At 38.7% G+C, this 72,089-nt stretch overlaps 1 non-coding gene across 1 annotated transcript; it reads left to right on the top strand.

Annotated features, from left to right (window-relative positions):
• The first annotated feature begins 40,945 nt into the window (after window positions 1–40,945).
• LOC122422965 lies at window positions 40,946–41,052 on the top strand. The gene has a single exon (XR_006264049.1). It is a non-coding gene; the product is annotated as a U6 spliceosomal RNA (small nuclear RNA).
• The last annotated feature ends 31,037 nt before the right edge of the window (window positions 41,053–72,089 follow it).

Genomic DNA, 72,089 nt, shown 5'->3' with positions numbered 1-72,089 from the left:
TTTTAAAATAAGTATTTCAACACAATTATTTTTGTAGGTGGTCTTCCCTCTATTGAAAATATCTATCTTTAATAAGTGTTTTTGTCACACAAAACTTCTAGCATAATATCACTATAATGATTTTTAAACTATCACATAATTTAGATGCTACTAAACTATAAGATTTGTTGAAATCATTTCAATAAGGCAGAGAATCTACATTTTTTAGTTAAAAATAGATGCTCTATCAAGAGTCATCCCACAAAAAAGATTCCAAACTGCAATTTTAGATTTTCAAAATTAAATCTTTTACACAGTCTATGCTCTCATTATTTGTTGAGCTTTCCCCTTGATTTTGCAGGTAGAGATTTTGGATATCTTCCTATTTGTAACCTTAGTGTTCAATAATATAGTTAAAGTATTCAAAAGTTGGAGTTTTTAATACTCTACTTGAATATGTTGATGAAATATTCTCAACAGATTTTAAGCAAAATGCAATAAATACAGGATACATTTATGTAAATATTTGATACCGTTATGTGACAAAGATTGGTTAACAAAGTGTTTTGTAAAGTCTCAAGTATTTTTAAAGTCTAGCATTACATGGACAGCAAAGAGATAGAGCACGTCTTGCTATGCTCCAGTATTTTTATGGTTCAGTGGCCTTGTTTATATATAAACAAACTTCTAAAGTTTTGCCATCTATAGCCGATGGCAAATCATGAGTCAATGACTGGAGTTTATTTGGATATGTAATTATGAATTATATGTTCACATTTCAAGCCAATTCCAAGTACATTTTTTGGTCCATGAATTTCTTAATTTAGCAAAAACATTACTTTTATCATTATGCTGTAGCCTACCAGTATGTGTATTCCTATCATCACCATGAAAACAAGTACATTACCTTCAATAATTAAAATTTTCACCAAAATTACAATAGCAATCACAACATTGCCAAAATGTTTTATCTTCAACAGGATGGACTTCCAGATATATTTGACTCCATGTTTCAGAAGACAATTAGGAACCATTATTAAAATTTACTGATATTTTAATTTGATTCATATTTCCATTTCTAATGACTTCTAATGACACTGCTATAAAAACCAACATATTTTAGGCATTTGTGAAGCTATTCCTCTACTAATGAAACCAAAAACAGCAACCAATACACATATTCATAAAAAAACTGGAGTCAGAAAAGGCAAATCAAATAGGACAACTGTCATCCAATCAAAATGAAATGTCATGTTTCACAAATTAATGTGTAAATACATCTTCTGCAACTGCATGTGTTAAATGATTGCTTTTTTGCACAGTCTTTTTAAAATGAATTCTAATATTTGATTTGATTTTTTTTTAAATTTTTTTTAATGGTGTGTCTGTGTCTTCTGGTTGTTGCTGCTATTGTTTAGTCTCTCAGTTGTGTCTGACTCTTTGTGACCCCATGGATTGTAGCACACCAGACTTCCCTGTCTTTCACTATCTCCTGGAGTTTGCTCAAACTCACATCCATCGAGTCAGTGATGCCAACCATCCATCTCCTCTGTTGCCCACTTCTCCCCCTGCTTTCAATCTTTCCAGCATCCAGGACTTTTCCAATGAGTCGGCTCTTCACATCAGGTGGCCAAAATATTGGAACTTCAGCATCAGTCCTTCCAATGAATATTCAGGGTTGATTTCCTTTAGGATTGACTGGTTTGATCTCCTTGCTGTCCAAGGGACTCTCGAGAGTCTTCTCCAACACCACAGTTCGAAAACATCAATTGTTCAGTGTTCAGCCTTCTTTATGGTCCAACCCTCATATCCATACATGACAACTGGAAAAACCTTTGACTATATTGATCTTTGTTGGCAAAGTGATGTCTTTGATTTTTAATACACTCTCTAGGTTCGTCATAGCTTTTCTTTCAAGAGCAAGTGTCTTAATTCCATAGCTGCAGTCACCATCAGCAGTGATTTTGGAGCTCAAGAAAATAGTCTGTCACTGTTTCCACTGTTTCCCCATCCATTTGCCATAAAGTGATGGGACCTGGACGCCATGATCTTAGTTTTTTGAAAGTTGAGCTTTAAGCCAGTTTTTTCACTCTCCTTTTTCACCTTCATCAAGAGGCTCTTTAGTTCCTCTTCACTTTCTGCCATAAGGGTGGTGTCATCTGCATATCTGAGGTTATTGATATTTCTCCCGGCAATCTTGATTCCAGCTTGTGCTTCCTCCAGCCCAGCATTTCTCACAATGTACTCTGCATATAAGTTAAATAAGTTGGGTGACAATATATAGCCTTGACATACTTCTTTCCCAATTTGGAACCAGTGCATTTTTCTATGTCCAGTTCTGTTGCTTCTTGACCTGCATACAGGTTCTCAGGAGGCAGTTAAGTGGTCTGGTATTTCCATCTCTAAGAATTTTCCAATTTGTTGTGATTCACACAGTCAAAAGCTTTAGCATAGTCAATGAACACAACTGTTTTGAATTTCAGAAGTTCAGCCTTAATATTTAACTAAACATACTCTTCCATTTTTTTAATTTGCTGCTATAAAAATTGGATACAGGCAGTCCTTGTCTCAAAATGGTTTGACTTACAATGACTTACAAAATACTTAAAAGTATTTTGACTTTACAATGATGCAAGTATAATACCCACTCGGTACAAACTGTGCTTTGAATTTTGAACTTTGAACTTTTCCTCAGCAGTAGTTTCCCTCTTGTGACGGTGGATGATGGCAACAAGTCACAACTCCTAGTCAGTCATGAGATTGTGAAAGGGAACAATCAGTACATTTCAACCATTCAGCATCCATACAACCAATGCGTTCTTCACTTTCAGTAATTTAGTAAGTTACATGACATTTTTAGCACTTTATTGTAAACTTGGCTTTGTGTTAGATAATTTTGCCCAACTGTAGGCTAAAGCATGTGGTCTGAGCACATTTTGAAGGTAGATTAGGTGTATGACATTAGGTGTAATAAATGCATTTGCAGCTTAATGATATTTTTCACTTCTGATGGCTTCATTGGGATATAACCCAATTGTACGTAGAGTAGGAGCTGTATTGAAAACTAAATGTTTGCCAAACAATAAAATTAACAGGTACTTGTATATTTGCACCTTATTATAAATGACAAGTCTTCCCTGGTGGCTTAGATGGTAAAGAAACTGCCTGCAATGCAAGAGACCCAGGTTTGATCCCTGGGTCAGGAAGATCCCCTGGAGAAGGGAATGGCTATCCACTCATTAATCTTTCCTGGAGAATTCCATGAACAGAAGAACCTGGTGGGCTACAGTCCACGTTGTAGCAAAAAGCGGGATACAGCTGAGTGACTAGCATTTTCACTTTCATAAATGACAAAACCATAGCAATTAGTATGCTCTGATTGCTTTCTTATATGTATGAAAGTAGGACCTTTCAGTCTTTCATTTCTGAAATAATATTCTGTACTGAAATATGTTTCAGAACATCTGACCTATAATTTGACCTCTCTTGAACTGTTTCTACTACCTTGAAAGCTGCTGACTTTAGGCATCAAACTGGCCTCAGCTCAGGCAATGACACAGTGACTGGTCCACCAAAATGCCAGCAAAGACAGTAGAAGATGGATTTCCCCTATCACCACCTAAGATCATCATAGGTACATAACTGATCTTCCTTACAGCTTCCTCTCCTAAGCCAGAACGGCAGTAAGTGTTGATTAGGTAAATGTCAAGACTAAAGGACTATGCATATTCAAGAACTTCTGGATGAGTAGAGAACCAACTTGTGGTTGCCAAGAGTGGGTGGGGAGAGAAGATTGGGAGTTTGGGGTTAGGAGATGCAAATATTCTATTATCTATAGAATGGGTAAACAACAAGGTCCTACTATATAGCACAGTAAACTGTATTCAACATCATGTGATAAACCATAATGTCAAAGAATATGCAAAAGAATGAACATAAATATGTGTAACTGAATCACTTTGCTATACAGAAGAAATTAACACAACATTGTAAATCAACTATAGTTTAATAAAAAAATAAAAATATAAATAAAAATAAAAAAAGAATGCACAGTGAGGAAAGGGGGTTAATATTCAGAATGAATCTACATGTATGGTAATATCTAAATTAATATGGTAAGAGCTGAATTTAGAAGTTGTAAAATTTAGTATTTTTGTTGTCGTTAACAACTGTCCCTTATTTTGAGCTTTCAAGTTCCTTCCAACCACCTTAAATTCCAATGATGCACTAAAATTTCAAGGCAAGTTGGAGAAAAAATACTTCTAACCTTAAGGTAAGAAAACTTGAAGAAGTAAAGAAAAATCAGGGCTTCCCTTGTGGCTCAGTGATTAAGCATTCACCTGCCAATGCAGAAGATGTGGATTCAATCCCTTTGTCGGGAGGATCCCACATGCCACGGAGCAGCTAAGCCCCGATGCCACAACCATTGAGCCTGTTCTGTAGAGCCCAGGAACCGCACTGAGCCACGTGCCACAGCGGCTGAAGCCTGCAGGTCCTGGAGCCCAAGTTCTGCAACAGAAGGTTCCAGCACAATGAGAAGCCTAGCACTGCAATCAAGAGCAGCCCCAGCTCACCACAACAAGAGAAAAGGCCAGGCAGCAACGAAGATCCAGCACAGCCGAAAATAAATAAGTAAATAATCATTTTTAAAAAGGAAAAATTAAAAAGAATATAAATCAAAAGAAGCAACTAGAACTATGACAATAAAGAAGAGATACAAAGAAGGAATGAGTGATTATCCCTCCTTAGTCTCCATCCATTAGTAGTTTGATCATAGATCCAGTGTACACACAAAATTTATCTGGGATTATCCAAACAATCCAAGTTATTTATCAGACAACAGCTTCACAGGGAAAATAACAACATAATATTTATGACGGGTGACTTTAATTCTTTTCAAGAATAAATTGTTTCTCAGAGTTCAAGTAATTATTCATTGCAAAAATAGCAGGAGATGTAAATAGTGACAGCTGACCAAAAACTGAACCCCTAAATCACTGGAAGTTGGAGAAGATATTTTCTATGTGGATAAAATTAATACTACTTATTTTTAAGTACAACAAAAGCTCATTCATTGCATTTGATTGACATGTAATATTTGTCGACCCTGGGTCTATGGTACAAAGCAATATTTATAAAGTGGGCAGCTGAAAATATCTTAACCACCCACCCAAATTGGAACCAACTCCTCATTTGGAAAACCAATTCATATTTAAAGTATTTCAATTAAATTTCAACAAGGAGGCAATTGTGTGTATATTATTAATCATTTGGAAGTATCCCTTACAAAATAAATTATTTATTCTAATAGAAATTTGTGGAAGTCTTTAGAAATCTTATTTAGACTAATAACTCCCCCAATACTATAACTCTAAAATATAAACAGTTTATAAAAGTACAGAAACATTACTTTTGTACAAAAAAATACACAGACCTTGAAAACTCAGATCGTGAAGAAAATATTTTCTACCATTATGTGTCTCAAACCCCTGTGATGTACACTGCAAAGGCATTGCTTTTTCCTTCTAGCATCTGAATATTTGTGAGGACAGACAATATTGCATGCGAAAGGTGTTTTGAGCTCCTAGAACTGATCTAACATTTTAATATGTTAATTGCCACTGCTTTATCATTTTTTATAAAACCCTAGATATCTCAAAACACATCAGCAAAGCTGCAATTGAAGTGTCTTATTTTATCACTTTATCTGTAAAAAATAGGTGAAAAGACAAGTACAAAGTCAAACAGAAAATGATTTTTAAAACACATTTCATGATTCCTTTTGAGTGGGTGAATAAAACTGAAAATAATTTCCCTTTATTTATTTTTTAAAAAGTCCTCTATTTTGCAAGCTTTGGTCATGGTAAAAACTAATGTTTGAAGATGTCTGCACCCATTTTGATAACATTTTAATATTTTACTCTGGAAGACAGAACCAATCATTATAATACAGAAGTTTTATTATGAAGCATTATATATTGTGTCATAATAATTAAACCTCAGATTTCTTTGCAAAAGGGATTAAAGAAGCCACTTTTTCTACCAAAAGTTATTGAACAGTTTACACACTGGCCATCACTTGGATATTATTTCAAAGACTTATTTCCCAATAAATATGAGCATTAAAAGCTGGAGGACTCTTAGGGAGAAAGTTCTCTAGCATACATCGAAACACTCACTGCTCAGTTAGCACTGATGATTTTGATTAATAATAAAGTGTCATGAGACACAACAAGCTTCACTCAACACAGATAACTTAATGATCAGATAAAGCCAGGACAGGCAATGTGGCTTAAAGACCCCCAGCACAGCAGAGGCCCTATGACCACATTCCAAACATGCGTGGTCAGGAGAGGCAAGGCTGTGTGCATACAGACCACCCCACTCTAAGGAAGTCATCACTGTTTATGCATTGCTAGTCACATTGGCCCCTCAGAACATGCTCTCCTTGTCTGGTGTATCTGCTTCTCATCAACTACAGTGGTTGGTCATTACAATTTATGCAGTGAGCTATCCCTGGGTTGAGGTATAGGAGCTCCATAGCTCTGTACCATTCATTATGGATCTCATATACTTGTGTATAGTTCCTTGAACTTGAGTCACAGAAGAATTCAATTTAGTATCAAATTCTCAGGTGTTTCAGAGGTTGGAGAAAGGACTCTCTTTCTTTCCAAAGATAAATTAAAAACACAAGCAAAACATCATCTAAGACTCTAGGACACATTTACTATTTCTGCTTCTGATTTTTCTCCATTCATTTTGCCCTTACCTTTCTTCAGGTGAGTGTCCATACCCACTACTTGCTTACATTGAACCACAGAAGAGTTTCTTGAAATATGAGATCTGATTCAAAGAGCTATTCTCCAGCTAAAGCATATCAGTAGTACCAAATATTCCCTCTGCTCAAATTTTCATTTACTCTTACTTTTCAATATCTTATAAAAAGCCAGATTCACTCTCGACAAGTTTGAAATCTACTTTTAATTTGAAATCTATTTTTAATAAAGTTGCCTTTTTCAGATTATAAAATGATTAGAAGCTAATTGTAATGACTTGGGCCATAAGGAGGGCTTGAAAAAGTGAGTGAGAATAATCTGAGCCTTGACGATTGCAGAGAAAGCCACAGCAGCATCTCAGTTATGGGATGCTAAGTCAAGAGAAGTCATCTTTGAAACTGGATTAATGGAGAGAAGACGAAAACTGGGATACACTTGGGTAAGTATTGTCACTGGCCATGACCACACCATTCAAAAGTCATGCCCTCCCTACCAAGTCTCACTCTCTGGAGCTTGGGTATCCCTGCTCCATACCAAGAGGGCACCCTGCTGCGCAGACTTTACCTAGCTGTGTTGGCGATCCAGAGACTCCTCTTGGGAGCTTTTCAGAAATGTGGGAGACTGGAGTGTTAAGAAGGGGTTTTTGAAGTTTAAAGAATGCTCTAGTGTTGATCCAGAGCTGTGGAAACCCAAGCATGGACAAGTTGCAATTAGGAGAAAGAAGAGAAAATGGAGTAGGAAAGCAGTAGAGATAGGGACAAAAAAGAGAAGAGGGTACAGGTACCAAGAGGAGGAGAGGAATGATGTGCTAGAGAGAATCGTGGCCTGAGAGTGGCTTCCTTCTTCACCACTTTTAGGGACTGGAGCACAAGTCCTTACAAAGCTGTCTGACGGCCCCAGTTGTTCTTGAAATACCTTGTGCTCAGTCGCATCCACTCTTCATGACCCCCACAGACTGCAGTCCACCAGGCTCCTCTGTCTATGGGATTGTCCAGACAAGAATACTGGAGTGGTTTGCCACTTACTTCATGAAGTACCTTGAGTAAAGTACTTTTCCTTTCCACAAAATGGGATTTGCAATGTTTCAGAAGTATCAGTTCAGTTCAGTTCAGTCACTCAGTCGTGTCTGACTCTTTGCGACCCCATGGACTGCAGCACGCCAGGTCTCCCTGTCCATCACCAACTCCCAGAGTTTACTCAAACTGATGTCCATTGAGTCGGTGATGCCATCCCACCATCTCATCCTCTGTCATCCCCTTCTCCCCCCTCCTTCAATCTTTCCCAACATCAAGGTCTTTTCAAATGAGTCAGTTCTTCGCATCAGGTGGCCAAAGTATTGGAGTTTCAGCTTCAGCATTAGTCCTTCCAGTAAATATTCAGGACTGATTTCCTTTAGGATGGACTGGCTGGATCTCCTTGCTGTCCAAGGAATATAATATATAATAAAGAATGTAAACTGCAAGTATGGATGCCAACTAATATTGACTAAGTGACAAATCTTTATGAACATTATACAAATTGTACAAGTGATGCTGAAGCATCAACAGCTCCCCTAAAGCTTCCCTCCTGCCATCACCCAGCCATTACCTCTTCCCAAGGTTAACAGCTATGTCCACCAAACATGTCACTTTTGCCCATGTTGTACTTTGAAGAGCTGAAGTCATATAGTGTGTGCTCCATTGTGTCTGACTCACCTGGGATGAATCATCCAGATTCATCCATGCTCTGAATGTAGCAGCTCGTTGTCCTTTCTCCTTGCTGTGTAGTATTCCATTGTGTGAATATACCACAATCCATGCAGTGCCTCCCAGTTTATTAACTGTATGGTCATCCCTCAATATCCATGGGAGATTGGTTCCAGGTCCCTCACAGGTACTAAAACCTATGATATTCAAGTCCTTTCTATAAATGGTATAGTATTTGCACGTAACCTATGCATATCCTCCCGGATAGTGTGAATCATCTCTGTGAATGTGTGCTCAGTCACTTCAGTCATGTCCACTTCTTTGTGGCCCATTGGACTGTAACCCACCAGGATCATCTGTCCATGGCATTCTCCAGGCAGGAATACTGGAGTGGTTGCCATTCCCTCCTCCAGGAATCTTCAAAACCCAGGGATCAAACCCACATCTCCTGTGTCTACTGCATTGCAGGCAGATTCTTTACCGCTGAGCCACCAGAGAAGCCCAAATCATCTCTACATTACTTCATAATACCTTCCTTTATAATACCTAGTACAGTGTAAATGATACGTAAATAATTGTACACTGTAAATACTGTGTAAATCGCTGCCAGTGCCTGGGAAATTCAAGTTTTGCTTTTTGGAACTTTCTGGAACTTTTAAAAATATTTTCAAACAGCAGTTGGTTGGATGCCCAGATGCATAACCCATGGATACAGAAGGCCTACTATATAAAGGCCCAAAGGCCTAGGCCTGAACATTTTATGTTGTTTAGTAACTCCTCAGGACATTTTGTTGTTTAGCAACATCTTAACAAACAAGCTCACATGTTCTGTCATGACTGCCCTACTGTCACAGGACCAGCTGCTAGAATGGTGTAAGAAGATCAGTCAGTCCCTGAGTGAGCACACTCCTCCCTGAGACCCCGCTCTGCCATGTTAAAGCACATGCCCTGTATATCAAAACCTGCCTGAAGAAACTTTAAGAACACAGGTCCAGCTTATGGTACAAAGTTCAAGGTATTTATGAAATTCAAGAATGTAAAACATTCCAAAATAAGTAAAGGTTGCCCCAGCCTTATTTTGAAGGATAGAATGCATACACATCATAACCCAATTTAGGCATCAAAAGTTTGATAACAAAAACAAGAGAAGCCAATGTAGTTCAGATATCAGTGTAAAGCAACATTTGGAGAATTTGAATCAGGACTTCAAGTAGAGAGAGTATAAAAAAATAAAAGTAGCTCTTGCTATCCCCTAATATGATGCATTTTCATTTAATTAAAAATAGTTCCTAGTTTCCTTTGGGACTTACTCTTTGATCTATGGATTATTTGGAATAGTATTATTTAATTTCAAGTTATTTGGAGTTATTCTAGATACCTTTCTATTATTAATTTTAATAAATTTATTGCAATTAGAGAACATACCATGCATGATTTCTATTGTTTTTACATGTGTTTTATGGGCAGGAATATGGAATATCTCGGTGAATGCTCTGTGTATGCTTGAAAAAAATGTGTATGTACTCTTGGAGGCAAAATATTAAATAAATGTCAATTTTATCCAAAAAAAAAAAAAGAACACAGGCCCAAGAAAACCAGGAAAGAGGCTGCAGACTACCTCTTCCATCTCCTCAGCAGCTAAAAATCACTGACGAAAGAGCTGATGCTATTCCTTTTTTTTTTTTTTTTTTGCTTTTTTTGCTATTTTGGTAAGTTTCTAGGAGAGGGTTCAAAGCTTTTTCCTATGTCTTCACTTTCTTTTTTTTTTTTCTGGAAGCTTGAATTCATTTTAAAGTTCAATATGTAAACCAATGTTATAATTAGGTAAAAAATAAATAGCAATAATAATCAAGTTATTAATAATCAAGTCACAATTTTCTTAGGACAAAGTCCCGCCACCCTTCTAAGGAGAGTGTTTACACTGACCCTAATTTTTATATACACAAGTAATAGCAAGAAAAAAAAAAAAACAAGATCTCCTTTGCTCACTTTACCATGAAGCCCTTGCATCCTAATTAACACATTTCTCCATTTAGACATCAATTTGAGGTTACGCCTGTACTTGTACACTGAAAAGGAGGTCAATCTTTTAAGCTAATTATTAAAGTCAATACACTGATGAATTGGGAGTTTTGATAGGAGCCCAGTTTGTGGAACAGAAAAGTGAAGGTACTCAATACCTAACTCAGGGAAATGGAGATTTAATTCCCACCTCCATTAACCATTGCCCCCAAAACCAGAAGTAAGATTTGGAATGAAAACTGGAATAAATAAAGGCAAACTTTCTTTCATGTAATTTTTTCCCAAAGCAAAAAAGGCTTGAAGTACCCCACTTTCTTTCCCGAATCTCAATAAACGTCAAATGTAAAAATCAGACTAGAATTCCAAAGAAGGAATGGTTTTATAACTCACTTGAGGGATGTTAGATTTCTTCCTCTATAAAAGTTCTAAATTAAAGAATCTCAGAGCCATACGGGCAGATAAGTCTCTCACATATCTTTAATGAACCCTGAAGTTATCAAATAAGTTATCTCTTAAGTAGAGTTTTTTTGTATTAATGTGGTTAACAGATAAAAATTTTTCTTCTGTTTCCTACTTTTCCTCTTTCGGATATAAACATTAAGTCTACTTTACCTTACTAGATACATTTAGCCCGCATACATGTCTTAACTGTTACAAAGTAATATAAAGAGCTTTAATGCAGTTGCCTTTTTTCCCAGTTCAAAAATCTTCTTATCTAAAGCTAAAATATTCATGGTACTTGTTCATATTTTACTGCATTCTGTGCACTCCAGAAGTTTTCATTATGTAACTCTAAAATTCTGCAATGCCTATTTGTCTAGAGAGCTAGAAATAATTTTACACTTTGAACACAATGTGAATATAATGATAATTATAAGTCCACACTGGCTTTCCAATGAGCAATCAGTAGTGATGGTGAAAGTGTTAGTCGGTCAGTTGTGTCTGACTCTTTGCAATTCCATGGACTGTAGTCTGCCAGGCTCCTCTGTCAGTGGACTTCTCCAGGCAAGAATACTAGGTGGTTTGCCATTTCCTTCTCCAGGAGATCTTTCTGACAAGAATCAAACCCAGATCACCCGCATTGCAGGCAGATTCTTTGTTCTCTGAGCCTGGTAAAAACATCCGATAACAGTATCTGCAGTTCTTATATGTTAAAGCAAACTGGACATAACCATGGGCCCTTATTTGCAACCAAATCATTTATACTTGAAGTATTTAAGTATTTAATGACTAGGCAGGACGTTTTACTGGAGTACATGTGACTTGTTTCCAAATATACCAGTTTAGCTTTCAATAATAGCAACCTCATTCTAGCACTTGGACAGCAAAGGTAAAATTTATTACTTTGTCCTTTAATTATATCATGTATGAGAATTCCTGACTTTAATTGGGAGGCAATGGCTCTCCTTTTACATATAGCTGATATTTATATTGCTGAATATGTTTTGTTTCTCTTACATAAGTAAATTTTAATAAATAGCTGCATAAGGCAATTCACCATGAAACAATCCTCAAACACTGCAATGTTTTAAATGCTCTTAAGCATTGCAATATCTTCAAAAGGTGTATGTTTGAACACGTTACTTTTTCCTAAATGAATGGAAGATAAATTATTTGCTAAATAAAAAGCATAACTGTTTGGAGGCAAAACATCTAATTCAAACCATAAACATTTTCCTGGATAAACTTAACCATAAAGAAGGAAATGTTACAATCCTTTTTGTCTAAGCCATGTGGCATTTCAAATCATCAGAGATTTAGATTATAGTACCACATTTAAGGGCTTCCCTGGTGGCTCAGTAGTCAAGAATCTGCCTGGAATGCAGGTCTCCACCTGCAATACAAGAAATGTGAATTCAATGCCTGAGTAGGGAAGATCCTCTGGATAAGGAAAAGGCAACCCAACTCCAGTATTCTTGCCTGGGGAAAATCCCATGGACAGAGGAGCCTGACGGGCTACAGTCTGAGGGGTCACAAAGAGCCAGACACAACTTAGCCACTAAACCATTACCACCACCACTACGTCTAAATCTGAAGTGTAGACATGATACATGATTTTAATATGCATGTTTTTACCTCCAGCTTTGGATGGTGCTGTTAAAGTGCTACACTCAATATGCCAGCAAATCTGGAAAAACTCAGCAGTGGCCACAGCCCTGGAAAAGGTCAATTTTCATTTCAATCCCAAAGAAAGGCAATGCCAAAGAATGTTCAAACTACTGCACAATTGCACTCATCTCACACACTAACAAAGTAATGCTCAAAATTCTCCAAGCCAGACTTCAACAGTTCGTGAACCGTGAACACCCAGATGTTCAAGCTGGATTCAGAAAAGGCAGAGGAACCAAAGATCAAATTGCCAACATCTGTTGGCAATCAAGAGAGTTCCAGAAAAATATCTACCTCTGCTTTATTGAATATACCATAGCTTTTGACTGTGAGGATCACAAAAAACTGTGGAAAATTCTTCAAGAGATGGAAATACCAGGCCACCTGACCTGCCTCCTGAGAAATCTGTATGAGGTCAAGAAGCAACAGTTAGAGCTGGACATGGAACAACAGATTGATTCCAAATCGGGAAAGGAGTACGTCAAGGCTGTATATTGTTACCCTGCTTATTTAACTTGTATGCAGAGTACATCATGCAAAATCCCAGGCTGGTTGAAGCACAAGCTGGAATCAAGATTGCCGGGAGAAATATCAATAACCTCAGGTATGCAGATGACACCACCCTTATGGCAGAAAGTGAAGAAGAACAAAAGAGCCTCTTGATGAAAGTGAGAGGAGAGTAAAAAAGCTGGCTAGAAACTCAACATTCAAAAAACTAAGATCATGGCATCTGGTCCCATCACTTCATGGCAAATAGATGGGGAAACAATGAAAACAGTGACAGACTTTATTCTGGGGGGCTCCAAAATCACTGCAGATGGTGACTACAACCATGAAATCAAAAGATGCTCACTCCTTTGAAGAAAAGCTATGACCAACCTAGACAGCATCCTAAAAAACAGAGACATTACTCTGCCAACAAAGTCTGTCTAGTCAAAGCTATGGTCTTTCCAGTAGTCATGTATGGATGTGAGAGTTGGACCATAAAGAAAGCTGAGTGCCAAAGAATTGATGCTTTTGAACTGTTCTGTTGGAGAAGACTCTTGAGAGTCCCTTGCACTGCAAGATCAAACCAGTCCATCCTAAAGGAGATCAGTCCTGAATATTCTTTGGAAGGACTGATGTTGAAGCTGAAACTCCAATACTTTGGCCAACTGATGCACAGAACTGACTCGTTGGAAAGGACCCTGATGCTGGGAAAGACTGAAGGCAGGAGGAAAAGGGGATGTCAGAGGTTGAGATAGTTGGATGGCAACACCGACTCAATGGACATGAGTTTGAGGAAGCTCCAGGAGTTGGTAATGAACAGGGAAGCCTGGCGTGCTGTGATTCATGGGGTCCCAGAGTCAGACATTACCTAGTGACTGAATTGAACTGATAAGAAATGCAAACATTTTACAGTGGCTATTTTGCCGATAGAAATAATGTGCACGTTCTTAATTGGGACATTTCAAACAGGAAGAGTTAAAAAGGTAAAAACTCATAAAGGCTTGTTTGGTTTTGTCTCAGCCACAGAAGCTGTGAGAGCAGTAATGTCATAAAACTTTAACTTTAGTTTCCAAATTTTTTCTGAAGCAAGAAGAGAGAAATGCCAGTGTTTTGAAAGGGGAATACTAAAATTTTGAAAATCCCAGAAATAGAAATTCTCTATGTTCCAGAATTTGTTTCCTAGGTAGAGTTATGGCAGAGACATCCTGCTGAGGAGATAGACTCTTTTGCCACCCTAAGAATATTGTCATGAGAATATACAAGTCTGCCCTCCTATCACACAAAGGCAGAGCAGATCTGAGAGAACCAGGAAGAGTCTGCAATTACTCATCTCACTTTGGTTAAGTCTAGGAGGATGAGAACTTCTTTCTCTACTAAACAAAGTGCCAATTCAGTAGAATTTTGATTAGCCAGATGGGTCATGTGACTCACCCCTGGTCAGTTCCATAGGGTTGTGTTGACCCTCTCCTTTCTAGAATGCATGGAATAGGGGAAAAGCATTTCCCCAAAGGAAAAGGTGCTGTTATCTCCGGAAGATGGGCAGGCACTTCTGGTCAAACAGAAACCAAGTGATGTTCTCCACATGTGACAAGGGAGATATGAGCCCTGCTGGAAGGAACTAGAAATAAACAAGATTTGACTCATTTCAGCACTTACATATTTTATTTTATTTTATTTTTTATTTATTTATTTATTTTTGGTGAGCCAGATAGACATTTGATTTTAATGACAAAGTTGGAGAAAATAAATTGGCAAAAAATAATAATAATAATTAACAGAAAATACTTTTTTATAGATATGTATAGAAATTATGATTGATTTGTCTGGTTTCTTAAGGAAAAAAGGAACAGAGGTAAATTTTTTAGCTTCCATGAACATTTACTCTAAGATGCTGATTGCATCTCTTAGTGTAGGTTCCAGATGAGATCCAACTGGTCCTGGGTCACCTGGGCACCTAATTTCTAGAAGCCAATAGTATTGATCCACTAGTAGCTCTGAACGTGCTATCTCAGCTGTGAAGACTGGATTCCGTGTGGTCCTGGAGGGCATCAACTGCAGCTTCTTGTGCAGCTATTTCCTGAGGGATCATACTGCCTCTGGCTACCTGTTCCCTTGTATGGGACCCTGAAGCCACAGATTTTACCACATTCAAAGGGTTGTCACTATACTCATATACTTGAGGAACTGCTACTTCTGTGATGGATGCATTCAGTATTTCTAGCTGCAGTGGTCCCATCTCCAGGGAACTAGACTCAGGAGGGTCACCTGGCTCAGAGAGAGGAGAACATATCTTCTCTTTTTGAACTCCAGATGTCCGTGTGACAAAATCAACAAGATCTGGAAGGCAAGGAGATGGACCAAGGCCTAAAGGATTAATTGTTTCTGATTCCACTGAGTGAATCTTGTTTCTCTAATTGAGATATTTCTTCTATTTCCTCAGGCATCATTCCTCCTGCTAACAGGTCCAGGGCCTGGTGTGTTCCCTCTAGGCTCTCCAAGCCAAGGCCAACATTTTCTATAGGAAGTCCAGTTTTCAAAATCTTAGAAGTGATCCTCCCAGTTCTGGGGTTAGATGAGTTTTGTTCACCCTCTGCTCCTAAGTTCAGCACCAGGGTTTTGGGAGAATCTAAGGGAAACTCAGAAAAGGATGGTACTGGTTCAAAGTCGGTGAGATTGGAGGGAATACTTCCTAGAGGCGACACAGAATTTTCTTCACATACTTTCTGACACAGGGCAACTGGGGATCTATGTGCTGGGTATACCCAAGTATTGCAGAAATCAACACTTATATCCCCCAGGCTTCCCAGGGCAGCAGGCTCTTCTACTTTTAAGTCTGTAACTTCAAAGTTTTCTAAGGCCTTGTTCTCTATTGTCACTGTTAGTTCTGGATGGACATCTCGAAGCTCCAGGGCTTCTGCTTTTGGTTTCTCTGGGCTATCCCAGGTCTCTGGCTTCTTGTTCTCATCCCAAACAGTCAGTTTATAGGTCATTTTACCCTGTGAGTCTTTTGATCTTTCTCTCTTCAGTTTGAGGCTTCTGTACCTAGAAGTTCTGGAAGCTGATTCTGGTGCTGAATTTTCTAGCCACTCCTCACTACCAGTTGAAACTCCTTGCTTCTGTTCATGGTCTTTCAAACACATATCTGATCTGGCTGGGGACTGAAGAAGCAATTCTGGGGCAGAAATTTTCACATCTTGTGGGTTCTGGAGTAAAAACCTAGCTTCTGATGGAAATGGGTCTATTTTTGCCTTTGTGGAAGAGACAGCTTGTGTCTTCAATTCAGGTACTACTTTACCTTGAGTTTTACTTTCTGTTATCAATTTCCTGGACTGTTTAGCCTTTTTTTCAGTCCTATGTGAGTTGGGCTGTTCTACTTCTTCCTCCCACATGCATCTGTTCCCACTGTTCAAATTAGAGTCCTCTATGCTATTGGGCCCAACATTGATGTCTGTTCCCTCTCTCTCTGTCCTTTCAGAGAGTTTCACTTCTTCTTTTAGTTCAGTGCTTGTGTCTACTTCACTTTTCCCACAATCCTTAGACTGGTGGAGCTCCTGGCTTTGCTGCTTACTAGATTCCATAAGGTGGGTTTCTACCAACTTCTGAGATTGCACAGTATGACACAGTATATCCGACAGCTCAGAGGCTGGCTCCACACCTGGTGGCCCAGGGTCTCCCATATCAAGTTCAATTTTCCTCACTGGAGCTATATCCTTATTAGGATCACTCTGGAAGGAACCAGAGGCCTACTTGACCAAAGTCTCTGTCTTTGGAGTAATAGTTTATAAGGCCTGTTTTGGCATAACCTTGTCAGAGGCTGCAGAAAGCCATAGCTGCTGCCTCTGTTTTTTGAATCTACATTTTCTACAACTGACAATCTTCCTAGGGACACCAAAGGTTTTGAAACAGGCTTTTCAGAGTTGCTGACCAAAGGAGCAGAGACCAAATTTCTACCTGAAGGCAACTCCTCTTGGGATGTACTGCTGTTCAAAGTAGAAGTGGAATTACATATTTTACATATTAAATATGTACTTTTTTTTACATATGTACATATTTAAATACTTACATATTTTAAATATTTAGCAAGTTTAGTGATTATTTAAAGTATACGGATAAAGAAAATAAAATGTATTTATAAGTATTTAGTTCCATTCAGTTCAGTTCAGTCGCTCAGTTGTGTCCAACTCTTTGCAACTCCATGAACCACAGCATGCCAGGCCCCACTGTCCATCACCAACTCCCGGAGTTTACTAAAACTCATGCCCATCGAGTTGGTGATGTCATCCAGCCATCTCATCCTCTGTCATCCCCTTCTCCTCCTGCCCCCAATCCCTCCCAGAATCAGGGTCTTTGCCAATGATTCAACTCTTCGCATGAGGTGGCCAAAGTACTGGAGTTTCAGCTTCAGCATCAGTCCTTCCAATGAACACCCAGGACTGATCTCCTTTAGGATGGACTGGTTGGATCTCCTTGCAGTCCAAGGGACTCTCAATAGTCTTCTCCAACACCACAGTTCAAAAGGATCAATTTTTTGGCACTCAGCTTTCTTCACAGTCCAACTCTCACATCCATACATGACCACTGGAAAAACCATAGCCTTGACCAGACGGACAAAGTAATGTCTCTGCTTTTTAATATGCTATCTAGGTTGGTCATAACTTTCCTTCCAAGGAGTAAGCATCTTTTAAAAACACATAATCACAGAAAACTAGCCAATCTTATCACAGGACCACAGCCTTGTCTAACTCAATGAAACTAAGCCATGCCGTGTGGGGTCACCCAAGACGGTAGGGTCATGGTGGAGAGGTCTGACAGAATGTGGTCCACTGGAGAAGGGAATGGCAAACCACTTCAGTATTCTTGCCTTGAGAACCCCATGAACAGTATGAGAAGGCAAAATGATAGGATACTGAAAGAGGAACTCCCCAGGTCGGTAGGTGCCCAGTATGCTACTGGAGATCAGAGGAGAAATAATTCTAGAAAGAATGAAGGGATGGAGCCAAAGCAAAAACAACACCCAATTGTGGATGAGACTGGTGATAGAAGAAAGGTCGATGCTGTAAAGAGCACTATTGCATAGGAACCTGGAATGTTAGGTCCATGAATCAAGGCAAATTGGAAGTGGTCAAACAGGAGATGGCAAGAGTGAATGTCGACATTCTAGGAATCAGCAAATTAAAATGGACTGGAATTGGTGAATTTAACTCAGATGACCATTATATCTACTACTGTGGGCAGGAATCCCTTAGAAGAAATGGAGTAGTCATCATGGTCAACAAGAGAGTCCGAAATGCAGTACTTGGATGCAGTCTCAAAAACGACAGAATGATCTCTGTTCATTTCAAAGGCAAACCATTCAATAACTATTTAAGGAAATTTCCAACTTTAAAAAAAAAAATGCATAACATTAGAGGGGCAAGTTAAGTTTTACTTGGAGCAGAATGAAGACTGCAGCCCGGGATACAGAACCTTGAATAGCTCTGAGAAACTGCTTCAAAGGAGCAGGAAGAAAGTCAGTACATGTGTGATTTTAGTGAAGAGGGAGTTGTTCAGCCACTAAGTTGTGCCCGACTCTTTGTTACCCCATAGGCTGCCGCACACCAGGCTTCCCTGTCCTTCACTATCTCCTAGAGTTTACTCAAACTCATGTCCATTGAGTCCGTGATGCCATCCAACCATCTCATCCTCTGTCGCCCTCTCTCCTCCTGCCTTCAATCTTTCCCAACATCAGAGTATTTTCCAATGAGTTGGCTCTTCACATCAGGTGGCCAAAGTATTGGGGCTTCGGCATCAGTCCTTCCAGTGAATATTCAAGGTTGATTTCCTTCAGGATTGATAGGTTTGATTCCCTTGCTGTCCAAGTGACTCTCAAGAGTCTTCTCCAACACCACAGATCAAAAGCATCAATTCTACTGTGAAAGCAATACATGCAATCTAGCTCATATTTCTCTAGGAGGTTCCTGCTAGTCTTGTGAAGCTTTGGCTAGTCACAAGAAACAATCATCACCATGAAGGATTTTAGTGCTTTTCTAGATATAAGGAGGTACAAGAATGAGGCTCATAAAATCATCTCCTGAAAATGTTGAATTCTCTGAAGACCTGTTCTGCCAGTTTTCCTAGAGCACATAGTGCCTCATTTCTGCTCCCCACCCAGAAGTCCTTTCAGGGGGTGTTGAAAGTCAGCAAATGTGGCAGCTTATGATTTAATGCTTGTAGAAATAGATGGCAAGTGCCAATTTGTAGCTGACAAAGTTTCCAGAAAAAACGACGAAGATTTCTCTCAGAACACACTTCCAGGTGAAGAATCAGCCCTGAGTGGAGAAGTTTCAAAGGCACTTACTGAACAGTTATCACAGAGACAAGCGCTGGATCCTTTATCAACATGAATTGTCCTTGAAGATGTTGAGTGTGACAAGCCACTAGAGCTTTGATCAGTAAGTAGTCCAGGCACAGAATAGGTAGGATACTCAGGCAATTTAAGTGGCCAAAATTCCCTCAAACACTAAACATGTCATGATGAAACAAGCAGAGAAGTAAATCAATATGGGAAACTTCAGAACAAAGCACAGAATATCTGGGAAAATTTCTTAACAAAAGATATATTACCATGGAAAGCTAGGATGCTCCAAAGCTTAGTCTCTAAATCTCACCCGCTCAAGAAATCCAGCTCTCCAGTGATGCAGCCACATTCCAGAACCTAGAGTGATTTGGAAATCTCTGTAGGGAGAATGTCAACAGAGTTTAAGGAGGTTAGTCAAATAATTGGAAAACAAATTTCCCATTTGGAAGTATCTTGTAAATGAATTGACTGCATAATAAGGTTTCAAACAGCTTTCTGGTAGAAAAATAACTTATTGAATTTAAATTAAAATAATTGGAATACATTCATAATGCAACATGTTCCTGAATAACTAACAAGATTGTAATTTGTACTCCTAAAAGAGTGAGCAGCAACTGCTTTTCTCACATCATTGCAGTTAGAGAATAAAAGTATGTAGAAAAGTAGCTTTCTTAGCCATTTGGAAATTCCTACAAACCTCAGGTAAATTCCAGACCACAGGCAAACGTGAAAAGGACTTTACAAAAAGCTGTTATAATGCTTCAGAATATACAAGGCAGTCAATTTAATACTCTAACAACCCTAAAGCAACTGAGGTTATCATCTAATTCACCCACTCCTTTTTTTTTTTAAATAACTATATAAACGTGCTTTACAAACGGAGGATTCACAACAGACTTGAAATTTTTTGCCATTGACTTTTAGAATCACGGCATTGGCCATAATCAGTAAGAAAGTCATGGTGAAACTCCTTGCTATTGGGAGTTAAATTTTAGAAATGCTCACTTTTATCTCATTTTTACCTTTTCCATTATCTTATTCATTTTGACTGCTATTCAATTTCTGATCACAGATGTGAAAAAAAAAAAGTTGACACCCATAACAAGCAAACCTCTCCCCAGGCTTCCCAAATCACAGTGAGCATTTTTTTTTCTTTTCTTCCAAGCTTTATTGATAAAATTGGCATATGACATTGTGTAAATTTAGGATATATAACCAGAGAAGGAAATGGCAACCCACTCCAGTATTCTAACCTAGAGAATCCCGTGGACAGAGGAGCCTGGCAGGCTACAGTCCTTGGGGTCACAGAGTTGGACATGACTTAGCGACAAAACCACCACCACCAACCAGGGTATATAACGTGATCTGAAATATGTATATATTGTAAAATGATTACTACAGTACAGTAAGTTAACACATCTATCATCTTGCAGAGTCACCATTTTGCTATTTTTCAGAACTTCCATGTAATTGAAGGATAATTGCTTTATAATATTGTGCTAGTTTCTGCCATTCATCAACATGACTCAACCCTAGGTATAGATATGTCCCCTCCCTCTTGAACCTTTCTCCCACCTCTCACCCCATCCCACCCCTCTAGGCTGTCAGAAAGTACCAGGTTTGAGCTCCCTGCACCATACAGCAATTTGCCATTGGCTATCTATTTTACATATAGTGATATATAGGTTTCAATATTACTCTTTCAATTCTTCCCTCCCTCTCCTTCCCCCCATCCATTCCTTTTAAAGAATAATTATACCATCCCATGAAATAGTCATCTGCTCCATTGAAAATACTATGAGGAAAAATCAAGATATGTATAGCAAAGGACTCAGATGATTTTACCCATTCATTTAATAAATAGATACAGTGCAATGCCAGTAACTGCCTTAGGCATTAGGGAGGCGCAGGGAATCAGACACAATCTCTGAGAAGAATGTACAGTCTAGTGGGCAAAATAAGTAAAGAGATATTAATAAATTCAGAGTAATGCATGTATTCTGAGAAATAGTTAAAATATATCTTTAGAAACATGATTTTGGTATTTAATGACTCTTGAAGAAGATATTCAAGAAAAGGTTTACCATCTAAACTGAGACCTGTCACATAATTTTGCCAGGTGAGAAGGTGGCTCAAAGAAGTTCCAATGAGAGAGGACCAAACTCGTAAAACCCTAAAGACAAAAGTGGAAGTGGCTTATTAGAGGCTCAGGAGTTGGTGGGTGTGGGTCTAGTCAGGAGGTGTGTTCAGATACCAGGCCGGAGAAATAAGCAGAACCTCGATAATAAGAAAGACTAGAATATTATGTTGGGGTTTGGGAACATTATCAAGCAATCAGTGAGAAAGCAATAAGGTTTGTAAGCAGAAAGTGTATTTGATCAGATCTGAATATAAGGAAGATTTATCTAAATGGGAATGGAAAATGGCTTGAGGATGGTTAACACTGGAGGCGAGAGCGGTAAAGGGGCTGTTGTAGGAACTACTCAGTGAGAGGATTCAGAATTCAGTTCAGATCAAACCACGGCAGCAGTCGTGAGAACAGGAAAAACTTCCCTGATTCAACTGCTCTTTCTTTTTGAAGCAGAACAGATCCGACCTCACACCATACAGGAAATGGAGAGTCAGAGGAAGGAACTGGGATGCCTGCTGGATTTTTGGTCTTGGGACTTGGGTGTCCTTGGAGGGGGAACACAGAAGGAACGGGACTGGGTTAAAGATGATGAATTCAGTTTTTCATGTTGGCTTTGGTGTTTCTGTGACTGTGGATAATTTTTATTCTTATATTTATGCTTATTGAGCTCGGCTACACTATATGAAGTAGGGCAGGGGCAGGGAAGAGTACATAGTAAAAGCAAACAGTGATGAAAAAAGAGGGCAATTGAGAAACAAAGCCCTATACCAGACATGGAAAAGGGACAGCTCTTAGTGAAACAGAATTACATAATCATAATAATGTAAATGCTGTTATTAGTTTTCTAAATTGACATGATCAAAGAAACAAGCAGCATCTAAATCGAGTGCTTATGAAGCTTCACTGTTGGTGTGAAGACATGTGCATATGAAGAAGTCAATGAATACATCTCTTCTCCAAGGTCCTTTGGGAGAGGATTTTACAGATAATCATAAAAAGTGATGTCAGGCTGTTCAGTGAGGATAGGATTGCTTGTCTGGACCTGGTTGGCCTTAGTGTCTACATTCAGATCTTCAGGACATAGTGTACATGGAAACATCCTTAAACACACTTCATGTTGCATATTCTAAGGACTTTTTAAGCAAAAAACATTTACAGGCTGTAAAATATCATGATTATTGCTCACAAATAATCTTCCTTGATCTAATTTTTTCCTCAACAATCAAATTATGAACAGAATGCAGATAATATTAATCTTGGGTTCAATTAATGTTCTCTTCTATATAATACATAGAAAGTAATTGCTATCAATTTTGACAAAGTAAAAATACAAATAGAAACTGCAGTAGAGAACTGCTGAAAGAAAGTTAGAGGTACAAATATCCATATTTTATAAGTCAGGAAATAAAAATGACTGTTTATAGTTGGCAGAACAAAAAGCAAAGGCATAAGGATATTATCTAATGCTCCAAATGTAAGAATTTAGTAATTTAAAAAAAAAAATACAACTGTGTTAGAGTGAAGGAAGATTGCTCATTTATAAGTGGCTACTTTCTCATCTATCTTAGCAAGAGGTTAATAGAAAATATTTTAAGACTGACGATCAAGAGATTCTATTTTATTCACATGATTTGCAGCAATGGAGGCAGCCTCCAGGGAAAAGATCTGTGAGCGGTAGTGACAGTACTTCTTTTAAGTCTTCTGATTTGTCAGTCATAGATGAGTATTACTTTGGCAAAAGTTTAAAAATTTGAAGAAATATAAAAAGGATGTATGCTATGTCATCTAAAATATTAAAAATGACTCCCAGTTGGCACAATGTTTGCAGACATAACAATGGCATTAATATATGTAAACAAAGACTGTGTCAATCAGAAAAAATATACATGTCAAATGTGTGTGTTTGCATGTAACAATGTGAAAAGAAAAGCCAGCTGTGACCAACAGACAGAGGGAAGAGTGATCTGACTTAAATTAACTGAGAAACTTTGCTTAAGATCACATGCACTGTTATGGTCTGAATGTTTGCATTCACCCAAAATTCATATGTTAAAGTCCTAACCCCCAAAGTGATGAGATCAGGAGATAAGACCTTAGGAGGGTGATTAGGCCATGAGGGCAGTAGGCACAGGTGTTTAGTCACTCAGTCGTGTCCAACTCTTTGCAACTCCATGGACTGCAGCATGCCAGACTCCTCTATCTGTGGGGATTCTCCAGGCAAGAATACTGGAGTGGGTTGCCATGCCCTCCTCCAGGGGATCTTCCGGACCCAGGGATTGAAGCCAGGTCTCCTGCATTGCAGGCAGATTGTTTACCATCTGAGCCACCAGGGAAGCCCCTGAGGGCAGAGTCCTCATAAACGGGATTAGTGCCCTTATCACAGAGGCCTTTCTTGCCCCTTCCCTCATGTGAGGTTACAGCAAGAAGTCAGCTATCTGTAAGGAAGCGGCCTCACCAAACACCAAATATGCCAGTGTCATGATATTGGACCTTCTAGCCTTCAGAAATGTTAGAAATAAATAGTTGCTTACAAACCACTGAGTCTGTGCCTTTGGCAGAGCACCAAAGACACTCTCCATGCGCTCATTCTATATGTTCACCAAGCAACCTTGTTTTTATAATCAGATTTGTCACTGCAGCTAGCCTGTAGGGAGAGAAATCTTGTCACAACATCACAAGTACTCTGGTCAGGGTAGAGTTTTATTTTACTATTAATTGATAATTTAGCATTCAGAATTACATCTAAGTCTCTGGTATTATGTGTGTATGCTCAGTTGTGTTCGACTCTTTTTGACCCCATGGACCATTGCCCACCAGGCTCCTCTGTCCGTAGAATTTTTCAGGCAAGAAAACTGGAGTGAGTTGTCATTTCCTCCTGCGCGAGATCTTCCTGACCCTGAGATGGAACCCATGTCTCTTGTGTCTCCTGCAATGGCAGGCAACCACTAGCGCCACCTGGGAAGCAATAGAGTTTTTCAGCACCTGTCTTTCTACCTTCAATGACTTGACCAGACCTCTCTTTTGTTAAAGCAATACACATCTTTGGTTTCATCCAACTTTCTTATTGTGCTGTATTGCTGCAAGTCATTCATTTTTTACTAGCTCACACAGAATTAGTGCTCTAAGAAGCAGGCAACAGTTCTTGGGTCACAATCTCAGTCTTTCGGATTTGCTCTTAACTTTTGAGGGGGAAAAAAACTGAATAGGAAAACATAACCAGACACAAAGTCTAGTGTGGCCGATCTGAGACTGGGGAGAGTGGGGTCCTCCAGGGAGTGCCCTTTTCTCAGAAAGTCCTGTAATCAGAGGCAGATTTGCTGTGAAGCTAATGAAGCTTAACTTCTGGGCAGTTTTCTTAGGCCCTTGCCAGGCCCTAGGGTCTCCCTTTGCAATGAGCTCGCAGAATCACTGTTTTTTCTAAAACTTTCAAAGTGAGATTTTAATACAACCAGTTAGACTGCCATCTCTTTTCTCTCAACTCCCTCTCCATCACAAATACCCTGGAGTGAGGTGTCAACGGAGGAGCCATGTGTATTTTAGAATCAGGCTAATGGAAAGTTGAATAAGGGATATATGTACCTGGTTTGGATGTGTTTACATTTTACAGTTTTTCCCATGTGTAGTTCAATTGTTGCTGACTCACCAGGCTTCATTGAAAGAAAGTTATAAGGAATGTATACATCCAGAGACCATATTGTGATATAAACAGGCCCATATTTCCCAGCAGAAGACATTTGTAACTAGGAAAGAAGAAATAAGGTTTGAAATGTATGAAGCAAGAAGAGTATGAGGAAAATTCTTCTAATTATCAGACATGTAATTAATTGTAAAGGAAAGGTTTTAGCTCTCAGTGACCCCCAATCAAAATGGAAGCTCTATTTTTTTCAGGAATATTCTCAATAATGCAGCATATATCATTATCAGTACAATATAATGGTTTAGCAGAATCTCTCAAAATGGAATGTGTTAGAATTAGAATTACTGTGTCTGTGGTGCACATACGGAGATCAGCACTCTAAAGAGTAGGAATGTGTGCTCAGTTGCTCAGTCATGTCCAACACTTTACAATAATAGCCTGGCAGGCTCCTCTTTCCGTGGAATTTTCCAGGCAAGAATATTGGAGTGGGTTGTCATGCCCTCCTCCAGGGGATCTTCCCGACCCAGGAATCAAACCTTAGTCTCCTGCATGGCATGCAAATTCTATACCCTCTGAGCCACCAGGAAAGCAGGAATAGTAGATATAGCTTAATATAATATTTCATATTGAATGCATCCCAGTTCTTACTAATGAAAAACTTTAATCAGCTATGGTAGAAAAAAAGTTTAATTCTGCAGTTGCTATAGTGAATGTTGCACAATTATTTGTCATTTAGTGAGGTAATGAAAGAGCATTCAACTGAATACGTAGGGAACAGTATTACTGTGCTTTGAGAGGCCGTGCATTAATAAAAATACTAGAGCGAGTTAGTTTCTAGATATTTGTAGAATATGTAAGTTTTTAGGTTTTTTTTCTTTATCCCATATAAGTATTTACCTTTGTATACAACTTTGTGGTTTAAATTTTTATCCCTTTTATGAAAGAGGGCCCTCCCAAATTGCATAATCTTCAAGCAAAACAAAGTTGAGATCCAACCCTTCATGTAATATTAATCTTAAAGTATTTTCTTAAAATAAAATCAAAAGATAAAGGAAATAACTCAGTGTATAAGTTATTACCAGCCTTTAGATGTCATGTACACAAAGATTGTTTCCAGGGAATAAAAACATGTAGAAATATGCAATTTACATATATTGACAGGTTTCAATCACTTGCATCTAATTTTCTCTAACTTCCTCCTCCAGGTTACCTTTTCCAAAGACAGTTTTCTTTCTCCTATTTTTTATTAAAGAAAAGATGCACAGAAAAAAAATCTGTTTGGGTGTTCTCTAAAATTCCATACACTTTTGCAAGGTAAAAATTACCTTGTTTAAAAAAAAAAGAAAAACTAAGGCATGAAGGTTGTCAGTGGTATTAGAGCAAAAGTCCCATTTGGGAACAAGTGATAGAGCTGTCCTAACTGATTCCCAAAATCATAAAAAATGAATGGGACCATCAAAGTAGAAATGAATAATTAAAGTTGCACTCCAATTCCGCATCTATGAAGATCAGGGAAGCAGCAAACTGAAATAGCTAGTAATGTTGATTCTCTCCAGGTAGAAGCTCAAATTATACTCTAAAATTTAATAACAGATATAATCCTCAGGACTATAATACTAAAACGTAACAACCTTTGGCAAGTCTCTAGGAAGGGTTTATCATCCAAATAAAAAATGCAAAGAGAGCGCATACAGACACTTACTGGTCTAGAAAGGAAGAAGGGAGAAAAGAAAGCTAGTTCAGTCATGAAGAGAAGCAAGAAGTGATGGAGAGAAGGGAGGCAGGGGCAGCTAGAGGGAGGGCCCATGGGCACTCTGCCATGTATGCAGTGTTTTATATCATTCAACACCACTTAACCGTCACAGGCTCTGGGCGATCATTATTATAATAACCATTTTACAGAATAAAAAATTGAAGCAAAGAGAATAAAATCACTTGTTTTGAGAACACAAAGCTGTAAGAGATGAAGCCAGAGTACACAACCAGATCTGTCTGACTTGAGCCCACCCTCTTTTCACTCTCAGGGTTGTCACTAAAAGCATAATTTCTATTCGCACCTGGTCAGTTGGCTAGACTTGGTCACAACAACAAATATACTACTGATAATGCAGCATATATAGTTCCTATGTGCAAGACAGAATTCTGAGCACCTGACATGTATTGCCTTATTTAACTCTAACATCTGTGTATGGAAAGTAATATTTTCCCTTTTGACATAAGCAGATATTTGTAGGATGGAATTCTTCTCCCTAGGCTTCTTCTTTACCTTGCCCCCACTGGATGATCTGAACTAAAAGATATTAAAGATAACAATGCGAGTCTTTATCTATTGTAGCAATGATGGAGGTGAAACAGATCAGAGAATGAAGATAAAACTCGGAAAGCCATCTCTGAGTGTTCTGGGGGTTTTTGTTCGTTTGTTTTGTTTTTTAGCATTGTAAAAGCAATACTGCTTGTAATATAAACACAAACTGTTTGAAGTTATTAAAGAGTGCCTTTCCTGCCAGAGTCACTGAATCCCACTCACAAGCAGTTAGACTGATGCACACAAACATTCATACTGAACTACAGCTCCTGCGCTTAGATTGGCTTCACATACATGGTTCAATTCAGTTTAGTCGCTCAGTCGCGTGCGACTCTTTGCCACTCCATGGACTGCAGCACGCCAGGCCTCCCTGTCATATTTTATAATAGTAGTCCATACTCTGTATGTACCATAATTTATTTAAGCAGAACTAAAAGAATTTGAGGAGAAAGCAATGGCACCCCACTCCAGTACTCTTGCCTGGAAAATCCCATGGACGGAGGAGCCTGGTAGGCTGCAGTCCATGGGGTCGCGAAGAGTCGGACAGACTGAGCGACTTCACTTTCATTTTTCACTTTCATGCATTGGAGAAGGAAATGGCAACCCACTCCAGTGTTCTTACCTGGAGAATCCCAGGGATGGCGGAGCCTGGTGGGCTGCGGTCTATGGGGTCGCACAGAGTTGGACACGACTGAAGTGACTTAGCAGCAGTAGCAGCAAAAGAATTTAAATCTATTCAAGTTTTGCGTATTAACAAAAGAAATTTTTCCTTCTGCAGAAACATGATACAGGGCTCCTCTAGCTGCATCACCCTGTCCCTGCTCTTAGGGGATACTCAGAATTCCACTGTATCAGCAGCTCTCTAAACTGACTACTCTGTCTTCTTACCGGATTAGCCAACGCTCTATTTCCTCAGTGAAGTATAGCTGATGACTAAATACCCACAGCCGCCAAACTGCTTTCTCCTGGGTCTCTTCTGCTTCAGTCAGCTTCCAAACGTCAGTTGTGTTTTCACCCAAATAAGTTTATGCCAGTTTTACATGTTATTCTAATTATAACACAAATTAAAGAAAAATGAGTGCTAAATACAGCTGTTTATATGAAAACGAAATTAAACTTTTGACCTTAATGAAGATGCATCACCAAAATGAAAGTGGTATGAAATTAGATACAGAAGAAAACTATAAAAATTGGTGGAAATTTTACAAGGCTCTACCAGGATTATGCACTCAGATTGCTTTGCATATGCCTTTAAAAATTTATTTTAGTGCTGGAAATACATCTCCATATTACAGAAAAATATTGCCCTTGAAAGGACAAAGTTGAGCTCTTCCTTAATCACAGTAAAGATCTAATGAGGTATGGGGATATTTGTCTTCTCTATAAGGAATGCTTAATAAGGGGAATCCTATTTTAGAATATATAGAATTGACACAATTTCAAAAGAGGAAACATCACATGAGTTAATATACACCCTATCTCCTTACCTACCCTGCCAAAACACGTGAAAGGCAATAAGTATTTAGGAAATATTATCCTTTTACTGAACATACTTTGAAGAAAGTATGAAGAAAGAAATCATAGACTTTAAGACTTAACTGAAAAAAATGGAGAGCCAATTAGAGAAATAAATGTTCAACACATAGATGTAAATATATATGCTGTCAAAATGTCACAGATGCAATTTATGTGAAATGTCTTTTAAAATGTAAAGCAACATAGAAGTATAGTACATGTAGAGAGTAAATGAGTTCTTTTTAGAATTGAAGTACAAAGAAAGTTCCTGTGATTCTTGTTAGGAAAAGGCTATATGCAAACAAAGAAATAAGTCTTTCCAGGGAAAAACAAATGGTTTAAGACAATAGTATTTTTCTAATATCCATTCTAAGCTTTATAAATCTTAGAAAAAATGTAAGCACATACATCCATTTGTCCTAAATCAATCCTACCAATAACATAGAGAATAAAACAATTAGCAATCCTGAGTCTAATATAAAGTAATATATTCATAATAAACTGTTAAAGTATTTAGAATGCATTCATGAATTTCATAAAAATCAACACCATAATTTGCTTATTAGAGAGCATAAAATTATAATATTCCCTTACCTTACTGTTTGATGCCAGAACTTATTATACATACACAGGTAGTTAATATACACATAAATTACCATATCTCATTGACTCTAAGATAATTTTGCGGTTAAATATTCATGAAATGTTGAAATACCTTACCCCACTAACATAAATATTTAATGGAGTGTTTCTTGTCTTTTGTTAAATAAACATTAAAAAAAATTGAGATGACACATATTTTAAACTACATTTTAATACCAAGGAACTCCAGCATTAAAATCATCAAACCAGATACTTATCAAAAAAAAAAATTCTTTAAGAGGTTAAAATAACAATGCAAAATCTTAATAAGAAAGAAAGAAAATGAAGTCACTCAGTCATGTCCAACTCTTTGCAACCCCATGGACTGTAGCCTACCAGGCTCCTCTGTCCATGGGATTTTCCAGGCAAGAGTACTGGAATGGGTTGCCATTTCCTTCTCCAGGGGATCTTCCCAACCAAGGGATCAAACTCAGTTCTTCCGCATTGCAGGCCGACGCTTTACCATCTGAGCCACCAAGTAAGCCCAAAGTCTTAATAGATAACCATCAAATAAAAGTCAATAAATTTGCATTTTTCTGAAAAGCTACCCCAGCATCTACCAGAATCCTGGAAAGTCCTTGAAGTAACTAATACCAAGAACCAAACAAACAAAAACAAAACACACAAAAACACAATTGTTTACACAATTCTGCAATAGTTTACTTCAATGTCTTCAATGGTAGTGGGCATAAATTTTTTAAAAATAACCAAATCCCAAAATGGAGAAAACAAAAAATAATACAGAGCTTAAATGTAGTCTCAAAATTTAAGGTAAGAAAGAAATAAATAATCCTTTCACTATAAAAGCACATCTGAATTTAATACTATTCTGTTTGTGCCATATTGTTTTTCCCTCCTGCAGCATTTCAAGCCAAGAGAATTGAAAAAATTTATTTAACCTTAATTTACTTAAGAAGAATTTACTTAATGCTTAATTTACTTAAACATTCTGGGAAAAATCTTGGTATTTCAGTTAACAATAATATATAGTTCTCCATTACCAAAGAAAGACTTTGCTTCTAAGGTTCTTCCTTAGAACTATAAGATTTAATAGAAATGTACTTGATTCTCAGCAGGATAATCCATACCTATCATTCTCACAACATAAACTGCATAAATCCTATGTCTAATTCATTTCTCAAAGACCCTGAAAAGTCTTCTCTTTTTGATTGAAATCTTTTACGTAGATATGAGAGTTTCTAATGAAACACTGAATATTAAATATCTATATTAACCACCAACCTCTCTTAAAATCCTACTAGAGTTATAATGAAAGAACTAATTAATATGATACTAATATATAAAGCCAGTAAGAATGGGAGAGTAAATCTCAGAAAACAAGATTTAACGAAATTTTAGAAGTCAGAAATCTAAGCTCATTGGTAACTACACAGAGGAGGGGAAAAAAGTTACTCAGAAGCTCAAGGGTGTAGAAACAAAGAAATTAGAAACGGCACATCTCAGCAACCTGGAAAGTCTCAAGATTTGGAGGTACAAAACCTGCAAGTATTGCAGCAGTCAATGAAAGCAGAAATACCGTGTAGTTTCTGCTGAAGATCTTCATAGGGTACACTTGACCCCTGGACCACTGAGGGACAGCCAAGCAATTCTTCTCCACTGGGGAAGCTTGGCCATTCACTCTCTGGTGAGGCTAAACTGAATACCTCTTGACTCAAGACACTAGGCAGAGCTACAGCAGAGGTGCTGGAAACCAAAGCTGGGAAACTAGACAAAAGATTACCTATGAGGAGTAAGACCTATTGGGGATTCTTTGGTTTATATCTTTGGGGTTGAAAGGGAAGATATTCTCTTAGGAAAAACTGATTAGGACAAAGAAAAAGTCAATCCATGTTGATTATTATGGATCCCTTGTGAAATGGCCAATCCCTAATTAATCAGTGAAATCCAGCAGTCAACAAGTATTGCCCTTGCCACGGAGTTTGTAGTCAGAATTTTAGGGTTTCACTCTGAAATATGGAAAGACAGCTAAGAATAACCTGTCAATGAAGAAAAGATTATTTTAGTCAATGCAGATACCAAAACAAACAAGTAATCAGAGACGACAGAGGCTATGCTGAGATCAAAAGAAAACTTTTAATATTCTATAATTTATATTTAATATGAATCATTTGTAATTTTTATATATACGCACAGAAAATCATGTAAATAACTTTGCATCTATTTACTGCTATGTTTCAAATGCTCGGTAAGTACTGTATTATTTACTTCATCCACTGATATTTAAAAGAGATGTTATTTAAAATGAAGCAATCCAAAAATAAGAATTCTTGCATTTTAAAAATATGATTACAGAGCTAATTTTGTCAGTCGAGTTGTTAGAAATCTCTCAAAAGGATTTTAAGATGTAAGATGGGAGATCAAAGAGAAGAGACAAGACTGTTTGGGGCAGTTCTCATGTGTGTTCAGTCACTCAGGTGTGTCCAACTCTTTGCAGCCCCATGGACTGTAGCCCACAAGGCTCCTCTGCTTGTGGGATTTTCCAGACAAGAATTCTAGAGTGGGGTGCCATTTCCTACACCAGCAGTTTATAATATTTAACATCAAAATAATGCCATCCCAGCCTAAGAAAAATGAATTTCTGGGTGAAAATTCTCAAAAAATAATACCAATAGTTTTACCAGACCTGAAGTATATGAACATCCAAATTAAAAGAGAGTACTGAAAGCCAAGGAAATTAGATGAATACTGACCTCACTAAGTAACAAACTTTTCAAAAATCCAGAAATATTTAGAAACTTTTATAAGTGATGAAAAAGCAAAATTAAATGTCACCTAACTTTTAATGCAACTTTGGAAGCTTGACTATAATAAAGCTTTCACACACACAAGAAAAATGTCTGAAGGTAAATGATTTTCAACCCAGTATTGTATTCCAAGGTAGTAAATCAGTTAAGTTTGAGGGAAAGTCAAAGACGTTTTCAAATATGCAGCCTCTCAAAAGTTTACTCCAATATACCCTCTTTTCATAAACTACTGGATAATGTGAGTACCACCAAAAGTAGGGAATAAACCAAGAGGGCAAAACATGGACGATATATCATGAAGAGAATCCAACAGAGGATGGAGGCAAAAGGAAAAATTCTGTAAGAATAACTATGCTACATACTCACAGAGTTCCAAGATAAACACCTTCAGAAAAAGGATAGAATTGATACATGATTTGTGGATTTGAATATGTTGGAAGATTCATGGCTGTTTTGGAGAGTTTATGGGTGGAGAGCTGGTGGGTGGATATTATTAAACAGGTATATTAACAGCTTATTAACAGGTATATTAAAAATTAACAAAATTTAAAATGATGCTGAATTTAACTTCAGATAACTGTATAAGAGAGCAAAAGAAATTTTGCTATACTATAAAAAGGCTGAATAGTGCTTATATAGCCATTATAATAATGTATACACTGAACATTTACCAAAAAATTGGGTATGACTTTATCAGGAAGATGGAGGAAAAGTGTGTGTGAAAGAAATTTGTTACAAAAAAACAAGAAAAAAATACCCAAAAGTGAAAAATAATATGAAACTGTAGTAGAAGCAGGTCATTCCAAAATATAGAGGTAAATAGCAGAAAAAAACTGTGGTTTCTTGAAAGCAGGATCTCAGGACAGCAAGGATGGAAAAGTGGACAACTATTTCTGCTGTGATTCTATTTTAAAATTATTTATTTCTTTTTGGCTGTTCTGGGTCTTTTTTTCTGCCTGGGATTTTCTCTAGTTGCAGAGAGTGGCAGCTACTATTCCTTGCAGGGGCTTCTCTCAGTGCGGAGCGCAGGCTCTAGGGAGCACAGTCTTCAGTAGCTACAGCACGTGGGCCCAGTAATTGCAGTTTCCTGGCTTTAGGGCACAAGCCCAGTAGTTGTGGCCTTCAGGCTGAGCTGCTCTTCGGCATATGGGTTCTTCCTGGATCAGGGATTGAACCTGCATCCTCTGCATTGGCAGGCAGATTCTTTACAACTGAGTCATTAAGGGAAGCCTTATAATTCTTATTAAGAATGCTTTTTTAAGATCCCCTGGAGAAGAAAATTGCAACCCACTCCAGTATTCTTGCCTGGGAAATCCCATGGACAGAGGACCCTGGAGGGCCAGAGTCCATGGGGTTGCAAAAGAGTTGGACATGACTTAGCAACTGAACAGCAATCGCAGTTCTCTTTTACTTTTTTAAAGTCTCCTAGTTCTACTTGGCTAAAAATGAAATGTAAAAGCTAAAAATTCAGTGTGTATGGAAACACAGGACTGTTCTATAAGCAGGGGGACCCGTGTCACTGTTGATAATCTTTTTTTCAATGACCTGCAACTGTCCCCTGACGACCCCATTCTCCAGCTCCCTCAGGAGCAAAGGTTATTTCACGTCCATCCTCCACATTCCTCCATGCCCGGAAGTGGGTGAGCTGCTTTCACTGCTTCTCATTGCTGCCTTTAAATCATTTCTCCACTCTCCCTTCTCAAAACTTCAGTTCCTGGAGTTTTGAAAACTCTTTCATTTTTGAAGACTTTTGCTCCCACCTGACTCTTACTCGCTTAATATATGTGCATTTCATTATATGTAAATTATGCCTCAATAGAGCTAATTTAAAAATTCAAAAAGGGAGAAAAATCAGTGTCCTAGGTTTCCAGGGCCTGTCCAATCATTGATCAAGATGACAGCACCCAGGGACACAAGGGGGACAGAAGCAGTTCCAGGTGAAGTTCTGTATTGATGTTCAATTCAGGTGAAGAGCAGCAGGAAGATATAAGGAGAAACCACCAGATTTCAAGTCAGAGAGAGGTTTAATGAGTGTTGCTAACTTTTCTACACACACACACCCAGGAGAAAAAATAATGGAAGAGTATATGTATCCAGGGCAAATATAGCAGATTTTGTTAAAGGATATTTGAGACAACAAAGCCTCAATCAAAGCTTTGGTCTTCATCAGCTCAGTCACCTCACTTGCCTTATATTATCCATGTAAAAAAGAAATAATTCCAGTTTCATAAACATGAATAATATTCAAAAAGCAACCATAAAATCTCTAAGAATAGAAGATGAAAAAAAAGGATATATGAATAAAGGAAATCACAGAGTTTCTCCATGTTTTTTCATAATTAGTCTCCACTAATTATGACAAATTTCCACAGAGGGACAAGGAAGAGATAGAAAGTTTAAAGGATAAAATTGCACGAAGACAGAAGAAAGGGAAGAATAAACTGGCAGAATTCAGTAAAGAAAGGAAAGAACAATGCAGAAACATCACCAAGAAAGAATATCCAGTTTTTAATCAGTGAAAAATAGGATCACATGACTAAAATCCAGGGAGAGACAACATAGGTTGGCTAGAGAAAGTAAAATTAAATAAAATAGAAAATAACAAGTTTTTTTTAATTAAAAATGACTTCAAAAGAGACCCAAAACACAAGTATTTATTACTCTTGAAAAGAAAACTCATCAAATGAAAATTGTCACAGGTATTTTATAAGAGATTCTCCCTGAAACATAAGCATAGTGTATCTTGGCAGGGGGTGGGGGGGAGATGACAGAAAATAACCAATCCCAAGATATATCCTGATGAATTTATTGAACTTTCATTGTAAGAAAAGAATCAAATAGATCTTCAGGTAAATAAAGCAACACTCTTAAACCAGAAGGAAATAAACAAGCTCTCAGAATTTGATGGTTCACTGGTAAAAAAATTTGCCTGCCAGTGCAGATTAGGGTTGGATCCCTGTGTGGGAAAGATGCCCTGAAGGAGGAAAGGGCAACTCACTCCAGTATTCTTGCCTGAAAAATACTATGAACAGAGGAGCCTGGTGGGCTACTGTACATGGGGTTGCAAGCAGTCAGACATGACTTAGCAACTGGGCACAGAGACGCATGCACAGACTTCACAGCAACACTCCAGGCAGACAGAGTACAGCACCATAACCAAAATTCTGAACAAAAGATGTTCTTCAGCTGTAAAGAAACCACAAATTTTCAAATAGGCTTTAGGGATTACAGTATCCTTGAGTTTGTTCATGAAATGATTGGCCAGTGAAATCTAGCAAAGAAAGAATGAAATAAAGATACTTTTTAAAAAAGCAAATGCAGGTGAGCTTAAAATTAAGTGTAAATCAATTTTAGTACTGAACTAGGCTACATACATGTGCATATTATTTAGACAGCAGAGAATAAAACTAAAATAATAATGCTACTTTGAGTTTAATGAGTGAAAGTATCCTTGAAATGAAGTATAACCTACAAAGCCTTATGGATAAAATTAACACTTTGAGCCTCTTCAGCTGACACTACTAATGCTGTTCCATGTCATCCATGCTTCTACCCAGTGAAGAACAAAATGAATTACTTTCTGTATGTCTACCAGATCATAGGTCCCTATTCCAAATTCTGGTCCCCAAGTCCTTATGGCTATACAGCTCTCTGGGTCCTCCTCAGCTCAATCTCAGTCAGAGCTGATTGGACGTGAAGGCATAATGATCCCCACTCGACCAATCAGATCCTCACACTGTGGACTGGCATTAGGACACAGATATTGTAGCTGAGAGTACCAAATGCCAGAATTACCACTCCAGCCCAACAGAGTGGTAGTCAGTAGAGAGAAACAAATGAAAAAGATACACAGAGATGGGAGATCAACTTTAATTGAAATGAAGAAGATGGCTTTTAGGTTCATAGTTTTTCTTTCCTAAAGTCTAATATACATCCTGCCTCTGGCTTCATGAGATATCTGTGAATGCTGATAATAACTTGAGCTCTTTCACTTGAGCTTCTTTGAATGGGATTCACTCATCTGCAGCCAAACTTAACAACAGAAATTAGTACAAGAAGTGAAGTAGTAAATAAATCCAGGAAGAAAAAAAGCAAAACTGGATCATTTTAAATGGAGTACATGTTGAAGGGTAATAATGATTCCTCTATCGAGGAGTAGGAAACCAGCAATTTCTGTTTGGCAATAACAAAAGACTTCAGCTAACATCTGCTATCCCTGACAATTCAGAACATAGTTCCACAAAAGGTGAGGCTTTAACGGGTGTCATAGCCAATTTAAAGGTATCAGAGTATGCAGATTACAATTTGTGAAACAGATAGCTACAGAGGCAGAATTGAGGGAAAAATTCCCTGTCTAGAGGCAGAAAGGAAAGCAGGACCTGGACCTAAGATTGCTGTGTTCCAGATTAAGAAATGATGTGCCTTGCCAAAATGCAGCATCCAAATTATTTGAATGATCACATATTACAATTCAGGTGTTCTGATGTTCTGACTGGGAAAAAAATATCATAATATTTAGAATGATAGTATGTGCAATTAGCTAGAAAGTTAGAAAGAAATCATTCTCCATAGGCCGTTTCAAAGAATTCCCTCAGTATGTGCCATACTCAAGCTTCCACATAACAAATATGCAAATAATTCAAAAGCTAAACTGGATTTCATGACTTGGGAAAGATACAAACACATGAGTAGTTTAAAGAAATCTGTCCTGTTGGCCATTATTTTTCTACTAGACCTTAAGACTAAGATCATTAAGCAGATAAGTATAGAGTTACAGAATCCGAGAAAGAGATGTTGATAAGAATCATAAACCTGGCCCCAAGAGTTCAGCCAGGCTCATAGAGCACTATGATGCAACAAGTTTTCTGACTTGGTTTGCTGCAAGCACAGCTCCTCCAAACCAAACAATAGCCACAAGGATTTCACTGAAGTCTACAAGAATGTTATTTAACTTCAGAAAATAAGAGGAAAAGGAGAAAAGAAAAAATAAACCAAAAAACCTCTCTGATCACTAGGACACAAATGATTCAAGGCAAGATGGTAAACTCAGCACCAAGATTTGTTTTAGACACAGTTGCAAAGGATGCTGAAACAGTCAGCCTTGATTCTTATAGCCCATATAGACAGCTCGTCTGTGGGGACTCTACTGAGTGCTCCATTCAGAATGGTTCTGAAGGGTATCTGCGCCAGAGGGCAGAGCCCAAGGCACCGAGAATTGTTTGCAGAAGACACTCGGCTGCAAAGGAAATGAGTCAGCAGCCCATGAAATTAACTGGTTCACCTCCTCCCTCAGATTATCTATCACATGTCTTCTCTCGGGTCCCAGTGGTATTCCAGAGGAGGAAATTTTAATATCACAATGTGGTGAGAAACAATATGAAGTCACATTAAATAAACTATACTATTCATTAAGTTCTGTTTGACAATGATAAAATTTTACATCTTTGTCAAGATAAACACTGAAGGAGAGAAACACTGTGAGTGCCATCTTGCGGCTATTGATAAAGTTGTTGTTCTGTTAGTCACTCAGTGGGGTTTAACTCTTCATGACCCCATGGACTATAGCCTGCTAGGCGCCTCTGTCCATGGAATTCTCCAAGCAAGAATACTGGAGTGGGTAGCCATTCCCTTCTCCAGGGCATCTTCCTGACCCAGGGACTGAACCTAAGTCTCCTGCATTGCAGGCAGGTTCTTTATTGTCACCAGAGAATCCATCTTGTGGAAGGGCTAATAAATCCTCCTCAAAGACTGGCCCTCTATGAATCATTTTAGTCATGTTGCCAAAATTCAGCCTGTGTTCACCAGCGCTAAATAGAAACACGGAGACAGTTTTGGGTAAACTACAGAAGAGTAGCTTTTATTGCTTTGCCAGGCAAAGGGAACTGATGCCCTCAAGACTATGTGACCCACGCTGGAGCCAGTAGCGAGGAACAGGGCACGATCAATTCATGGACGTTCTTCTGACTGAGTGGAGTTAGTCCGCAGTCAGCATCATCAACCTTCTGGTTCCTACCAACCTGGGGTCTAAGTGCTTCTGGGCAGCAGACAGTTAACTTCTTCCACCTGGTGGGGGTTTCAGTATCTGCAAAACAGCTCAGAGGACATGGCTCAGAATATTATCTGTAGTCCTTGAGAAAGAGCTAAAAGTCGTTGACTTCATTTAATGGCTAAAGTATTATTATTTTGTCTTGCTTGATTGTTTTCCTTTCTTTCTGCCTTTCCTCAGTTGCCTGATTAAATGCAGCCTTTGACTAAAGTTCTACAGACAAAAGGCAGGCAGAGGACATGGGCAGAGGTCTATTCTCGGAAGGCCTCGTAGAGTCCTGCTTGGTTACAGTCAAACTGCAGCTTTGACCTTCTCATGGCAGCCATTGGCCACAGGAGGTTCCAAACACAAAGGCCAGAGGCAACAAAGGCCCAGAGTAATGAGATGAGAGGAACAGTCAGAACTGGTGCCTCACAGAGAGCAAAGCTGCTCCCAGGGTATAAGTAATGGAGAACAACATTTTGCACAAAGAAATAAAAACTCCTAGGTAAGGCAGTGATAAAATCTCAAACTCAAATGAACGCTGAACAAAGACACAGGCAAAGACTAGAAATGGTATGCAAATTATACTCACAGCATCCCATCCTGAGGCAGACTGACACGGGGCTAAACCACTGCAGAAGGACAGAATGGGTCACAGGAGATGATCAGTGGAAACTGGAAAAAGAAACATGAAAATTACATGTGAATAAACCACTCCTTTGTCCACACTCTCTGACCATTTTCACTAGTTCCATTATGAGAGAAAACGATGGAAGTATTAATAGAACCCACTGCTGAGAATCCTTAAGTAGAGAATAAAATTAAATAAGTTTATAGTCCAGTACTATATGTAGCTCCTGTTGCATAGAACAGAAGATATTCTTTTAGTTACAATTTTATAAAATACTGACTTTAACCACCTCTCCAGGTATTCATCAACATTCTGATCCTTCTTTTAGTTGCAATTTTATAAAATACTGACTTTAACCACCTCTCCGGGTATTCATCAACATTCTGATCCTTATAGGAGACAAAACAGATGAGCAAATAAATTTGGTTTCTAGCAAGGCATATTGTCTGTATAGGTAATAAGTCATTTTAAAACATAAAACTTCCATTAAAAATGGATCTCTGTTTAGATGAATATGCCTAATAACACTGACTTTTCTAGCCAACCCAACAAAACAAAGATAAGATCTCAGATATATTGAGATGTAAATACTGGAAAGGAAGAGACAATGCTGTTATTTGTAGAAAATGCTGCTGGAAAAACTGACTAATGAAACACTTCAGGGGTACAGCCCCTTCATACGGGAAAAAAACTTATCTTTGACGCAATCATTCTAGCTCAAGAAATTTATTTAAAGTAGATAAACAGGGAAGTGAGCAGATTTGTGTGAAAGATGTTTATCATAACTATATTTCTCTGGTTAAGGAAAAAATAGAAACACTCTTTATGGTCAAACTGCTGAATTAGTCAAATAATACTTACACAATGAGATGCTACTGCTGCTGCTGCTGCTAAGTCGCTTCAGTCGTGTCGGACTCTGTGTGACCCCATAGAGGGCAGCCCACCAGGCTCCTCTGTCCGTGGGATTCTACAGGCAAAAATACTGGAGTGGGTTGCCATTTCCTTCTCCAATGCATGAAAGTGAAAAGTGAATGTGAAGTCGCTCAGTCATGCCCAACTCTTCACGACCCCATGGACTGTAGCCTACCAGGCCCCTCCATCCATGGGATTTTCCAGGCAAGAGTACTGGAGTGGGTTGTCATGTCCTCCAACAAAATGAGATGGAAGATAGCATAATATACCATCAGTTTTGTGGGCTTAATTCATCAGAATACAAATCAGCCAAGGAAAGTAGTTGGCAATGGGAGCTGAGCACCCCTCACACATCTTTGCTTAGTGCTCTCAGTTACAGATCTAACCTCCTCTGCACTGATACTATTTGGGAAGCTTGACAGGTGGGCAATTAACTGGGTAAATGCTACCACAGCATGAAACCATGAGACTGAGGGGCTTGTTTATTGCCTGCTACAAAAGGTGCTGAGCCCCTCACCCAAGGATCCTGGGATAAGGTTCTTATAACTGTGTGACTGTGTGGATGAAGTTGCCATTCATTGAGTCCCTCCCTGAGACTTAGGGTCAGGAAAGCTGGCATTATCATGCTAATTCTCCTGCTGTTGGCTGTGCCATGAGTAATGAACTGTCTGGTTCAGACACATTGGGAATCATAGTCTATTTTCAGCACCTCTCTTACAAGGGTTGAGATTTTTCCTTCACCAACTCCTTGCTTCTTCAACTGTCACTTCTGTCACTTCTCTTCTTTGTGTTCTGCTTTATATTCCTTAAACTTAGGGTAGTCATAATGCATATCTTCTAGGTATATCTGAAGGTTAAGAGACATAATATGTTAGGCACTTAGAATGGTGTCTGACGCATAAAAATGTCCAAAATGTATTTAGCAATCATTATCATTACTATCAGCATCATCTCCATTGTCACCTTTGAGTGTGTGTTGCTCGTGCTTGCTTCGGCAGCACATATACTAAAATTGGAACGATACAGAGAAGATTAGCATGGCCCCTGTGCAAGGATGACATGCAAATTCGTGAAGCGTTCCATATTTTTCGGGCTTCCCTGGTGGCTCAGAGGTTAAAGCGTTTGCTTCCAATGCAGGAGACCGGGGTTTGATCCCTGGGTCGGGATCCCCCAAAGAAGGAAATGGTAACCCACTCCAGTATTCTTGCCTGGAGAATCCCATGGGCGGAGGAGCCTGGTAGGCTACGTTCATGGGGTCGCCAAGAGTCGGACACGACTGAGCGACTTCACTTTCTTTCTTAGTTGCTCAGTGGTGTCCTACTATTTGCGACTCCATGGACCATAGCCTGCCAGGCTCCTCAGTCCATGGGATCCTCCAGGCAATAATACTGGAGTTGGATGCCATTTCCTTCTCCAAGAGATCTTCCCAACCCAGGGATCAAACCCAGGTGCCCTGCATTGCAGGCAGAGTCTTTATTGTCTGAGCCACCAAGAAAGCATCATCATATTTAGAATAATGCAATATAATTATACTTAGTAAATATCAGAAGATATGCTATACTTGCTAAATAAACCAGCAAGTTATAAAACTTTGAGCACAAATGGGGAAAATGTAAACTGTTGAATATTAGTAAAAAGTATGGTAAAGCTGTTTGCACTAATCTAGCAAATTGTATGTAAGTTTAAAATTAAATCAACAGTTACCTAAAATCCAGTGAGTACAATAAATATCAATATGAATTTATCTATATGTAATGTGTGTGTATATACATGTGTGTACAAACACAGACATTCTATGCACATTTATAAACACATGTGGAAAAATAAATACAAGGTTTCATTGCCTCCCTGATGTGATTTGGTACAACTTTCTTTTTTTGCATTATCTCGGTATTTTCCAGATTTCTAAATAGACATATCTCACGCTTAAAAAAGGAAAAAGTATTACCAAAAAACTTAAAAATTATTTTTCAGGGAAGTTTTGCATTAATAATGCCTTCAAAGTACACAACTCAGACCCTTTATGTCTTTTTGTTTAAATGAAGAAATGTAAATGAGGTATTCAAACAATGTTCATGATTTGAGTAAGTCAGCAAATTAGGCGTTCAGAAACTCAGAAAGTTAATGACTGAATAAACACATTACTATACATGAAGTCTGGGTTTCAACTCAATTTGGATTCCTGAAAGTTTACAACACCCCCAACCTTAAATAACCATGGAAGTTGTGAAGGAGATGGTGCCTTGTGAATCAGCTTCCAGACTTTATCTGATCAGACGAAAGTATGGTCAAGTTACTGGGGATAATTCTAATTATGAATTAGCACACTGATCAGAGGAAAAGATCTGGCTCTGACTGGGAAGATCAGAATATGCGAAACTTCAGTACTGCCTGCTCCAAACAAAGGAGAATAAGAGAATCATCAGGAGTGAAGAAAAAAGAATAAAGCCTGAGTTGGCAGAATCTCAACAAGCAAATTCAGGTTCCAAAGGAGTCTTTGTTGCCTGGTTCAGTTTCCTGACCCACAACACAGATCTCAAAGGGCTCCCTACAGAGAGGAGAATAATCTCTTTCATGAAAACTTTGCTGAAAGTTTGTTGTCTTCAAATGAGAAGGCTAATAAAGATGACTGACATTCTCCCAATTAACGCAGACAGTACCAATACTCAGGTTTCTGCAGAAAAATTCATTTGCTCCAATAAACAATAAAACCTCAGCATATGAATATAGTTGACATTTTTAACCTTTGGGCTTTTTTCCATACTCATCTATCCTACTCTTGGATATAACTGGATAAATGTTTAACAGAACTTCAGAAAGTGAACTTGTTCCTAGATAAGAAATATATTAATTATAAAAGTAATTCTGATAAACAAGAAAAAGTTTCCCGCCTAGAGGGACAGACAGAAAAAGTTAACATTGAGTTTAATTCAGAATGTCCCAGAGAGAATGCAGAATTGGGTCATAACAAGAGAGATCTATCACTACAGATGCTTTTGGTACAAATAATGAAGTATCAAGAGAAAAAAGGTGGTACCAAGAAGTAAAATTCTTGATCTCTCATAACTGTAAATGGCCAAGTAGCTAGCTCCAAGGTTGGCTACTAGTGTAACTCAGTGTAGAGAGGACTCCGCACAGACTTCTGCTTTACTCATGGACTCATATTAATTGCCACTTTTCCAAGCATCATATTGTCTGTCAATGTCCAGAGGCTGAAAGAATCAACTCATTGTTTTGGATTCCTTTACTAGAGGTCCCCAATATACATTCCATTATATCCCAATGACCAAGGTTTCATACCACTTTCACACCCCATCCAATCACTGAAAAGGGGGAAGAAATTACTATGATGGACTTAGATATTCAACCCCTCAGGTACCCAATAGTGAGAAAAATGGAGATTTTGATGGCAAAGAAGGATAGCTGTGGGAGAAACACAGCAGGGTCCCAGATCGTGTTTAAGACAAAGGCTAAATTCTTTACCGTAACATATGATGCCAGCCCAGCTTTTAAGCCCTTCAATTCCATTCCTCTGCTAACCATATACTCTTTCTCTGCAGCTTTATCGGCTGTTTCCTGAACAAACACACTCATCTCATATTTGAAAATTTGCTCCCATCCCTATGTGGAATGTCTCCTCACTTTCTTCCAATTATAATTACTTTTCTCTTCCAAACCTTAGTTCAAAAGCAACCTCATCTTATCTCCCATAGCAGAATGCATGTTGCCTTTCTCCAGCCATCTGCAGTTTGGAATTTATTTGGTACCTAGCCTTTCTATTTTGTATCAGTCTTATGTCTCTGACCCCACTAGAATAAAAACTTCTTCAAAACAGAAATGGTGTCTTCTTCATCTTTTACTTGTGACTCTGGTGCTTTCAGTATAAAACTGATTTAATAAACACCTGTAGAATTCATCCAAAATTGTCATCCTATTTAGAAACACTCAATTAAATTCCAAATAAGGATCCTGACCCTCATTCTCAATTTCTGTTAAGAATCAAAGACATGGGTCACCTTGAATCTAATTTCAGAATAAATTCAAATGAGATTATTAAGATTTAATTGCATCATTTGGTTGTCTATTTTGAGAGACATACATTTACAGTTTTAAAACACCTAGTGGATTTGCAATATTAATATACTTCATGTGCATCTTTGGGATATTTCTGCTAAGAAATATAGCAAGTGAGCTGAGCGCCAAAGAATTGATGCTTTTGAACTGTGGTGCTGGAGAAGACTCTTGATAGTCCCTTGGACTGCAAGGAGATCAAATAAGTCAACCCTAAAAGAAATCTGTCCTGTATATTCATTGGAAGGACTGATGCTGAAGCTGAAACTCCAATACTTTGGCCACCTGTTGCAAAGAACTGACTCATTTTAAAAGACCCTGATACTGGGAAAGATTGAAGGCAGAAGAGGGGATGACAGAGGATGAGATGGTTGGATGGCATCACTGACTCAATGAACATGAGTTTGAGCAAGCTCTGGGAGTTGGTGATGTTAGGGAAGCCTGGCATGCTGTAGTTCATGGAGACGCAAAGAGTGGGACACGACTGAGCAAGTGAACTGGACTGAACTGGAAAGTTTACAGAATTTCTGAGAACACTGGAGAAACAGGTTTGGGAAACATGCAGGAATAAACAGACCTTGCCACCAAAGCCAGTCTTATGACATAGGACCCTACTGCTGGTACTCATCACTGGACTCCAGACCTTATCTCGCCTCCTGTGGACAATGGTTACAGCCATGGCCCCACTACCATTTGCTATTCAGGAATGGAAACTCTCCTATCACTAATGGCTGAATCATAGTTCCAGCAGTGACTTTGGAGCCTGAAAAAATAAAGTCTGTTCCACTGTTTCCCCATCTATTCACTGTGAAGTGATGGGACTGGATGCCATTATCTTAGTTTTCTGAATGTTGAGTTTTAAGCCAACTTTTTCACTCTCCTCTTTCACTTTCATCAAGAGACTCTTTAGCTCCTCTTCGCTTTCTGCCATAAGGATGATGTCATCTGAGTATCTGAGGTTATTGATATTTCTCCCAGAAATCTTGATTCCAGCGCATGCTTCATCCAGCCTGGAATTTTGCATGATATACTCTGCATATAAGTTAAATAAGCAGGGTGACAATATATAGCCTTGACATACTCCTTTCCCGATTTGGAACCAGTCTGTCTAGTTCCAACTGTAGCTTTCCTGACCTGCATACAGATTTCTCAAGAGGCAGGTCAGGTGGTCTGGTATTCCCATCTCTTGAAGAATTTTACACAGTTTGTTGTGATCCACACAGTCAAAGGCTTTGTCATAGTCAGTAAAGCAGAAGTAAATGTTTTTCTGGAACTCTCTTGTTTTTTTGATGATCCAGGGGATGTTGGCAATTTGATCTCTAGTTCCTCTGCCTTTTCTAAATCCAATTGAACATCTGGAAGTTCCCAATTCATGTACTGTTGAAGCCTGGCTTGGAGAATTTTGAGCATTACTGTGTTAGCATGTGAAATGAGTGCAATTGTGTGGTAGTTTGAACATTCTTTGGCATTGCCTTTTTTGGGGATTGGAATGAAAGCTGACCTTTTCTAGTCTTGTGGCCGGCCACTGATGAGTTTTCCAAATTTGCTGGCTTATTGAGTGCAGCACTTTCACATCATCATCTTTTAGGATTTGAAATAGCTCAGCTAGAATTCCATCACCTCCACTTGCTTTGTTCACAGTGATACTTCCTAAGGCCCACTTGACTTCACACTCCGGGATGTCTGGCTCTAGGTAAGTGATCACACCCTCGTGGTTATCTGGGTCATTAAGATCTTTTTTGTATAAACTTCCAAACCTCCTTCAAATTTCTCTTATGGGTCAGTCTCTGTTACTGAGGATAAATACCGTAGCCAATATTTTACATAACACTTCTAATGTCAATGCTCATATATGCATGGTCCCTAGTCTCAAATTATTTTTCAATCATTATTTTATTTGTACATGGAAATTCAAATAGTTGATGTTTTTGTTTTTCATTTTGTTCTTTTCTTTTTATTTCTGAGTTATGAGTATAGAGGGAAAAGTTTTGAGGATGAAATTTGTAACTTTTTTCTGCATCCTTTTAAAGCTTGAAATTCAGAAGTGGGTAAAAGAAGTCATGTGAAAATCTGTGAATGATAGTTATGAGGTATTATCCTGACCTTCAAACATTCCATAGAAACCAAGCAGGTAAAGATATTTTCCATGTGTGACGTGAAAGGCCAACCGATTTTCTCCAGAACAGGTTTTCAACAAGAATGGCATTGCATTTCCTGAGCAATAAAAAAAACTCACTAATGGGAAAGACACATTATTTTGTTCCAAATATTCTATGTATATCTTTGAATGCAGAAGTTTATGCTTTTATACCACATGAGCAATGTGAAATCTTTACTTTTTGACCTTTTGCCTGAAGCAACCTCAAAGAACAACAAATACCCTAGAAAATTAGTCTGTTTTGAATTCAGCAGAACCCTGGAACTTCAAAAGCCCAGCTTCTGTTCTCAGAATAAGAACCTTACTGGAAAGGTTAGAACTAAGAATCTTGATAGATCACAATTGTACACAAATAATCAATACATTTCATTGGTCCTATGAAAATTATATCAGAAAACAAACTCATAAATTCTAGAGAGAGAATTCTTCACTTGTACTACTGAAACAGGAGGAAGGGGACAGAACACAACCTTTAAAAAATGACGTAGTCTAAAGATACAACATAAACGGATCAGAACAAAATAGGTGCAAGATGGCAGATGAACTGACTTCCACTAGACCTTGAGCCCCAGTATGCACTCATTGTATAACTCATCAGCAAGTTAAGAGACACACCCACCAGTGTCAAGACAGTTCCAAGGCTGACCATGAAGATCAAAAAGTGAGTGGTGGCCCGATTCCCGGAAATCCCCACACCTTCGCCAAAATAGCTGGAATACTCCTCCCATGCATTAGCCTATGAAATTATGCACACCTGTAAATACTGGCAACCCCATACTTTGCTGCTGTTCCCACCTTTTGAGACAGCCCATACTCTGTCTGTGGAGTGTTTCTGTGTAAGTAAATCCACTTCTTACCTCTCACTTTCTGTCACTGAATTCTTTCTTTGATGAGACATCAAGAACCTGAGCTTCATAAGGCCTGAGATCAAGTGTGATCTCACTTGAAAGACTGTGGGTTCAGTCCCAAGCTGAGATGCATGATTTTATTCCCTCTCATGTCCAGGGGGCTGTCTCTTAGCAGTTATGCTGTTGCCCCTCCTCTGGTTTCCCCAGCATACCCTACCCACCCCAACTCATCCAGCTCCCCATCACCATCTGCTCTATGGCTTGAGAGACTAATTTCACCTGTCATCTTCTGAACTCTCTTGCTGACCAGCTTTATGCAGGTCAATAGAATTGGTGAGCAAATCAGAGGGCCAGAGGGGAGAGAACTGTGGCACTCTGTCGTATTTCTCTGCTCTACAAGCGAACCTCTTAAAATGTCCACTTTTGTCCATGACCACAGCTCCCACCGGGTCTCCTCTCCTCCATGGCTCTAGCTTCACTGGACTCCAATCAATCCACTTCCTTTCCTTGTCTCGTTGGCACCAAGAGTGAGGCAGATTTTCACTTTTGCTTTCTATGAAAACCTCACCATCCCACATGCATTCTCTTAACTGTGACCTATAGCTGGGCAAGTAGTCTGTTAATAAACTCTCTCCACTTGAACTACCCAGGGTTTATTCTGTTTTCTGGAAAAACCCTAGCAGCTTACAGGATGCAGCAACATGATGCATTTAACATAAACCAAGGTCTTTTTTTTTAAATCATCCTTTCAACCCAGAAACCTGTCTGGTTAGCATCCTGGATCCATACTTTAGAGAAGGATTCATGAACACAAAATTCAGGAAGGCATGACAAATTCAGAACAGCAAATTTTTCCAATACAATAGTAAGTATTGTCAAGACGATTGGGAGCCTGTGTCTTCTTGCCATCTTGCCCTTTTACTCTAAGATTTGCATGAGAAACCAACTTATAGTCAAAATATTAAAAAGCATGCTTGCTAAGTCTAGATTCAGACCAAGAGGAGTTAATTATATTATTCAAATATTTTATGATCTTGGACTAACACAGCCTGGGGCCTCTTCCACTGCCTTTAGGACTTCTCCCAAGACACAGCAGGCTAGAGGAAGATGTCCTCTGATGAGTGCCTTGGGCTGCACTGCTAAAATTTATCACCCTGATTCTTTTACTGAGTTTTCAAGGTGAAGAATGTGTTTTCCACTTCACCCAAACTCCTTCTCTATCCATAGTTATGATCAGAGCATTTCTTCATTAGAATTTTTTTTTCATTTATATAGTTAAAACATATAGGATTGAGGACCTTTATATCTTGATAAAATGACTTTCATTCATTCATGCTTTCCACAGCTCAAATCTTTGCTGTGTCTGGCAGATGCTAGGATTTGGGAATACACCCTGAATAATAAATTTACTCTACCACTTGTTATGTAGTGGTTTCCTGTTTTAACTCTCAGAAAATCACCCCCAACCCCAGTCCTTCATTCTAATTTCTTTGGGGATACCACAAACTACTGAAAATATAATTTCCTACATAAAGATCAAAGAAGAATCAAATTAGATACAGGGCAATAACCAAGGGAAAAGAGGAAACCTAGTAGAATCATTTTGAACATTCCAGATATTCTGAATTTAATGAAAAATAGTAAGAAACTATATTGTCTAATGATGTACACAAATTGATTTTTTAAATTTATTTTAATTCTATTGAAATATAGTTGATTAACAGTGTTGTGTTAATTTCTACTGTACAGCAAAGAGATGGATTTCCCTGGTGGTGGAGCTGTTAAGACTCTGTACTCCTAGTGCAGGGGGGTGACTTCAATCTCCAGTCAGGGAAGTAAATCCCACATGTCACAACTAAAACCTTGGACAGCCTTAAATTTGGAATTCTCACGTGGCTGAGTGGTAAAGAATCTGCCTGCCAATGCAGGAGCAGCAGGAGATGCAGGTTTGATCCCTGGGTGGGGAAGATCCCCTGAGGAAGAAATGGCAACCCACTCCAGTATTCTTATCTAGAGAATTCCATGGACAGAGGAGCCTAGTGGGCTGCAGTTCATGGGGCTGCAAATGGTCAGACACAACTGATCATGCAAGTGTTCAGCAAAGTTACTCAGTAATACACATATATATTTTTTTTTCATGTTCTTTTCCATCATGGTTTATTACAAGATATTGATTATAGTTTCTGAACAGTAGGGCCTTGTTGTTTATCCATTCTATACATAACAGTTTCCATCTGCTAATCCCAAACTCCCAATCCATCCCTTCCCGACCCCCTTCCCCTTGACAATCACAAGTCTGTTCTCTGTGTCTATGAGTCTATTTCTGTTTCGTAAGTAAGTTCATTTTTGTAAGATTTTTTTTTAAAACGTGGTCTCCTATTTATCAAATGTGCATGTACTGGTTGTCATGAGAAATCAGAGTTAGTCCACACCAAATGGTGAACTAGTCATTCTGTCCTCCTCCTCTCCATCTTCATCAAACTGAAATTGTTCACCTCAGATTGGAACTTGATCCCATGTGCAGGGACTTGAACATGGACAAAACCCTGCTTGGGACTCAAACCCACAATCTTTTCATTAGAATCATTCTCCTGATGTCTTGACTTACTGAGGCTCAGGTTCATTGTGTCTCAGTGCAGAAGGAATTCAGTGAGAGGCAAAGTGATGGCAAGAAATAGGTTTATTAACATAGGATGTGTGCAAGAGATGCAAAAGGGCAGGGGAGGGAGCTTTTCCCCGAGGCTTGAGTGCACTACAATTTTATAGTCAAAGGAAGCAAAGTGGGGGAAGACCACCTTCTTTGAGTAGCCATGAGGCTTTTCTCACTAGCTCCTCCTTCATATCAGAGGAGACAGTGTCTGACCCTATGAGGTCAAACTAGGATTATCTTATCAGTAGAAGGATGGTGACATTTTTCTTCCACCTAATGGGCGTGGGCATGTCTCATGCCTTTATTCGTGGCCTATAGTTAAGCAATGTTCCATGACATTCCAATAGCTTTCTTGCATGCTTGCACATTCTCTCAGTCGTGTTCAACTCTGCAACACTGTGTACTGTAGTCTGCCAGGTTTCTCTGTCCATGAGATTTTTCAGACAAGAAGACTGGAGTGGGTTGCCATTTCCTTCTTCAGGGAATCTTCCTGACCCAGAGATCGAACATGTGTCTCCTGCATTGGCAGGCAGATTCTAACCCAGGAAAGCAACCAAAAGTGCCCTGTGTCTTCAAGAAAGACACAGGCAGAGCTTTGAGAGGTGGCATCTATAGGGTCTTAATGGTTGGGTGAGTCACAATCAAGGACTAGATGAAAAGAAGAGTGCTTCAACAGAGGTCAGCATGGAGAGATGGACCCCATCTCTCACAGCCTAGCTCCCCTCCCAAATCCCTCAGCACAATATTAGAAACCCTCCCAGGATAATGAGTTTTGCTTAATTGACAGGGTCTCAAACATTCAGTGCAGCTGTAGAAATATATTATCTACATTCTTAATGCCTTCCTGTTGCTCTTAAACTACACACTTCTTTCACTTATGAGGACAGCATCACCAGGTAGCTAACTCCTTCTCTAAACTTGTCTCACACCATTTTCAAATGTCACAACATTTCAATCATACTAGCCACCTTTCTCTTTAGGGAACAAGGCAAGTCCTTTCCCAGATTAAAGCATTTGCAGTTGATTGTTTCCAGCGCTCTTAAAATGTGTAGATCATTCTAATCTTCTGGTCTCATTTGAAAATGTTTTCTCAGAGAAGCCTTTTCTCACTTAAAGTGAACTTACCAGGGTATTCTCCTTATCATCACCTTAATTTCATCCATGACACTTAACACAACCAAAACTATGTTATTTGCTTATCTACTGTTGTAGACTTAAGAAATATTCACAACCTAAAAGTTGAGAGTTATGCTTTATTTGATGGAAATTTTTAGGATTTCAAGCCCAGAAGACAGCATCAAGTGGCCCTGGGAGAACTGCTCTGGGAATTCAAGGAGAGCAGCCAGGTTATATGGAAGTTTTGCAACAAAGAGCATGTAGTCTGAATATCAAAGGATTACTATTAATTAAAGAAAACAAGATATTCCAAGGGCTTCCCAGGTGATGCTAGTGGTAAAGAATCTGCCTGCCAATGCAGGAAATGCAGGTCCGATCCCTTGGTCAGGAAGATCTCCTGGAGAAGTAAATGGCAACCAACTCCAGTATTCTTGCCTGGGAAATCCCACGGACAGAGGAGCCTGGCAGGCTACAGTTCTTGGGCTTGCAAAGAGTTGGACGCAACTTGGCAACTAAACAACAACAACAGCAAGATATCCAAAGTCAAGGAATGAAGCACTTTCTACACATGGGAAGTTGCAAGAGTTTGGTCTCACTGAAATCATTCCTTTGATATGCACCTCAGCTATCTGAGACCAGTATCTTGTTTTCACATCCTGAGTTCTTAGGGCTAACCATGGGGAGTGACTGCAGTTTGACGGCTGCTAGATGGCAGGTGTTCTTTCCTTCCTGAGTTCCCTCAGGGTTCACCAACTCACCTTTTGTGGTGTCTGCAGTTGCTGATGACTGTGACATACTTTGTTTACTGATATGCCTGGAAATATTTCATTCCTTGTTGTTTATAAGTTTTTCTTTTTCTAATCTTGATGAGAACTGGAAACTTTTCCATTTTGTTTTTTGCAGTGTCCCCAGCATTCTTGCACATCTATCCTGGCTTAGAACAGTTGTTCAATAAATCTTTGTTAAATGAGTAAGTGAACGCTTTCCTTCACCCAATCAGTGGGAAATTTCACACTGCCGTAAGAATGACTTAATATTTTATCCTTCCCATTTAAAATTTGTTTTTAAAAGAAACCTTGAGGCATATTTTCTATCCTAAATATAAAATGGCACATAAGTCCATGGATCCACAAGACCATCTTCAGGGTCAGTGATTCACTACAAATAATCACAGAACTCAACAAAGCCATTATACTCATGGTTAGTTTATTACTGCAAAAAAAAAAAAAAAAAAAAAACCCACAGATTAAAAGTCAACAATGAGAAAATACATTTAGGGTAGCATCCGGGAAAGATCAAGTACAAGCTTCTAGCAGGGAATCATGTGAACAGTGCTTAATTCTCCCAGTAATACTCTGTGATAATACACAGGGAGTTCCGCCAACCAGGGAAGTTCACATGAACATGCAGAGTTTTCTCTGATGGTTTTTCATCTAAGTGTGGCTAACTGCCAAAGGTCAAGCTGTTACCATGTGGGTCAAAGACCTCATTATGAATCACAAGCTGATAGCATTGACTATCAGCTATGGTCCAAGGCTCACAGATAACCAAGACATTCTGTTTGGACATAATATTCCAAGAATTTAGAGGTTAAACTTCCAAGAACCTGGCAAGCACCAAATCTTTATTTGGAACATGCAGAATTTGGACATCCCATGTTTGCTGAGTTAACCCGTTGCCACAAATAACATATCTTTAGTCATTAAGGCTACTGGGGATACTGAAAGATAGCTAGCACAGATTGATCTCAGAGGGAGAGAAATCCAGAGTCTTAGCCACTAGACCACCAAGGACTAGAGGCTAGAAACAAAGTGACGCTGGCTGTCGCCCCTGGTTTTGAAAGCAAGAATGTTTCAAAGAGGCAAAAACTGTAAAAACAGGTACAAAGTTTGTTATTAGAGACACAGCACAATGTATCTCTTTGTATCCCAAAGTATCCATTGAGACGTCTCAATGTATCTCTTTTCAATGAGCACACAGGAAAACAGTTTGTTTATCCAACTCAAAAGCTAGGCAGACAGACACACCCAGAGAGTGGAGTGGGTGTCCTGGATGAGGAAGAACACAATAAGAAGGTGATATAAATCACTTACATAGGAGAGTCCATCCAGGTCTTTGTTTATCCCTGGCCAATTATCAATTGTTTCTTTCTTCACATCTGACTGGTCCATATATCTTCCCCAAGATGTGTGGGCAACTTCTTTTGCTAAGGTGGATCCCACCATAGAGGCCTATGGGTGCAAGTCCACATTTATTATGGGGTGGGCCTCCCTCGCTTTGTGATCTCTAAGAAGTCTTTTTTTGCATGTGTGGACAAGAAAGACTTCCTTGACCTCAGGAGTGGGCATCTTATCACTTTGCTTTAGCAGAGCTCATCTTTTACCACTAGCTTTGTCTTTGGAGTGTCTGGGTGAGAACAAAGTGTGAATTTTACTCTACTTAATAAATACCTTGAGTCCAGCCTAGATGCTCACTGTCTCCTACCTCAAGATGAGAGAGCCTTCTCTAAAACCCCTAAAATCTAATATAGTAAGAGAATAATGTGGGACTCCTCTGGTGGTCCAGTGGCTAATTTGTGGCTCAGCTGGTAAAGAATCCACCTGCAATGCAAGAGACCTGGGTTTGATCTCTGGGTTGGGAAGATCCCCTGGAGAAATGAACAGTTGCCCACTCCAGTATTCTGGCCTGGAGAATTCCACAGACTGTATAGTCCATAGTCCAAAGAGTCGGACACAACTGAGCAACTTTCACTTTCAAGAGAATAGTAAGAAATTATTGGCTTTGTAAGTGTGTGTTAGCACAAGGCTGATTTACATAATCAACTCTCACAGAGATAAAAGTATTGTTGAATGCATTGTTAGAAGACCCTGAAGGAGGTTCTATTACTCAGAACCTCCCTCTGAGTAGTAGAATATCTTGGAATAGAATATATTGGGAACTTGTTCACACCGGGAAGCAAACTTCCTCAATATAGAGCAAGAATAACTTTGATATAGCAGTCACCTATTTGAGAGTTTCCCTTGAAAAATAAATTATCCAGAGGATTCTGAAGGTAATTAGTTAACACTAGTTCACATCCATTATTTCAATGCAGCAACATGTCTACTGAGAGTGACAGAGCCCCAGGAGAAAATGAGTGAAGCTGGGAGGGCAGGATCAATAAAATCAATCATCTCACAGAAACTTGATAGCTAGTGGGACTACACATGTCCACATTCAATCAAAAAAGGAAGGTAGAAACAATGGAAAACTTAGTTCAACTTTTTAGAACTGTGGTGATTTTCATTTTTCTCTTCCAAATTCCTCAGAACTTAGCAGTGAAACCTGTAAGGCAGAATTGGCTTATATATTTAGTTTTTATGAGCTGAAAGAGAGTTCCTGAAGAAGTTATGTCCCACTCGGTAGCAATTCTTAAATGGAAAGTAACCCCAGGAGATACTGTAGGTGGTGGTAATTTCAATTAAGAGAGAAAAAGAAAAATAAATTGAATCTCTGAAAGTCTAAAATTCATGGCCCCTTAACTTGCAACCACAAAGTAGTACATGCTGTTGAGAAAAAGGAATTCCATGTGATTACTTCCTACACATACACTGCCTTGCACCAAGAACATGTGAATGCAATCCAAAATTATTTTTAATGAAGATTTTTAATAAGATTAAGAGTCAAGACATATTCAAACTCTCTGTTTAGGGCAAAGATCTTCCAGTGATTCTACATTTGTGGACCAAGGTGCTGACTCTTCTCTAGCTACCTTCTGGAGGATGCACCAAGCAGCACGGTTTGGTGCATCCAATGTGGTGCAACAATCCAAAATAAATCTTTGTTGCTACAGAATTACATTAATTTATATTCACTTGCAGACCAAAAGAATTTGACACAAGTTGTTGTTGTTTTTTTTTTTTAATATGACCAGTGCAGAAGATTCTAGATAAAATATCTGCATGAGAAAATGACACAGCACAGAGCACTCATTTTGAGATAACTTTGACAGATTTCAAGAACCTAGATGAACATTCATTACCACCAGTATGAATGAATTCTGGAACTCAAGGTTATAGTGAAACTGAGTAGGAACCTTTGGGGTTCCTGGGCACAAAAGCCTTTCTGTGTCCACCACTTTTTGATTATAGGAAATAGACTTCATTCAGCTTCCATGACTTTCCTTGAGTTCCAACAGGCAGGTTCAAACAGATGCTAGCTAGGGAAGGGACAGGAGGCAGAAACAAGGGAGAAACAGTCAAAAGAAACAATACAGGTGTACCTCAAGAAACAAGAAAAAAGTCAATTAAATAACCTAACTCTACACCTAAAGCAACTAGAAAAGGAAGAAATGAAGAACCTCAGGGTTAGTAGAAGGAAAGAAATCTTAAAAATTAGGGCAGAAATAAATACAAAAGAAACAAAAGAGACCATAGCAAAAATCAACAAAGCCAAAAGCTGGTTCCTTGAGAAGTTAAATAAAATTGACAAACCATTAGCCAGACTCATCAATAAACAAAGGGAGAAAAATCAAATCAACAAAATTAGAAATTAAAATGGAGAGATCACATTAGACAACACAGAAATACAAAGGATCATAAGAGACTATTATCAGCAATGATATGCAAATAAAATGGACAACTTGGAAGAACTGGACAAATTCTTAGAAAAGTATAACTTTCCAAAACTGAACCAGGAAGAAATGGAAGATCTTTACAGACCCATCACAAGCATGGAAATCGAAACTGTAATCAGAAATATTCCAACAAACAAAAGCCCAGGACCAGATGGCTTCACAGCTGAATTCTACCAAAAATTTAGAGAAGAGCTAACACCTGCCTTACTCAAACTCTTCCAGAAAATTGCAGAGGAAGGTAAACTTACAAACTCATTCTATGAGGCCGCCATCACCCTAATACCAAAACCAGACAAAGATGCCACAAAAAAAGAAAGCTACAGGTCAATATCACTGATGAACATAGGTGCAAAAATCCTTAACAAAATTCTAGCAAACAGAATCCAACAAAATGTTAAACAGATCATACATCATGACCAAGTGGGCTTTATCCCAGGGATGCAAGGATTCTTCAATATCTGCAAATCAATCAATGTAATACACCACATTAACAAATTGAAAAATAAAAACCATATGATTATCTCAAAAGATGCAGAGAAAGCCTTTAACAAAATTCAACATTCATTTATGATTTTTAAAAAAACCTTCCAGAAATCAGGAATACAAGGAACATGCTTCAACATAATAAAAGCTATATATGACAAACCCACAGCAAACATCCTCAATGGTGAAAAATTGAAAGCATTTCCCCTAAAGTCAGGAATAAGACAAGGTTGCCCATTCTCACCACTACTATTCAACACAGTTTTGGAAGTTTGGGGCACAGCAATCAGAGCAGAAAAAGAAATAAAAGGAATCCAGATTGGAAAAGAAGAAGTAAAACTCTCACTGTTTGCAGATGACATGATCCTCTACATAGAAAACCCTAAAGACTCCACCAGAGAATTACTAGACCTAATCAATTAATATAGTAAAGTTGCAGGATATATAATCAACACACAGAAATCCCTTGCATTCCTATACACTAACAATGAGAAAACAGAAAAAGAAATGAAGGCAACAATTCCATTCACCATTGCAATGAAAAAAATAAAATACTTAGGAATATATCTACCTAAAGAAACAAAACACCTGTGTATAGAAAGCTATAAAACACTGGTTTTCTAAAACACTGAAATCAAAGAGGACACAAATAAATGGAGAAATATACTGTGTTCATGGATTGGAAGAATCAATATAGTGAAAATGAGTATACTACCCAAAGCAATCTATAGACTCAATGCAATCCCTATCAAGCTACCAAGGGTGTTTTTCAGAGAACTAGAACAAATAATTTCACAAATTGTATGGAAATACAAAAAACCTCGAATAGCCAAAGTAATCTTGAGAAAGAAGAATGGAACTGGAGGAATCAACCTGCACGACTTCAGTCTCCACTACAAAGCTACAGTCATCAAGACAGTATGGTACTGGCACAAAGACAGAAATATAGATCAATGGAACACAATAGAAAGCCCAGAGATAAATCCACGAATCTATGGACATCTTATCTTTAACAAAGGGGGCAAGAATATACAATGGAGAAGACAACCTCTTTAACAAGTGGTGCTGGGAAAACTGGTCAACCACTTGGAAAAGAATGAAACTAGAACACTTTCTAACACCATACACAAAAATAAACTCAAAATGGATTAAAGATCTAAACATAAGATCAGAAACTATAAAACTCCTAGAAAAAAGCATAGGCAAAACACTATCTGACATAAACCACAGCAGGATCATCTGTGACCCACCTCCCAGAATATTGGAAATAAAAGCAAAAATAAACAAATTGGACCTAATTAAAATTAAAAGCTTCTGCACAACAAAGGAAACTATAAGCAAGGTGAAAAGACAGCCTTCAGAATGGGAGAAAATAATAGCAAATGAAGAAACAGACAAAGAATTAATCTCAAAAATATGCAAGTAACTCCTGGAACTCAATTCCGGAAAAATAAAATGACCCAATCAAAAAATGGGCCAAAGAACTAAAAGACATTTCTCCAAAGAAGACATACAGATGGCTAACAAACACATGAAAATATGCTCAACATCACTCACTTTCAGAGAAATGCAAATCAAAACCACAATGAGGTACCATTTCATGCCAGTCAAAATGGCTGCTATCCAAAAGTCTATAAGCAATAAATGCTGGAGAGGGTGTGGAGAAAAGGGAACCCTCTTACACTGTTGGTGGTAATGCAAACTAGTATAGCCACTATGGAGAACAGTGTGGAGATTCCTTAAAAAACTGGAAATAGAACTGCCATATGACCCAACAATCCCATTCCTGCGCATACACACTGAGGAAACCAGAATTGAAAGAGACACATGTACCCCAATGTTCATCACAGCACTGTTTATAATAGCCAGGATATGGAAGCAAGCTAGATGTCCATCAGCAGATGAATGGATAAGAAAGCTGTGGTACGTATACACAATGGAATATTACTCAGCCATTAAAAAGAATACATTTGAATCAGTTCTGATGAAATGGATGAAACTGGAGCCTATTATACAGAGTGAAGTAAGTCAGAAAGAAAAGTACTAATACAGTATACTAAATCAAATATATGGAATTTAGAAAGATAGTAATGATAACTCTGTATGTGAGACAGCAAAAGAGACACAGATGTATAGAACAGTCTTTTGGACTCTGTGGGAGAGGGTGAGGGTGGGATGATATGGGAGAATGGCATTGAAACATGTAAATTATCATATGTGAAATGAATCACCAGTCCAGGTTTGATGCATGATACAGGGTGCTCGGGGCTGGTGCACTGGGATGATCCTGAGGGATGGGATGGGGAAGGAGGTGGGAGGGGGGTTCAGGATGGGGAACACATGCACACCCATGGCAGATTCAAGTCTATTAATGGGAAAACCAATACAATATTGTAAAGTAAAAAAATAAATAAATAAATAAAACTGGAAAAAAAGAAAAGAAACAATAGTGCAGCCCTGGGGCAGGACCCTGGTCCCCACTCACGGTATATATTTATATATAATAATATCTTTGAGCTATTTTGCAGACAATGAAACCTCAAACAGGTGGAAGTTAACTGTGTGCTACCCACAAGCATGTAGATGCCAAACTGATTAGAACAGAAGGTTAATATGCTGACTCCCACTTACTCACCATTAGTCAGAAGAATATCCAAGAGCTGTTCACACTCTCTTCGAATCATTACTATAAAACTCCTCACTACCTGCTCTAGGTCAGGACAGTTTTGAGGGCATCAGCCCACTTTGGTCCCCTTTGCCTGGAAAAGCAATAAAGTTATTCTTTTCAACTCCACCCAAAACTGTGTCTCTGAGATTTAACTCTGTGTTGGGGTACAAGGTCCAACTTGGCTTCATTATCTGGATGCTCCTCTCCCTGGATTACACAGATTAGTGGGCTCACCACAAAAACAAAAATAATCATAATATGCCAACCACATTATCCCAAAAGATAATGTTTTATATTGTTTATTATCAAGAGAGTATATGGCTTTATATTGTTTATACTAGCAGTGTATTATACTATTTCAAAGACAAGTTAGCAAAAATTATCCAATTTATTTGGCATTTTCCTTGTAATACTCTAGATGGTGAGGTCTGAGAAGTTTACTCAGGGATTATTCTGAGAAGCTGTGAAACCATGCTGCCCAGTGCATCCTCCAGAAGGTAGCTAGAGAAGAGCAACACTTTGTTCAATATATGTAGAATCACTGGAAGATCTTTGCCCTAATCATAGAGCTTGACTATGTCTTAACTCTTAATCTTATTAAAAACCTTCATTAAAAAGCAGACAGAAATTCATTATATTTGCATATGCACCCTTGTATAGTGTCATGGGTAAAGAATCAACATCAGAAGCAAAATAAATTAGAAAATAATTTTAAAGCACTTATGGGTCATGGAATATAATTAAAGTCTCAGTATGTCATTATTTTCATCACAGCTCTCTGGACAGTTTAACCACATCACAAGCAGACAAAGGATGAGGAGATGAGTTGGCATGTCATAGATAGAAGTACTCCATAGTCTTTACTTCTAAAGATCTCCTTAAGAGTCTATTTTCTTAAAGGGATAAAGGGCAAAAAGTCTAAAGACTCTTAATGTCATAGGTGATATAAGAAAAAAATAGCTTCTTCTGTTGTACTGATGTTACTGATCAAAAACAAGCTCAGGCTGCCCTGTGATGCCTCTGCACCAGATAATAGCAGAGGAACTGAGGCTAGATCTACATTAATTTAAGGGCCAAAAGTTGTGACCTGAGATTCTGCTACCAACCACATTTATACTGATGTTCAAAGGCAAAGAAAGATATTCTGAGATATTCAAGCCTTCAGACAGTCTTCATATGCACTTCCTAAGATAAAAACGATTTCAAAATATTTCCAAGTAGGGGGTAGTTAGTCAAGTAAAGCAACTAGAGTGAAAAGTTGTAGCCATTTTCTTCAATTCCAAAAAAAGAAACAAGGAAAAAGAAATAAAAAGTTAAAGGCAAAGTTTCCAATATTTACATATGAGACGAGTGTCCTTCGAGAAAGACCTGGATGATCAATGAAAAAATTATTTGAATAGAGAGCTCACTAAAAGCGCCTGTTTAAAAAACATACATAGATATTTCCACACTTTTATAGCTGAAATAACACATTTTAAAAATCACAGAAATAAATTACTATTCCCTAAACAAGAAAGTATTTCAGATGCCTGGGAATCACAGGACAAATTTATGTGGCATTTATGTAGAAAACTATCAAAGATATTAAGGAATGTAAAGGCTCACTTGAAATGGAGAACTACCACTGTTTCTAAATGGAAAGGCTGAAGGAAATGTAGATGAGGATGAAACGGGAGTGAGAATGAAAAGCTTTTTTAAGTATAATACTATAAGGCAAAAATTAAAAGGAAACCACTAGATTGTACAACAGTGTTAGAAAAGCTTAATATTCATACACCAAGAAGCAAAATAAAAAGTACCCATCTATCTGGGAACAATACTTGCAATCTATATGACAGCAAATGGATAACACTCATATAAAGAGCACATACAACAGACCATCCACCACAAGTGAAAATAAGTGGCAAATATAAAAATATTTTCAATCATGTTGAGTTTTAGAGGGAAATTTTTGAGTTAGAGCTCTTCTCATTTTTATGATTTTCCTCATTCATCTTTCAACAAGGATGATGTAAATTCTAAAACTCATATTGCATTTCCAAGGAAGAGAAGTATAGTTGCAATAGTACTATGACCACAGGAACTGACCTTTCAAGAGGTTAAAATGTCCACCACATATGGAAACCGTGCTTTTTCTACTTTTCTTCTTTTCGATTGATAAGAATGCCAGAGAGCTAGATGATAAAGAGAAGCAGCTCTCTCTGTTCCTCTGTATCTCTCCCTCTCTCCTGGCGTTTGTGTGTGTGTCCCAATTTGGACATACTTTATTCTCTGACTAAATTACATATGGTTTGAGGTACACTTTCCCAATAGGGTATAAAAACCTATATTGTTTTAGATATATATTTATCGAATAGACAGATAATGTGACATTTTGTTAAGGAAGAGGAATGCTTAGATAGCAAGATGCATAAAAAGCATATGTAGATAGAATGGCTAATAGATTAGTTGACATCCCAAAGTCTCAAAAGGCCTACATCAAATACCACATTTCTGCCTGGTGCTGTTTTTCCTCCATCATCCTTGTTATATTTCACATGGGGATCCTCTTCTACATCCCACAGTTGCTCCCATCTCACAACTATTTCAGTTAAATGATTATTTCTTTGTATACAGAGCACTGCGTTAGTTGCACCTGCTTTTCTTAAATTGCCTTCAAAATACCTGGGAAAGTCTGTAACTTCACAGTAATAGCTACTGTTTATCGAACTTTTACTATACTGCAATAATTAAAACACTTGTTTTAAATAATGAACTCATTTATTTATTACAGCTACTCACTGAGATAGGTACTATTTTTACTGTCCTCATTTTTATGCAAATGAATGAACTGAGGCTCAGGGACAATAAATAACTCTCGGTTAGAAGAATTGAAATAGAGTGAGTCAAGGTGTTTCTGTTTCCAGAGTGTACGCAGGGTTTAACCTCTACACTGCCCCTGTGCACACATGTGCAATCGCTTCAGTCATGTCCGACTCTGCGACCCCGTGGACTGCAATCTGCCAGGTTACTCTGTCCGTGGGGATTCTCCAGGCAAGAACACTGAGGTGGGCTGCCATGCCCTCCCCCAGGGGATCTTCCTGACCCAGGGATCGAACTGGCATCTTTTATGTCTCCTGCATTGACAGGCAGTTTCTTTACCACTAGCGCCACCTGGGAAACCCCTACCCTAACCTCAGTCTAACCCAAATCTCTCACATCCTCAGCTTGGGATACAAAATAAGGTCATCAACTTTTAACAATAAAATGAATAAGACTTCAAGCCCCATTTGGCCACTCTGAGGACATCCTTCTTGAATTCCTGAGGCTTGATTTCCCAGGAAGTGTCTTTATATCATTAGATGATAACTGAACTCTTGTCTTTAATACAGGCCACTGAATGGGTTTCCTGAGGCTGTGGATCCTCAATACATGAACAGCAGGTTTCTAACAAACTCTCAAATCACAGCTGCCACTGCCATCAAAACAATGGATAGCTAGCGGTCAAAGGGTCATTACTGACCTCACCATCATAGCCTTGCCTTATCCAAGGGGAAAGTGGATTTATTCTCTCACTCATCTGATGCTACTTGTTTTTCTTTATCAACTTTGCTATTGTTCAGTGGAGGAGAATGGAGACCACCATCTCTATGTGAAATTCAGCAATGAGCACCTCCCTCTGGGAGGCTCAGATCCCGATGTTCACTATTAGATACTGATAACCAACTGTTACTCCCAATGCAGGTCAAGGAACAACTCCTGAGTAAGAGAATGGATGAATTTAGGAATGCCCGGGTTAAAGAAAAGCATTTGTTTTTCATTTTAATGGGTAAAATTTCTTCTTTCTTTTTAAAATATCTAGGGCTCTCCTGGTGACTCAGACTATAAAGAATCTGCCTGCAGTGTGGGAGATCTGGGTTTGATTCCTGGGTTGGGAAGATCCCCTGGAGAAGGGAACAGCTATGCACTTCAGTGTTCTGGCCTGGAGAATTCCATGGACAGAGGAGCCTGGCAGGCTATAGTCCATGGAGTCGCAAAGAGTCAGACAGAACTGAACAACTTTCACTTCACTTCACTTCCAGTAGACTTAAAATACTGCACAAAACTCTAAGAGTTTTGATAATTGTTGTCCAGTTTGTTTTTTTTTTTTTTTTCAGAATAAGTAATTCTCTGTAATTTTACCTGGATAAATCTGTGCTCAAAAATTGTAAAGAAAAAAAAAATCCTTTAGATAAAGGCAACCATAAATATTCACAAAGCCTCTGTGCAAGTAATTAGGATAATTATACAGGCTGATTGTTCTTACATGTAAGGGAATATCATCTATCTCTCAAATTATAATGTACTTCAAGTACCTATTATAAGTTTTAACTATTTTGATTATAAAAGTGGCACATGGTCAACATAAAAGTATGAAAAATAAAGAAAAGCATAAACCATTAAAATTATTCATGATCTTATTACTTAAACATTACAACTCTTAAGGTGTTTATATATTTTTTTCCTATCTGTGCAGTTGCATGCTAAGTCACTTTAGTTCTGTCTGACCCTTTGGGACCTGTGAACTGTAGCCCACCAGGCCCCTCTGTTCATGGGATTCTCCAGGCAAGAATACTGGAGCCATGCCCTCCTGCTGGGGATCTTCCTGACCCAGGGATCAAACCCTCGACTCCTGTGGCTCCTGCATTGCAGGCAGATTCTATACCACTGAGCCACGTGGGAAGCCTCCATCTGTAAGGTTACCCACCATTAATACTCAGACATTTTCAGTCCTCTCTAATAAACTGTTAGGACAGAGTAGGGTAGCATAGTCAGATCTTACTCCTAAGAGCATTTGAAAAGCTTCCTGGAATATTGTACCTGAAGGAAGGAGAGAATCACAACCAGCTGGAGCTACCACCAGAGTGAGCAGTCGGCAGAGAGGGACATGTCTGGACCAGAGGCTGGCGCTCAGGTGTGTATCAGATCCAGCTCCAAGGAAGTCTCAGGGAACAGACTGCTATAGATGAATTACTGATGACTACCTTCTCCAAGCTCTCAGGAAGGTACTGAGGATCATGGCTGTTCTCCTCTGATCGCTTTCTAACAGACTGCAATACAATAAGGATGGGGGACATTCTCCTCCCTTCAGCAAAAGCAAGTCTTGCTTTAGCATAGAACTTTGACAATTAGGATTCCAAATCACAGAACAGCATTTATACTTTGATATATCAACAGCACAGGAGACTAGATAATAAAAGGGGGGATTTGAAGTAGCAGCAGGACTCCATCTGAGAAAAGAAGAGAGAACCAGGGAAATATAAATCAGTATTGTCAATGGGAGTTCGTTTGCACGCACACGCTTGTGAAGACTGTCCAAAACACTTGATGTCTATTCATATATAGAAAGAAAAAAAGATTTTTATTCTCCTTTTAGAAAGAAAACCAACAAACTATTTTGCTAATAGAAAGACAGCCTCAGGGCACACTCCTGAGGATAGAGAAATAAAGCAAAAGAAAGCTAAATTGTTTTGCATTACAAAAATCTGGAGTCTAATAAACAAATTTGTAGAAAAAGAATGAAGGTATTCAGAAAAGGTATTCCTTGGAAGAAAAGCTATAACCAACCTAGACAGCATATTAAAAAGTAGAGACATTACTTTGCCAAAAAAGGTCCGTCTAGTCAAAGCTATGGTTTTTTCAGTAGTCATGTATGAATGTGAGAGTTTGACTATAAAGAAAGCTGAGCGCCGAAGAATTGATGCTTTTGAACTGTGGTGTTGGAGAAGACTCTTGAGAGTCCCTTGGACTGAAAGGAGATCCAACCAGTTCATCCTAAAGGAGATCAGTCCTGGGTGTTCATTGGAAGGACTGATGTTGAAGCTGAAACTCCAATATTTTGGCCACCTGATGCTAAGAACTGACTCATTGGAAAAGACCATGATGCTGGGAAGGATTGAAGGCCAGAGGAGAAGGGGACCAAAAAGGATGAGATGGTTGGATGGCATCACTGACTCAATGAACATGAGTTTAAATAAGCTCTGGGAGTTGGTGATGGACAGGGAAGCCTGGAGAGCTGCAGTCCATGGAGTCGCAAAGAGTAGGACATGAATGAGTGATTGAACTGAATGGATTCAGAAAAGGTCAAAGATAAGGATAAAGATCTATAGAGAACTAAGAGACTGGCATGAAGCAATTGCCCAAAATGAAGAAACAATCTATGAGAAACGCCTGGTGGAAGATATGGCTAAGGTGGCCAAGGGACTTTGAGGCGGGGGATGCTAGTCTGTGATTGTAGGTTGAAGGCTTGATGTGCTAAAGCCCTTCTCCACTGCCCTCAAGCATTCAATGTGGGTCATCTGCTACACACAACTGCCCTGTGTATGTGATGCCCAGGAGAAGTCAAAGAAGAGTGTGTCCACATTTTGTTGGGGGGAAAGGAAGTAAACAGGGGGCAAGATATTAGATGTCTGTAGAAATAGGATTTGAAAAGGAACTGACTAGACGAACATAAACTTTGGGGATATAAAATTATAAATTGCCACATGATACTATTATAAATGTATATTTATATGGAAATACATAACTTTGGAGAAATGCTGTCCTTTTTTATTTAAAGTGTCTATATGTTTTTACTCTTCTTTCTACCTTCTACTTTTAATGCTACTAACAATTTCATAATAATAATATGAATGCAAATTTAATTATTTTTGCTTTTTGTTTGCTTGTTTGCTTTTAACTATCTCCTGTTTGTGACTTGTGGGTTATTTCCTATCACAAGGATAAGAGAAAGCTTACTTTTTGTCTGGCTGAATCCAACTAGTAAACACAAATGGCCTTCTAGTCTCCTCCCTCCAGCTCATCAAAACTCTCCAGTGCTTTGCTTCCACAGAGGTGAACTCAGACAGACTTGCAGCCTTTTTTCCCTATAGCCTTGAATAAAATCTTCCTTGCCTGTTTACTTTTGTCCAGTGCAATGTTTGCTTTCATCCTCCATAAAGCACTCAGAAAAGCAGAATATTTGTGGGTGGTATAATAGTACTATTAATTGCTGCCAAATGAGATGGCTTCTTAAAATTCTATTTTATTTCTTTCATCTAACATAAATTTACAAAATACTCCCCATATTAGAGCTTTTTAAATTATTTTAACTTGGTAAATATTGAATTATTATAGGCCCTACCACAAAGGATGTGATTTCTCTAATTCTCTGCTTTTACATTTGTAAAATTAGACTTGTTATATGGCTACTAAGATCCTCATAGATCTAATATAGTTAACTTCATTCTTCACAAAATTCCAAATCACTAAACAATCTGTTCTACTATAGAGTATTTTGCTGAAACCATGCACCTCTGATTGAGCCAAAACCCAGATGTGCTACAGTGAACATATACTGAGGCTCAAGGCCTAGTGGAAGTTGACTCATCCGTCATCTTGGGTCCATTTGGTTCTAATCAGCTTTTGCCATGTCCTAAGGGCTTCCCAGGTGACACAGTGGCAAAGAATCCACCTGCCAATGCAGGAGACACAAGAGTCTCAAGTCCAATTCTGGGTCAAGAAGATCCCCTGGAGGAGGAAATGGCAGCCCACTCCAATACTGTTGCCTGGAACATTCCATGGATAGAGGAGCCTGGTGGGCTACAGTCATGGAGTCTCAAAGAGTCAGACACGACTGAGCAAATGAGAACACACACACGTGGCTATGTCATTCTTTCAAAGGTTGTGCCTTGCCTCCTTCCCTCCTGCTTCATTTCTACAATATCGATTAGCTCATGAAGAATTGGGAAATAGAGAAATGTCAGTATAATGTGGAGGCAATCTGGTTCATATGTAATTTTTCTAGGTGACGGAAGCCAAAAAAGCAGGAATAGAAATAAAACCTTCAAGAGTGAAGGAGAGAGCCCTCAGTCCATGGCTGCTCATGCAGCAGAAACTCTTTCAGCCCCATTTTCATAAAATTGAAATAAGCCCTCCCCAGAGAGGAACATTCCAGAGTCCTTTAGCTTATCCTCTTGACATTCTGCACACCCCAAACTCACCTTCAAAGGACCCCCATTGCTCAAGATCTCTGCTTCCATCTACCTGCCAGCCTGTTGCTAATTAAGGAGTTGCCAGACTTTCCACTAGATTTTTTCTGTACATTTTAGGCTCCTCTGGGACAGCCTCTAGCTGTATTGAACTGCCTGCCTGAGTAGTCTGCTGTCTCCCAAGGCATCAATGCTAACTTAGTGCTCTAGTCACAAAGTGGTGCTAGCGTGACTGGGCACCTCTCACCCTCAGTCCGTTTTCTCCATTAAGTCTTGTTAATTTCAGACACAGTTTTGCAAAACATCAGATTCTTGGTCTTTGGCTTTTTTAGCTAAAACACAGAAACTCTGTACCGATAAACGTAACTCCTCTCAACCTACCAAAAACTGAAATATATATATATATATATATGATAAGGCCCTCTACATTTCTAATCTATTTGCCCAAAAGTTCATTTAAGTACTTGCGATGTGCCAGGCACCATGCACATCTCTTCGGCTGCCCTGTTGAGAACCATCTGAAGGTTTTTCACTTCCATTAATGATAGAAATATGCTTTGGGACTTAAGATTTTCCCCTCAAATATCCTTTACGTGCTTCAAAATTCATTCCTAAACGTGGAGAATATTCTTCTTTTAATAAACCAGTCTACTCTGTGACTTAAAACAGAGAGCTGTAACTCAGACGTCCTCTCGCTGGTGTTTCATCCTTTTCCCTACCTCACATTCATCAGGCTCTCGGAAGGGCATCGGCCCCAACAAGACAGTCTCTATGAGTCCCTATCTGGTAGCTCACTCCACAGCTGCTGGCTCGCTTCCCTCCACATCCTCAGGCTTTCTTTCACAGCTGTGGCTTTCACTCAACAAACTAGACCACACTTGGCTTTTCATCTTCCTGAAGCTAATTTATAACAGAGACCCTAAAAGAAAGCAAATCTAAACAAAGTACACACACCCCTCACACTAATTTTATTACAAAACCAACATTTCTCTATCAATGTGGGGGGGAGGGGAAGCAGGACTTCAAAAACTAATATTTCAAATACCAAAGAAAATATTTTTTCAGCTCCATCCATTTACTAAGCCTCATAGGATTAATATGTGTTACAGGCAGAGAGGATTTTAGCTTGCAAACATATGACTTGCTTTTATAAGCAATGGTTAAGACACAAATAAAACTGGAAGGTAATCCAAAGCTTACCCTAATTCATAGTAAAATGACAAAGGTAAATATATGTTTAGAGTATGCACGTATGAAAGCCCATGGCATGTGTGCTCAGTTGCCCAGTCATGTCCAAGTCTTTGTGACCCTATTAACTATAGCCCACCAGGGCCTACTGTCCATGGAATCCTCCAGTCGAGAATACTGGAGTCAGTTGCAATTTCCTCTCTGTGGGATCTTCCCGACCCAGGGATAGAACCCATGTCTTTGGCATCTTCTGCACTGGTGGGTGGATTCTTTACCACTGAGCCACCTGGGAAGCCCCAAAGCACATGGAGATGTGCATTAATATATATGACTATACAAACTGAAATAATAAAATCAACTTTTCTCCTCAACTCAACTCAGACACACAGAATGGGAAGATGTATGAATCTTTGCTAAAGAACAATTTTAATCAATGATTTACACATATTATTGCAAGTATTATTTTAAATTTTCTCTCAAGGTACTTGTGTAGCTAAGACAATGGCTTGTAGAAGGCATACGCCTTAGCTAAACCCAAGGGGCACAATTACCAAGCAGGGGACTCAATCACTACATAATAATGTGAGCACTGATTACATTGTGGAGAGCTTGCCTTTCACTTTACACTATAGCTAAGAAAATATGTTCTCCTTCCTTAAAGTTTTAAAATGTACTGTCTCAGGAAATTAAAGCATGTCCTTCTGAAGTGTCTCATTTGTATGTATCTCTGAATCATCTGGATGAAATAACTAAGGGGTATATACTCAACCTACCCAGAGTAGGGCTCATAGCAGTGACCATATCTAAGGCTATCGACCAGAGGTGAAGCACCAGTCACTCCCAATCCCTGACCCACTGAACAGGACTTTACATATCAATTGCTACCACAGGCTGTATTTCCAAGAGCTTCACAGGATGTGATTCTAGACCACTGGTTCTCCACCCTGGCTACACAATAAGATCACTTGGATATTTTAAAATAAAATCACTAGGGCATATTTTTTAAATGCATGCATGTATGCATGCTAAGTCGCTTCAGTTGTGTCTGAATCTTTGTGATGCTATGGACTATAGCCCACCAGACTCTTCTGTCCAGGGGATTCTCCAGGCAAGAATACTGGAGTGGGTTGCCATGCCCTCCTCCAGGGGAATGTTTCCAACCCAGGGATTAAACCTGTGTCTCCTGTGTCTGCTGCACTGGCAAGTGGGTTCTTTACCACTAGTGCCACCACTGTGTGGCTCTGATAGTAAAGAATCAGCCTCTAATGCAGGAGACCTGGGTTCAATCCCCAGATAAGGAAGATCCCCTGGAAAAGGGAATGGCTACCCACTCCAGTGTTCTTGCCTGGAGAATCCCATGGACAGAGGAGACTGGCAAGCTACAGTCCATGGGGTCACAGAGAGTGAGACATGACTGAGCGACTAACACTTTTCAAGCTCGGGAGCAGCCACCTTGAGAACTGTCTTAAAATTGCTAGAAGTTATTAACCTTTCTCTCCATCTGTTTGCTCAACTCTAACATTGGAATAATAATAACACCTATTTATAGGGTTGTTTTGAAAATTAAATAAGTTAATGAATAGAAATCTCTTAAAACAGACTGACACATAGTAATTCACTATAAGCACATGAGTTGTTGTTTTATCCCAACCATTCAGGAAAGTCTAATATCCCCATTCAGTTCTGCACAGTAGTACAGATGGGACAGTAAAGGGACATGGGGCCAGCGCATACTCACTCCTTTAGCACCCACTCAGAGAAGGCAACATTCTGCTGAGGACATTCTAACCTGAAAATGACCAGTTTCCTTGTGAATGATGAGCACTAAAATCACCAGTAGTCCAAGGTGATGCTAGAAACAGCAGCGCACCAATGAATTTAAATGGCCCAAAAGTTTATCTCTAAGCACAAAGATTGTCCAGGGCAAATGCCAGTACCACCTTTCCATGCTACCAATGTGGCCATTCACTTCACAGACAATGCTATTTCACCTGTGAGTTATGCAAAAACATACTACTGCATTCAGCGGTAAATACCCTGACACAATGAAAAATTTGTGTTATGGCAGAGCAGAGTCCCAAGGAGTTCTGTGACTCTAGCTTGACAACACAGCTTATATAAACAGACGAAGGCAGAATATCGGTTTCTGGGTCCTGGCTCACTCTATAGCTTTTGTGTAAGCTAGTCATTTAAAATGAAGTATTTAATCAATACTTGCAAGCCAAAAACAAAGAATGCAATTGGTCATCCAGCAAATCAATGCTGAATAGTCAATACAGACAAAGCATGATAGAAAGTCAAGACAGCAAGACCATGGCATTTTATATTCTCTGCATTTTTAAATGTCTAAGTCACTTATAAAAGAGTGTTCAGTGAGAAATGAGGTAAATTCTGTAGAATGCTTTTACAGAAAACAAAAAAAACATTTCATTCAACCACAATTCTGCAATTTTAATGGACCTTTAACATTTGGGAGACTTAACCCCCACTGGGTTTGTGTAATAGCCCAAGGCTTTCCTATTTCCGTTAGCCTCCAGCTAATGACACCCGATTCTTCTGTCTGGGAGTGCTTTTGCTTGAGGCCTGTCATTGCCTCCCATGAGCAAAAGTATATTAAGGGAAAAGCAGAGAGTAACCCTACCTGGTATATTTGATATATGGGTGCTAGACAATTAAGGACATGAGGATTTAATCTTATAAGATTCCAGGAGTCTAAAAACTTCAGAAATTCAAATAATTATCATAGAAGAATCCCAGAAGGGCGAATAGCAGAAATATTTTGCTCTCACCACTTTTATTATTCTGTATCTATACATTTAACAAATTTATACTGAGCACTCATGATGTGCTAACTATTCTGGCCTTGAGATACAACGTGATACAAAAGAGAGCTTCCTTTATCTTTGTTTTATTAGAGTGTAGAGAGTTGAAGGATGCAGGTAATAAAAACTGAAAAATGAAGATGATTTTACCTAGTATTTTCTTTTTAATGTGCAAGAGATGAGAGATGAGAGTGACGCAGGGTCACTGTGACACTGACATCAGAGCAGGCGGTGACTAAGAACGAAGGCTCAGGGAGGGCTGTAGAAAGAGCATTTCCAGAGGATGAAACTCACTGTGCATTGGTCTAGAGATAGAAATAGTCCCACTGGTTCAAGAGATCTAAAGTAAGTGCCAGTAAGACTAGAGGGAGGGAGCAAGGAGGAAAGGTTTGGAGGAACGCGGTCAGAGCCTGAACATAAGCAACATTGGGTGGTTTGAAGCAAGAGAGTGATGCTATTGGATTTCTGTTTCATTTATGAAAGTGTTACTGGTAACTGCCCAAGAGGGTAGTTGGTGTGGAAGAAGGATGGAAGCAAGAGAAGATGAACATGACATTAACATGTGAAGCACACGATAATTCACCTGTAGAATCCTGCTGACCTTCCCTCTCTGACTCAGACTGAGGCTGGAACACTACCTGCTTCCTCTGAAATGGAGACAAAAAAATCCTTAGCTCCACTGTCTGATCAGTGCTTTTTTTACTTTATCTCAAGATCTGAATGGTCCATAACACCCACATAGATACAACTCAAATCCCAGGTAATAGTCAAATAATTGCCTAATTAATTTTTTGATTGGTAAAAAATAAACTTCTTTTTCATTACAATGAGTTTGAGAGACTTGAGTCATTGTCATGACCCATACATAGTAATATTTATGCATAGCAAGAGAACATATTCTCTACTGTTCACAATAACAACCTATTTTTTGTTGCCATTGTCATTTTTATTTTTAACTTCAAAATGTGATAAACATCGCATAAATGTAAACCTGAATTGTCACCGCTAAACACACTCATGAAACCCCTGCTCAGATTGCAAATCCCCAGAGGCTTCCACTCAGTCACTATGGGAGTTGCTACCTCCACCCCCTCCTCCCATCCCTCAGGAAGGCAGTAACCATTGTCCTGACTTCTAACAGTATAAACTAATTATGCCTATTTTTATACTTCATGTAAATGGAACTCAGATGTAGAGAACAGACTTTTGGACTTAGTGGGAGAAAGGAAGGGACTCTGAGAGAATAGCATTGAAACATACACATTGCCATATGTAAAATAGCTGACCAGTGCAAGTGTGAATCATGACTCAGGGCACCCAAAGCTGATGCTCTGGAACAGCCGGGAGGGATGGGATGGGGAGGGAGGTGGGAGGGGGGCTCGGGATGGGAGGACATGTGTGTACCTAAGGCTGATTCACGTTAATGTACGGCCAAAACCATCAAAATAGTGTAAAGTAATTATCCTCCAACTAAAATAAATAAATTTTTTAAAAAGAGTCTATACAATATGTTTTCTTC

Source organism: Cervus canadensis, chromosome 20, assembly GCF_019320065.1.
Source record: "Cervus canadensis isolate Bull #8, Minnesota chromosome 20, ASM1932006v1, whole genome shotgun sequence".
In the NCBI taxonomy this organism is placed as follows: domain Eukaryota; kingdom Metazoa; phylum Chordata; class Mammalia; order Artiodactyla; family Cervidae; genus Cervus; species Cervus canadensis.
Note: the sequence above shows the minus strand (reverse complement) of the source record. Positions and strands in the feature narration are given on the sequence as shown.